Below are 72,089 nucleotides of genomic sequence, written 5' to 3' on the forward strand. Positions count from 1 at the left end.
GGGAGTGAACCAATTTCAGGAAATACGACGCGCTGATAGGTGGTCAGTTTTTCCATAGAGTTTCTTACAAAATTACTTATTTTGTAGGAAACTCTATGAGTTTTTCGAAGACAGGCTCCATTGACTTGCGCCACCGCTTCGCTGGTGACAGAGGGCGCAATTTGCCAATTTTTTACTTTTTTTTAATAGGATTTTAATGTCAGTGTTCTGGCACGACCACTGCGATCCTAAAAGTTCTAGGTATATATAATGCATGTTATTTTCTTCAAACGGTAGGAGTTTTTCCTTGACGACTGCATTTCACATTGCTTCATTGTTTCTCCATATCCCTATGAGAATGCAGTTCGAAAGGAGGAGCCACAACGAGTGTCTGAATACGTGAATGCGGGGAAGAAGAAAACGCCGCAAGCAGTTGGCGCATTCACCAGCTTCGTGGCACAGTGACGCTGCTTGCAAAGTGGTGAGTTTAATTCAGGTTGCTCGCAATCCAGGCAGCAGAAGAGACTCTACGATTGCCCACCAATTACTTGGCGGATAAGTTTTGCACTTATTCACGAACGCTCATTTCGTTTCAGCGCATTTCTTCGCTTGGCCGCTTTCACCTGTGCTCAGTTTGGCGGCTCCAAATGTAAGTGATCTGTTTTTCAGCTGATGGCAGTAATATTTTGCGAGGTTCGGGATTTAAGAGACGTCGTGTGAAGAGCGCCAATGTTTCATTAAGTGCCAGTGGGACGCCACCATGCATTTTATTGTTCGGGAACGATCGGTCAGGACAGTTGCCACTGTTCCACCTCTGGCCCTAATGGCCATACAGAAATGGCTTAGCACGGGCAAAAATCGGAGTGCTCGCATGTTTAGCCCTTTAGCATCGTGGTCGGAGCTCCTGGAGCTTTGTGAAAGTCTCGGCCATTGGAATCTTCTTGTTAAAGAACCTATCGGCGGATGTTTATCAGTAATTGGCACTTCTCAACCTCCCCTCCGTTTGGTGGCGCTCCGAGCCAGGTCATGCTCCGCGCGTTACCGCCACGCGTCAACCTCTCGAGTCGTAACATTCTGACACTTAACAGTGGGAATTTGGTCGGTGCCGAAGGAAAAGAAGGAGCAAGGAGACAGAGTGGGTGCGTCGCCATCACGCAATAACGGAGGAACTCGTAGCCCCCGCTTCGATGCCCGCTGCGTAAGCGTAGCTGTGGTAGAGTATGCTAGAAGGGGAGAGTGAGTCCAGCGGATGTCGTAGCAAGCGCCGAGAGTGATGAAAAAACGCTGAAATTGTGGCGGCGCTGCCGTTGCCTTATCCTGAAGCTCCGGCTGTTTCAGCTGCGCCGATTGGCTGAGGTGATTTCGCGGGCCGAATCGCTGTCGTCTGCTCGACGCACCGTCACTTTTGTGGTTTCCGTCGCTCTTTCTCCAGTTTCTTTACAGCACGTCGGTGGGAAATAAACTCAGCGTTTCCGCCACCGAGTAGCAAAACTGAATACAGCAGAGTGACACACTTGTCCAAGCTCGATGCAGCTGCGGTAGGGTCTCAGACACGACACGCGTCCGGCCGACGTGCGGGGCCGCTCATTCAAGCGAAGGCGACGGTGCCGACACCAACATTTCAATGAAGATCGCCTCATCGGGGCACCCGCGCTGGACCCACTTTCCCTATGTAGTAGACACTAGCCGCGATCTTTCCGCAGACATAGTAGGTATACTACTCGCAGAGTAGGGGCTTCCTAGGGGCAGATCATGGCGAGTTTATGCCTTTACTTGTAGCCGATATCCGAACGCGCTGTATTGTAGAATATTGCTGTGTTGTGGTACGGCACTATATAGCAAGTATAATGCACGAGAGGGACCTAGAATTAGCTGTTAAATTATTGGGAAAGTAGCAAAACGGAGCAGACTCCGCGTGAGGTGCTTGAGAAGGTGAGCAGCCTGGGCATAGCCGCGTGCCTGTTTTTGATGCGCGTTAGCCCAAATGCATTTAAGAAGGAAACTTTATGGGCGCGATGGGGCTGGCTCCACTTGGGAACGGCCCTAGAATTGGAAGGTGTCTTCTAGAGAGGTATATTCTTATTTCTTTTCGAAGACAATGTCTTCTTAGCCGACTTCGGGCGGATTTGGCGTATCTGGGATCCGGGTATCTTGCAACCACTTCTAGAAAAAAAAGCGCTCGCCTAGGTGACTTGTAAATGTATAAACATAGAAATTGTATTAAATTTTACCTCGTCATGCCCAGAACGCGTAACATTAGTCAGCAACTAAGTACACAATAAAAAAATTCATCGACGATTACGATGCTCCCCAACGCGAATTTTGAGCGCAACTGTTTAGATGTTTTGAATTTGCGATATAGGAAAGAATGATGCTGAGTGACAGGGTGCTATCGGTGGTGGCGCTGAGACTCTGCTCGGATAGCTCGTTTGGCAGCAGCGGCAAACGAAGCATTTCCACCGGTTGCGCCGCTCATTGCTCATAAAGAAAGCGTGAACACGGGAATGCGTGGCTCGCGCGGAGCGCATTCTCTAGTGGCCGCGGCGGCGCCACAGGCGAATTAGCGCATGCGCAGTGGGTCCGAAGCTCACGTCAGCGCTTTGTTTCCGCGCTGTCCGCATGCCTGTTCGCCGCCGGCACTCCGCTTTCATCCCCACCTTTTCGTCATACCCTCCTCCGCTCTCCGCCTCATGGTTCCGCTGCACCCTCCTCTCCGCTTTTCTCCTCGCGGCTCTTCCCTCTCCTCGCTTTTTTCACCATCCGCTCTGCGCTACGTTCGCGCTCGTCGTGTGCTGTGCGCGTTCGTTCGGCACGTGACGCCGATGCTTCTCACAGGAACGGTCGCCTATGAGCTGCGATCTGAAAACACGTGCAATTAGCCGTAAACGGCGTGAGATGCGAGTCCCTGTGTCGCTCTCACCCTATGTCGCGCCGCCGTCGAGTGCCATCTAACATAATTGCCACGCCCTCCACCAGTTGGCTTGAAGTGTCCGAGTTAGAACCGGAATAATTGCAAGTGTAGGTAAGGATGCAGTAGAGATAGAGGTTTTAAATACGAAACGTAAGATCGAGATCAAATACACGAATGCATAGATATCGATAGATCTAGAAACATCTCATTAAATCAAGCAGGTCAGGGGCGTATTTCTCTCCGCCCGGTTTCAAAGGAGATGCAGTCATCATCATCATTGGTGCCTCGCTGCGCGCGCCGTCGCTGCGCACGGCCAGATGGGAGGCGCGCAAATCGAGGCACCCTACAGTTGGGGACACGGATAGTTCGGGAGGGAGGAGAAATGTGATTACTTGCACGAAACCAACAATTGCGGGCACCGCGGCTTATCTGGGTCATGGTCTGAGTGGCTTATTGGCAGACTCTCATTCCGATTGCTTAAATGATATTGCGCGACATAAAAACGACACGGACGTGAAAGAAGACGACACACCAAGCGCTTCTTTCACGTCCGTGTCGTTTTTATGTCGCGCAATATCATTTAAGCAATGGATTACCAACTTGCCCGGAATGCTGCTCTCATTAAATCTCATTCCGAGTCTCGAAAATCGCTAAAATTAGCGGAACGTTTAGCCCACGATATAGTGGGTTCCGGCATCTACCATTTAGCATGCTGACACCACCTAGAGCTGGGCGCAGGCGTGCGCATGAAGGCTCAGTAGGTCACTAGAGGACATTGTAAGATCTAGTCACATTTAGTAGTTATTTGAAACCACACAAGAAAATTGCAGATCCGTCGTTCAACAAGTATAAACTTTTAATTTTCTTGCGCAGTATGCCGCGGAGGCCTCAGCTTTCCCTTGTAACATTCTAAGCGCTGTGTTTTCATCACACTACAGTAGCACTGCCACACATTTGAAAAATCTTCATTTCAGGAAAAGAAAGATTGGTCGCTGGCTGGACGTGAATGCTGACTACGGCGATACCTACCGCGAGTGAACTTGATGTGACATGGCACATACGCTAGAGCATCGGATAAAGATACAATAAATGGTGTGTCGAAAGCACGACTTTCCGCCCACAAACTATCGCTCTGCTCAATACTCGTTGTCGAGCAGACATACAGACTACCTAGTTTGCCAGACGGAAAGTGCTGTGGGCCCCTCGCATGGTGGTACCCAGATGGCGCAAACTGAGCCGTAAACTCGATAAAACTTGCACGCTTAGAGCGAATACTATTGGCACTCCATTTGAAGATGGGCTACATTTTCATAAAGGTTCTTGATGAAGCTACAGAAGGGATTAACGATCCTGTTAACAATGCATGCTACATCGAGAAGATTGTACTGACTTTTGGGAGGATGTTAGCGTGAGAAATCATGGCCACTGTCAGTGGCCAAGATTGGCAGTGGCCACTGTCAGTGTGAACTCATAAAAGAGCATGCGAGTCACCAATTTTTGTACAACGTATAGAGGCGACAGCTCTGTCGATGTCCTCACACCTGATCGCGATGGTCTCGCACTTTGCTGTTGCCTGCTTGAGGCTCATATGCCTTGTTTTTTGTTGTTTACATGTTCTGATGACCACAACCGTGGATTGGAAAAGACCAAGTATGGAACCAGGAAATGGCGGAAGTTCCCGCGAGCAGACGCGGAAGAGAACTCGCTCAGCCTCACCGGAGCCGCTCAACTTGATCAGGCGCCGAAACCGTGACGGCACAATTGACTGGCGATGGCTGGAAGAGAATGTAAGTAGAACTGGAGGCAGTGAAAACCTTTTCGTCGGAACAAAATTATGCGCGATGTTGTCTGTATGCGCCTAGAGCTATTTGCATACCGCTGTTAGAAGTGTTGTGCTCGCACGCGTGCGTCTCGTGTTAGCAAGACTGTGTCCGAGAGTTACGCAAGCGTGAGCTCGTAATTTTCGCACAACTTCCCCTGTGCGGCGTACCAGTTGCCGATGAATTACAGCGCTTCACATGATCGATAGCGTACGGCAGTAGAATAATAGCATGTGGAAAGGACAAAATGAAAAAGTAAAAGGACGGGACGAGCGCCTAAAAAGGAAATTCTGGGGTATTACGTGCCAAAACCATGATTTGATAATGAGGCACGCCATAGGTAGGGACTCCGGGTTAACTTTGACCACCTGCGGTTCTTTGACGTGCACGAGATGCACGGTACACGCGAGCTTTTGCATTTCGCCCCTATCGAAATGCGACCCGCTTTGAACTCGCGACTTCGAGAGTAGCAGTACAACGTCATAGCCACTACGCTCCTATGGCCGGTTTAGACGAGCACCTGTCCGGTCGGTTTTCTTGGCCGTTGCCCTTTGCTCGAGCTGTTTATCTTTTACCATGACTTGTCAACTACGCCGGAGTGGAGAACTAATTATTGGAAGGGCGGATAGGTCTACCTGAGCTGGTATGCTCAGGCCTGCTACTCTGCGCAGGGGAAAGAGGACAAATAAAGAAAGAGTGATTAAAGATGATGATGAGAATTGGAAGGAAGGAATGCCTTAAAGTCTGGGGATCACTCCGGTGATCTGCAAAAGGTCTATAACAGCCTTTGGTAGCTGCTTTTTTTCTGCTGTGGAGTTTCACGTCCCAGCCAAAATAGAATCTTAATTCCGACAAACATTGCCTTCCGATGCCCGCCAGCGTAGAAGCCAGCGTCTTCAGCTGTGGCAGGTATTGAGGACAGGCGCCAAACACATGTTGCAGAGTCTCACGCACAGTTCGTGCTGTCCGCACGACCTGTGCGAAGGATGGGGTGTCGAGTGAAGGCGACGTCGAGGTGTAGCCGGTGAAGCACACTTTATTAGCTACGCTTGACTTCAGCTGGGAGGTGAAAAGTGGTGACAGGGTCGATTTCCCCACAGGCACTAAAACCGATGCTGTAGTTGAGTCCAGTGAGACACTGTGCAATATCGCTTGAGCGAAATCAGCAACGAGTTTGCATCGACACGTGACATTGGTATATTTCTTAAAACACTATATTTAATAGCTTTAAAATACATCTGGGTACATAATAGAGCCGAGGGGCGAAGAAAGGCCCGAAGAAAAACAAAATCAGCAAATATAGCACATAAACAATAATGTATATTTAAAAGCGGTAGAGTATACAGTAATACGTTACGGAATTCACAAAATATATCAAAATACACAGAACATGCCGTAAAGATAAACAGGCATCATTACAAATTAACAAAACAATAAAATACTCCTTTACAAAAGGCAAGGCAGAATTGCATGGTTACATATTTCAATGCAATCTCAAAGAGAAGAGGGCCTCGGATGTTAATTACGCTGGTAGACTATTCCATTCATTGGATGTTCGTGGAAAGAATGATTGTGAAAACGTGACGGTGTCATATCGGGGCATGTTGATCTTAAGTCGGTGGTCTCGGCAGGCTGTAAGAAACGGCGCTGCGTGAATTCATCTGTACCGAAGAGCGCTGTTATGACACTATATCTTGTGGAAAAGAGAAATGTGAGACTGCTTGCGACAAACCATAAGTAATGAAACACCAAAGGAGTCTGTCATTTGTGTGATACTAGCAGTTAGATGGTAACTTGAAAAGATGAAGCGAATCAAGCGATTCAGTACTGCTTGAAGTTCGTCTATTAATATGGCCTAATGTGGGTCCGATAAGCTGAATCGTATTACTGTTGTGGACGGATGTATTGGTGTTTAGCAGTAGGTTTAAAGAAACCGAAGCCAGGTAATAATTTATATTTAAGTGGCCTTTAGATATTGTGTGTTGTACGTGTCGTTTCGAGGACGGGTTGTTCGCTATGTGGTTGCCAAGGTAGCCATGCAACATTACAGACCGCAGTGGAAAATAATTTAGTACTTAGATTTGCAGGCTCTGTTAGTACGGGAGATCCACATACCTTTGCATTTATTAACGTTAGGTTCTACCTGCCAAGTGTAACATCATTCATGGGCGATATATAAGTCAGCCTGAAGGCACACGACATCAGAAGTGCTAGTGATTTTGCGATAAATGACATGGTCATCTGTGAATAAACAAACCAATGCAGATATGTTATTGGATAAGAAATTTATGTATGATAAAAATAAAAGAGGACCAAGAATAGGCCCGTAGGCAAAGCCTTATTCTACTGGGGCCATGTCGGAGGTAGATCCGTTAGTACTAAAAAATTGAACGATAGATGACAGGAAAGCACGAATCCAGCTGATTATTTTCGTATCGATATTAAGAACGCTTAGTTTGTCTAAAAGTAATAAGTTGTTAACTTTATCAAATGCTTAGGAAAACTTTACGTTGATGGCTTTAGAAACAGTGGTTCGTATTTCACGTCGAGGAGCTCGTAGCCGGCCAAGCCACCGTGTCCAAGTACTCATCGAAAGGCTATGGAATTACCGTTCTGCTGCGCAAGATCGAATATCTGTGGGACGTGTAAGGACAACACATAACAATGACCTGTCCTTGAATCTACTGGTTACAGCGCTGATTTCGTGTCAGAATACTCAGTTCTATACCAGCAGGAGACGAACTGTGCAGTTTCTGGTATCACAACAAGTTACGCAGCTGTTGAAGGCGACTTGTGGTTTAACTTGAATTGACGGGAGGTGGCTAGTCGGTGGATCACAACGGCCGCCGTCGAGGCGCATGAAGGTACGCGATCCGTGTGCGTATACGTGCAGAGAGCCACCGTACTACAGCGCAGCTAGATGGCCCAAGGTGAGCTGCTTAAGGCTAGTGCAGGGGACACACCATTTCGTTGCAATCCCAGGTATTCGAAGGCCCACCATTACTCTACGCAATGTCGACGGTGGCACTACCTTCTGGGAAGACGGTAGGGGCGAAGCCTGAGGGAATTACATCCCTGCGAGCAGTGATACGTCTTAACAAGTACAGTGTTGGCGGTTTTCTTGGTGTGAAGGCAAGGAAGGGTGTGCGTGTCGAGTGAACAGTCGAAGTTGAGCAGAAAAAGGCTCACAAGACCTGTATACTTCCATTAGATGTGTCCGTGATTCCTGTATCGTGCCGAACGTCTATGTAAAAGGTAACAGGCAGAGTCATGTTGACAGTTTTGGGCCTGAAGGCGCTCCAAAGTACGAAGGCAGGTTGTACATATACTCGAGAGCACGGACATGCTGTAGCATAGTACATAAACAGCGCCCGATATGGCTGCAGAAGACCTATGAGGGGTCCCATGTTAGTCCACGTACAACCCGAAGAACGTGTATAAAACTGGAAAGCTTTATCCGTAGTACAATGGCATGCTTCGACCAAGATAGGCTGCGGCCAACGAAGACACATTAGTGTTTACAGTGCCTGACAAAAGGGATCACTGCTCCGTCACTGAAGATCGCTTATGGCATCAGTGATTTCCTTGTGAAAGCAGGTGCAGCACATTTCGCTTTCGATCGTTGCAGGCCTTGACGTCGCAAGTACTTTGATATTATGATTGTGGCATGTTGCAGTCTCTTGCCGGTATTTGCGGACGCGTTACCGAAGATGCCCGTATGTGTATATCGTCTTCGTATGCGCATATTTTATAGTGACAGGGAGCTCAGCTCCGAGGCCAATGAGCGCGACGTTGAACCATAAGGGACCAAGGACCACACCAATGTGGAACGCCATGGTGAACGTCTTGTCGGTCCATGTCACTGTCAGCCACCGACAAAAGAATGCTCCCTTTAAGGCGGTAAAGGATCGACGCGTACAATCGGCCACAAATACAAAAATCTTCATGTGCATTAAGAACAACCTCATGAAGGACGTTACCTTAAGCGCTTTTTATTTCCAAGAAAATTGCGCCCACTAATCAACGACGTCGTCTTTCCTGTACTAATGATGAAACTAGGTCGATGACGCTTTCTATATATGAAAGACTGGCATCTGTGGAATCCGTTCATAAAACCTGGTAAGGTAATACTTTTTCCGAGATCCATATCAGTCTTGTTTAGTTTGTGTTCTATTTGCTGATGCAGCTGGCTGGAGGGATTGTCCTCTGGAAAGAAGGCTTGTATAAGCACTTGCCTGGTTTAAAAAGCGTCACTATGTGGCTGCACTTCCAGTTGTCCGGAACGGCCACCGTATCTCACGTGGAATTGCAGAACTGCAGAAGAACTTATCACGCTTCTTGGCTGAGATGACATAGAGCAGAGTAGGTGGAGCCATAATGCCCTGGAACGAACGAGCGTCGGGAGGTAGAAATCTTAGCGTCCAGCTTATGCATAGTGATCGACAAGACGATCGTCATAAAACGGCGATGAGGTGCAATTAGGGACGCGCTTACGAGGAATTGACAGTAATAGCTCGCGACTTTCACGTAACTTCGCCCTTTCTTTAGGGCCACGGATAGGGAAGGGTACAATTGTTGCGCAAGTGCCTCAAGGTTCCGTACAACCTGCCTTATTCTGGAGAGGCTTTCTTTGGGTCCAGAAAACCACGAAATTTCTTGTAGCATTGCTTGTCGAACTTGTCGGGGCGCCGAAGTACATGTCGTCGGGTTCGGCGAGAAGCAGACCAATTTGATGGTGGCTTCGTCCTCCTGCACTTTCGTTCTGCGTGGTGGTAGATTGCAGTGAAGGTTATCGTATAGCGTGTTAATCTGCCATCTGGCTTATTGGTACGCTGACACACCTTGTATTTGCAGAAACAATTACAATTACTATTTTGGATATAGAGTGGATGCCGCTGCAATGAGCATCCCCAGTCGCCTAGAACGCATGCCGTCTACACAATGCATTGAAGTTGGAACCATTTAGGCTGTATGTACACTCGCCCACAAAATATTGCGGGGTGCGCGAGTGCGTGGCTAAACGGCCCTCCTCGCCTTCTAGCGGCTAACCCCTGGCGTCGAGACCGGCGCCTGCACGCATGCGCGTCCCTCCGACACTGCAAGCGTGCAATGTTTCCGCGCTTCCTCCTTGCGCGTCGGCGATATCCGAATGTAGCGGCGAGGTGCCCCTCTCGCGATTGGCGCTGTGGCGGCTCTAGAAGACACTGTAACAGTTTTATGTTCATCGTGTGAAAAACCAATTTTTTAGATATTTTTCTCTAGCACCAAGTTCTGCCCTCGAGTCTGAAGTTAAAATGGCGCTCATGGAGTCACATCTTTTTATATCTTTTCTTTTTCGGCCAAGATATCCCGGACAAACCAGTCTTCAAGTACTGTTGATAACCAGGATTTATTTTATGCAAGATTGGTGACGGTCGAGCGCCACATCTGGTACGTTCAGCATGGAATGACCAACGTATTACGGAATAATTTTTCCGCATAAAGTAAGCCCATGAAATATGAAAAAAAAAAAAAAAACATTGTGACCACATGCATGCGCGCCACGAACTGCGAAACGAAAGCAAAGGCAAGTGTTTGACGTATGGGTTTCCTTTGTAGCAATCGCTACGATTGGGTGGATGTCTCATTTTCCCTTAATCAATTACTTCTCTCCACCTTGCGGGCTTCCGCAGAACTTCAAACATTTGCCTTTCCTTCCAGTTGTTGACAAAGTCCACTTCGTCCTGCCCTCTGCGAGCCGCCTGGTTAGCTCAGATGGTAGAACGGCAGCCCGGAAAGACGGTGGTTCCGGGTTCGAGTCCCGAACCAGGACAAATTTTACTTCAACTGCGAGGCTTTTCTTTCGAGGAACCCGTATGGGTTTCCTTTGTAGTAATTGCTGCGATTGATTGGATGTCTTATTTTCCCTAAATAATTACTTCTCTCCACCTTGCGGGCTTCCGCAGAACTATTACGTCAAACAATTGAGCCAGGTGTTCCTGATGCTCAACCTCTGTTTTGGAGAAGGTAATATGGTCTATGTACACGTCACAAAAGACACCTAGGATAGGATTCAAGACTGCGATCATTATGTTCAGGAACCATGCTGGCGAGTTCTTCCAGCCGAAATGAAGCTGTTTATACTCGTACAGATCGAAGGGCGTGATAAAGCAGCGTACTTTTTTTCTGTTTCTTCGGTTAGCGGGATCTGCCAGGAACCTTTGCACATGTGAAAAATGTCGGCAACCAACTGTGTCACATATAATCGTGTTTCTTCGGCATGGGAAATGGTATGAGTTCTGTCTGACAATTGAGAACCCTGTAATCTGTGCACAGTCTGAAAGTTGCGTCTTACTTCGGTGCAATAGTTACGGGAGAGGCGAAGGGTGATACCGAAGGTCGGATTATGTCGGCGTCTAGCACCTACTGAATTTCTTTCTTCAACAGTATATTTCGCTCTTTTGATGTGTTATAAGGTGATTTGCGGATGGCGGTTTTGTCAGTTAGTTCGAAAGGGACCTTGTGTGAATTCGTCGCTTGTGCATAGTTTCCTATGCCTACATAATTTAGGGTAGGTCGTTGCAATATCCTCCGCGAACTTGACAACTCGTAGGCTATCTTGTCTATTCTTTCTCCTGTGCCTCGTTCTTTGGTAGTCCTTCGACTAAAACTGCATCGTCCCAACAGACGTTGATTTTGAGTTTCTTTATATCTGGTCTTGATGGCAGAAACTCGTACGTCACACCTTTTGTCACCAATACTTCACTCTTTATGTTATGACCTTGGAACTCAATGTTTACTGGGGCCCACTGATTATGCAATGTCACTTTTCCATCGTCATCTTGCAGCCGTAGAACTCTTCCACTACGCAGGCGACTTGTATCCACCAGCTTGGCATTTATTTTACACACAGAAACACCACTGTCAACCAAAGCCATCATAGGCTTGTTTCCCACTTTGACGGGAACTTGAAGTAGGCTAGAGCAAGTTAAATAAACAGACTTAATTGTGGTCATCTGGTCGGACTGATCAGCCTTGTTTATCAGTTTCTTGTCTTCGGAAACTTTTGAGCGTCGTTGTTGACATTATTCACCCGACCTCTGGGAGCGCGCCAACCAAGTTCTTGCAAGATGGCTCGGTTTTCCCTGATTACGGCTTGACCAATCCGCGTCGGTCCAATTCAGCTGACTTCTTGACTTAGTAGCTATTCTTTCTGGAGTAAATGGTATATCCCGAAGGCACTCCAGGAGCATGTCTGTAGCTTTAGGTGATCGTACTTGCCGTTGCTTCAGGACTAAGCGTACAGTCCTTGTGTTAATAGGGCTATTACGGCAGAAGATGGAAGCATAGGCTCGGCCAGCTATAAATGGTGGCATTTCTCCAAGAAATTCTCGACGAGCGAGCCCTGCTTGAATTTCAAATTAAGCGCGGTGTCTCATCTTCGTACTTGGTTGCCTCGGAATGCCGTCAAAAATTTTCCTTCCATTGGTTCCAAGTGTTGTCAGCTTCTTCAATAATGTGCAAGTGGGCTCATACCACTTGCGTGCAAGTGGTATGAGCCCGGAAAACTACGCGTGTTAGTAATCTTGTCCTCATCAGAGTGCCACTTGTTCTTCCCAGCTGCACATTCATAGAATTTGAGGCGATTTTCCGGACTTGAAGACATGTTGTTGAATGTCATGTTGCCGGCTTCTCAGTATTTAGAGAACTTATAAGCGATGTCATCAGTTTGTTCTGTTGCACAATCTGTTCCTCCTGCATCTGAAGAGCTTTGAAAACGAGGCTCACCTCTTCCGTCGAAGACCGTGATACTCAGTCCTTTCGGCGCATCGGTTGAAGAACTAGTTCGTTGAAGGTCGCCAGAGGCAAGTTCACATTCACAGCACCCTTCCGACGTAGCTCAGCAGTTTCCATGGGACCCTTCTCCAAAACTATGTTCAGGAGCTTTATAGAGTTGAGTTCACGAGGTAGTTCCACCACTGGTTCATCTTGAGCTTGGAATGTCGAAAAGATGATCTTCTCAGCGGAGGTCTCTTCAAGAAAAAATGTCAATGCCATGTTGGAGTCGATTTCCGGCTGCGCCAAAATAATGTACCATTCCTAGTAAATGGACACAAATGACGTAAAGCTTTGCTGTGGAACTGGCGTCCATATTGCCTACATTTATTCCAACATCATTCTCCTTTTCTCCCCTCCCCAGGCTCCTGCCCTTTTTCATCTTCTATCCGAATGCTCCTACCGCGTCATGCTGCATTGTGCTGAGTAATGCCAAGGCGGAGAAGATTGGTTGTTTTCCCCACATGACGTGTTACATGCGTTATATGAACGGGTGTGCGCCACAATATTCAATACTTTTGCTTCTACATCTTGAGATAAACTACTGCACGAACAACACAACGCGACATCTGGAGTACAGCATGTAATAAAATAAATAGGTAACACTCAAAGTGCCTGAAACAGACAAATTCGAGTGAGATACAGTTTTAAGGAGTGCTGACGGCATCTGACGGCATGCGATCGCCTTGAGCACAATTTTCCAGATTTCTGAAAAAAGGGATCCTAAGACAAAACAATCAATCAGTTTAGACTGATACAGTTTTCTTTGACAGCTTTGTTGTGAACAATTTCGCGATAATACGTCAATTATTAGAAGAGAAAATGAAGCTAAAAGTGTCATTTTTTTAATTTCGCGCAGAAACTTCGGTACGTCAATATGACGTCACAGATTTCAACGCTTTTTTTTTTCGTATCTGGACCACGTTGACTCAGTAAAACATCGCGAAACTGACCGTATTCAATCGCTGGCTCCTTTAAAATCTAATGTAGAGGATATTTATCATTAAAGAATTAACTGCTCTCTAGCACACACTATCAAAATCTATGACGCCACCGTGAACTGGTGCGGGAATTTCAAGGCGGCGTCGCCACTTGTTTTTCGTTTTTCGTCGGTCTCGTATTTTTTTTTTTTTTTTTGCTTACCAAATTTCTTCTCGTAGTCAGAGAGGCGCATTTGGTATTGTGGAAGGGTAACTTACGGATACAGAAGGAATAATTGTTCTCTTTAGTGTGCCTCTGTTAAATTGGCGTTGCGAAACTCGGGTCGGCACTACTGTATTTTACAGTTGTTCGCAAAACGACCAGATCACGCCTATTGCATCTGTGCACGGTGCTCCCGTAAGCGACGGTTCACACTTCGTCCGGTCGTGAAAATAACAGCCGGTATGTTGAAGCGACGCAGTCCGTTGTACACATATACACACTTTTTACACATGGAGCACTACCTTTGCCTTTGCCCCAGTCAGTGCTGCTGCACATCGACTTCGCCTGAGTCTAACATGAGCCTCCAAGTAACCAATAATTGATCACATATCGCAGCATCAGCACAAAAGTGATAAGGATGGGAAAATCATAGCGGAGTGAAGCTCGAAGAAACAAAGCAGCACAACTCGAACGCTTAGTTAATGAAAATTCGGCTGATCGAGCTGAAACTAGCATGCGCCGAGTCAGCCCTCTTGTCGCTTATAAACTGCAATTGAATTGGTGCCACACACACACACACACACACACACACGACTTTGGACAGCGCCATGCATAATCTCTTACTTTGTTTACTTGTATTGTTTACTTGTGTTGGCGTTTCATATGTCAACATTGTGCATGTTGAACCTACTTCTCTATATAAGGTAGGTAGCTTTATTGCGATAACAATTCTATGGACACTCCAGGCGCATTTCTACCGTTGTTGTCGCCGTGAGGAAACGTATAAAGTCCATGAGCGACAAAATCGTCGCCGCGCGCCGTTTGCTCTATGTGCAAGTGAAAGCGTGCAAGGGTGAGCTGGCGATCACGGCTCAGTCTCGCGCACGCAACGGAGGAAAGCGGGGAGGGAGCGTGCCGTCTTCCGTCGCGCGCAAGGCTCCGGGGGCAGAGTATGGAGGGGGGGGGGGGGCTTGTTCTATTCCGGGTGGCCCGGATGGCCACGCGCCCGCCCGGGCCGCTGAATCTTGAAAGCCATCCGTGACCAGCACACAGTCCGCCGTGCGCTGTGTTTTCACGGCTTAGTTCGCGTTGATGCGAGAGGCAGCACAGAGGTCAATTCGCTCGCTGCTGCCGTCGCGCTTCATATCTCCAGCGCTTTGACAGCATGTTACAGCGGTCATCGAGTGAGATGTGTTCATGTCTGCTTGTGCGCGCGTGAGACCATGCTTGTTAATTTATTTAGTATGCTTATGTTTATAACTTTACACAGGCGATAAAACTAATATGTTTACTTCGTATACCTGTGCACCAATTTGCTAACGAAATTGATGCTGCGCCTTTTGGTCGAAACTGCGGCCTTTTCTATTTTACACGACCATGTATTGCGAGACGACACATTGCTGCATTCGTCACTGAAGTTTTTAAACCGACGCAACACACGCATACTTATTAAGTATGCAATGTACGCGAGGTGCCCATACAGTAAGAAACGAACTTGCGAGCTCTTCATTATGGGTAAATTCAAACAACCTCTAAGTGGTACCAAGGAGGTCAGTGGCATAGGAGTATTAACCGCTGAGCGACGCCTGGCCGTTAACCACACCTGGGCCGTTGAGAGGGGTCCTTGGGAATGGGGGGCGAATGACAGTCTTCGCCGCCACCTCCCTGCTATTTAGAAAGTACGAATTGTCGGCTGCACACTGGCGAATCCAACCCAACAATATTTGATGCCAAGATTGTTGGTTTGCTTTTCAGCATGGCAGCCCCATAAGTTGTCTTTGTTTATTATGTAGCCACTGCTCTTGAAGCGAGGACTGCCTTTCGTGCCTCTCCTAGACGCGCAATAATGGACGATGCGCAATAGTGGACGATGCGCGGCCTCCGCGGTGCGACCCGGCTGTGGGACGCTTTTGTGCCTGGACGCCTGCGCCACGATTTCGCAGCCTCTAGGTGCTACTAAGGAGGTCGAGTGCATAGGGTTATTCACCATTGAATGGAGCTCCAGGAGGAATGAGAATGAGGTGCAAATGGCATACCTCGAACCCGCCGCCCTTCCTCTTATACTTTTGAAAGTGGACACTGTCGATTGGCTGCTCATTGGCAAATTCAACAACACAATAGCCGATGCCAAGGTTGTTATCTTTTCTTTTTCAGGATGGCAGTGACGTAAGTTGTCTTCCTTTTTATAATGTAGCTCCTACTTCTTAATCGAGGATTGTCTTTCGTGCCTCTCTTAGACAAGCAGTAGTGTACAATGCGCGGCCTCCAGGGTGCGGCCCGTCTGTAGGGCGCTTTGGTGCCTGCACACCTGGGCCGCAATATTGTAGCCTCTGGGTGCTACGAAGGAAGTCAATGGCATAGTGTTAGTTACCTCTTGAGGGGGGATACCACGAGGATGGGGATTGGGGGGAAAATGGCATACCTCGCCCCCCTTCCTCCTACTTTTGAAAGAGGGCATTGTCGATTGGCTGCACGTTGGCAAATCCACCAAAACAATAGCCGATGCCAAGGTTGCGTTGTTTCAGGATCGCAGCCACGTAAGTCTTTATTTATTATGTAACTCCTGCTTTTGAAGAGAAGACTGTCTTTCATGCCTCTCCTAGACGCACAGTAGTGGACGATGCACGGCCTTAGCGGTGCGACCTGCCTGTGCTTTCGTGCCTGGACGCCTGGGCCGCAGTTTCGTAGCCTCTAGATATTACTAATGAGTTCGAGGGCATGAGGGTATTCACCACTGAGGGGAGTTCCAGGAAGATGAAGAACGAGGAAAGTTTGCAGGGACGACATGGCCTCAATTAGCACATGACGGGGGTAGTCGGAGAAGTATGGGAGAGGCATTTGCCCTGCAGTAGGCGTAACCAGGCTGATGATGATGATGATGATGAATAATGAGGTGCAAATGGCATACCTCGCCCCCACCCCCTCCCTCCTACTTTTGAAAGGGGGCATTGTCGGCTGCACATTGGCAAATAAAAACAACAACAATAGTTTATGGCAAGGTTGTTTGTTTCTATTTCAGGATGGCAACCACGTAACTTGTCTCTTTTTTTTATTATGTAGCCCCAGCTTTCGAAGCTAGGACTGCATTTCGTGACTCTCCTAGACGCGCAATAGGGGACGATGCGCAATAGTGGATGAAGCACGGCGTCCGTGGTGCGACCCACATGTGGGACGCTTTTGTGGCTTGACGGCTGGGCCACGATTTTGTAGCCTCTAGGTGCTTGCAAGGAGGTCGATGGCATATTGGTATTTACTGTTGAAGGGGGCACCGTGAGGATGGCAAATGGAGGGCAAATAACATACCTCGTTTAAAGTCCCAGGACCTCGTAGTCCGTTAGACCAGGCTTCAAGTACAGTGAAGAACAATACCATAGAAGAGGCGAGAGCAGCGCGTCTTACTCTTCCGTGTATTCTTCCAAGAAGACGAAGCACTCCCGTGCCACGTGCGCTCGATCGCCACATTTCCTTGTTCTTTGGTTTGAGCGAGCTATTACTTTGCTATTATGAACACCTCCACCCCCCCACCCCCCCTTCGCTCTTACTTCAGAAAGTGGGCATTGTCGATTGGCTACTCAATGACAAATCAAACAAAACATTAGCTCATGCCAAGGTTTTTTTTTTCAGGATAGCAGCGACGTAAGTTATGTATTCCTTTTTATTTTGTAGCTCCTGCTTTTGAAGCAAGGACTGTCTTTCGTGCCTCTTCTAGCGGCGCTATAGTTCACGATGCGCGGCCTCTGCAGTGCCATCCGCCTGTGAGGCACTTTTGTGCCTGGATGCCTGGGCCCCGATTTTGTAGCCTCTCGGTGCTACCAAGGAGGGCAATGATACAGTGGCATTCACTTGTTGAGGGGGACTCCAGGAGGATGGAGAATGAAGTGCACATGCCATACCTCGCCCCCACCTCCGCCCCTCCTACTTTTAAAAGGGCACTGTCGGCTGCCCTCTGACAAATCGAATAAACCAATAGTTTATGGCAGGGCTGTTTGTTTCAGTAAAACGAGTTCTTGGGCGAGTTGGTCACTTATTGCAGGCATATGGTTGTTTTTCAGGATGGCAGCCACGTAAGTTCTGTCCCTTTTTTGTTACGTAGCCCCAGACTTTGAAGCAAGGACTGTCTTTCATGCCTCTCCTAGACGCGCAATAGTGGTCCATGCGCGGCGTTCGTGGTGCGACCCACCTGTGGGACACTTTTGTGCCTTGACGGCTGGGCCACGATATTGTAGCCTCTAGCTGCTACCAAGAAGGCAGATGACATAGTGGTATTCACCGCTGAGTGGGGCACCGTGAGGACGGGAAAGAAGCGGGCAAATGGCATACCTGGTGTAAAGTCCTAGGACCCTCGTTGTACGGTAGACCAGGCTTCAAGTACGGTGACGGACAACACCAGAAAAGCCGAGAGCAGCGCTTCTTACGCTTCTGTTTATTCTTGTAAGAAGATGTACCATTACTATTACGTACTATTAGAAGATGAGCTATTACTTTGCTATTATCAACACCTCGCCGCCCCCCCCTTCCCTCCTACTTTTGAGAGTGGCAATCGTCGGCTGCACAGTGGCAAGTGGAACAAAACAATAGTTTATGGCAATTTTGTTCGTTCGTTTTTTATAATTGCAGCCACGTTAGTGATGTCTTTTATTTATTACGTAGCCTGTGCTTTTGAAGCAAGGACTGTGTTTCATGCCTCTTCTGGTCTCTCAGTATTGGATGATGCGCGGCCTCCGCGGTGCGACACGTCTGTGGGGTCCTTTTGTGCCTGGACGCCTGGGCCGCGATTTTAACGCTGATAGCAGTAAGGGTCCCGTGCCGCAGAAAATCCGATGTCGGCGTCGGCGGCGTTGTTCGTTAGAGAAATATCAAGCCGAAATACCTATACAGAACTCCCCCCCCCCTCCCCCTCCCCCCCCCGAGCCTTCGCGTGGCGCAGAGGCGTTACTGAAATACTTCAATTTCACAAAGTAAGCCACAAAATAGCTAATGTAGGACTTACAACCTATATATACAGACATGATAGCGTCGGATTGTAATTTTAATATACGAGGAGACATAATTCTGTTATTCGGGTATTCACCGTTCAGGAGGGCAATGAGAGTATGAGGAATGGGGGCAAATCGGATACCTCGCCCCTCCCCCCCTCCTTCCTACTTTCAATCCAACAAAACAAAATCTAATGTGAAGGTTATTTTTTTTTTCAGGATGGAGGCATCGTGAGTTATGTCTTTCTGTTTATTATGTAACCCCTGCTTTTGAAGCAAGGACGACTTTTCGTGCCTCTCCTATAGACCGCAGTAGTGGACGATGCGCGGCTCTGCGGTGCGATCCGCCTATGGGACGCTATTGTGCCTTGACACCTGGGCCGCAATTTTGTACCCTCTATGTGCTATCAACGGGGTCGATAGCATAGGGGTGTTCACTGTTGTGGGCGGACACGGGGTGGATGAGGTTGGGTGGCAATCGGCCTATCTCGCTCTTCTCCCTTCTACTTTTGAAAGTTGGCATTTTTGATTGGTTCCATATTGGCAAATCCAGGAAAACAATTGCTGATGCGAAGGTTGTTGGTTTGCTTTTCAGGATAGCGGCCACGTAAGTTATTACTTTGTTATTATTATGTTACCTCTGCTTTTGAAGCAACGACTGACTATCATGCATCTCCTGGACGCGCAGTAGTGGACGATGCGCGCAAATGCTTTTGTGGGACGCTCCGTGGGACGCTTTTTTGCCTTGACGTCTGGGCCGCGATTTTGTATCCTCTAGGGGCTACCAAGAAGGCCGATGACATAGTGGTATTCACCGCTGAGTGGGGCATCGTGAGGATGGGAAATGGGGAGAGGGCAAATGGCGTACCTCGCCGCTCCTTCCCCTTCCCTCTTACTTTTGAAAGCGGGAATAGTAGGCTGCATACTGGCAAATCCTGTAAAACAATTGCTGATGCGAAGGTTGTTGGTTTGTTTTTCAGGATAGCGGCCACGTAAGTTATGACTTTTTTTATTATGTTACCTCTGCTTTTGAACCAACGACTGTCATGCATCTCCTAGACGCGCAGTAGTGGACTATGCGCGGAGATGCTTTGGTGGGGCGCTCCGTGGGACTCTTTTTTTGTCTTGACGTCTGGGTCGCGATTTTGTAGCCTCTAGGTGCTACCAAGATGGCCGATGACATAGTGGTATTCACCGCTGAGTGGGGCACCGTGAGGATGGGAAATGGGGGGGGGGTCAAATGGCGTACCTCGCCCTCCTTCCCCTTCCCTCTTACTTTTCAAAGAGGGAATAGTAGGCTCAGGCACGTACCCAAGGGGGGGGGCGCCCTTCACCGCCCACGCCCCCCCCCCCCCCCCCACCACTCCTCACACGCATTCCTAAAGCGCCGACAAATCAATCTATTCGGTGGTCAACATTTTGCTGCCTTTTACAGCGAAAGCTGTACATCACTAACCTTCCGTAGTTTTTTCGGCGTCCGTCAACAGAAAAAAATCATCATGTGGGCCGATCCTGGTGATGCGCAAAAAGGGTCCAAGCTCAATGGCACGTACACCTGTGGGCTCGGGAACCCGAAGCAGCCCTTCAAAATCTTCGGGATCGGCCCACGTATGGGGAGTGCTCAACGCCTGCTTCACCTCCGCCGGTGGTCGGCCCGGTGTTGGACTATCCTCGGGATCAGCCCACGCATGGGGGACTGCTTAACGCCTGCTTCACCTTTGCCGCCGGTAGGCCTGGCATTGTACTACCTTCGGGCCCACCCGCGGTGGAGGGGAAGCACTTTGCTTTTCGTTTGAGAGCTTTGACTGTCGTCAGCTCTCGCTGCGATTCCATCTTCACGGAGTGCAATGGTCGTCAATTTTTTTCACTCCTTTTGGATTGCGGTAGTTATCGGCATCTCCTGGGGTGTGAAGACCGATTTCCTTATCGATTCGGTGCCCGCGGGATAAACTCGTGATGAGTTCAGTTGTCACCATCTGTTCAACGATCACGCGCATCGCTGCTGCTTCCTTAGTTCGACCTTCTTTGTTTAGACCGATCCAGGGACCAGGAAAGGGATTCGGTTTGTAGTCAGCTGGTGTGCACGCTCGTGGAACGAGTTGCGGCCGGAGAAAACGCCAGTTGCGTTTAAATTTTCCTTTTGCTTCATTATTTCCTCGATTAATGGCTCCCCGCGACGCTGGCAGATGCTCGGAACCATATACCCACGATATGGGTTAGATAAGGCGGAAAATAAAGTAATGTGAAACAGCGTCCATCTTAAGGCCCTGCAGTAACCGTTAAACTCATAAGCAATATCACTGTCACTTGTTACCTCGTATGGCTTTTCCCTACTTGTATATTACTTTTCGTGCAAAATTGGCAACTGGAAAGAAGAGTCGCAAGGAGCTTTTTTTTTTTGTATGCGTCTTCAGGTATCTATCGCCTTCGTTTATCCATACATCAAAGTATTTGTATTCGGTGACATGAGCTGTACTCGAGGACGGTGTGAGCAGCCCTGCTCGCGGCAGCAAATTAATATGTTGCCAGGCAGGGCGTTTGCGTACGTGATTCAGTTTCAGTTTATTGTTCATTCAAGGTACATAGTTGGTTGTTAGTAGTATAAAGGCGAGGGTCATAAAGTCAAACGACTGCAGCCGAACCCTCGGTTGGGAAATTAAGCGATGGGAGAGAGCGAAGGCAACAGCCAAACAGGAAGGAGAAGCAAAAGTTAACACATTATACCGTTTGTGAAAATATTTATGGATCAACAGCTTTTTATTTAAAAAGGAAGTAGTGAAAACGGCGCCGGAAGCGGAGAATAATTCCGCGTGTATTGAGTGACACTTCTACAGTTATCAGTCGAGCCGCCTGACGTAGCCACGTCTCTGCTGTGCTAATGTGGGCGTTTTTCTAACCTTCCGCGGTGGGCGCAGTACGTCTAGAACCGCAGTGTCCAGCGCTCTATGCGGTTTTACGGGACTGATGACCACGCATCGTTAAACAACTTCTCAAATAACTACACGAGATGGTTTTGGTACTTAAATTGGTAGAGCAGTAACTGAGGGATCCAAAAGAACTGCTGCGCAATTATATATATTTCTCTATAATTGTTCCAGAGCTAATTCAAAAAACGCTAATACAAATCTTTATTTTACACTTTCGCTTGTGTAGGTGTTGTTGGCAGTGTTGTTACGGCGCTTCTGTCATGCGCGAGTCCATTTGATGAGGTTCCTTGTTTACCAAGTAAAGGAGCGGTGTATCTCACAGGGGAACCTGTGAGAAACACCTTATTTCAATTCTATTTTGCGGGTTTATCGCCTTTACGGCGAATGGTCGGCATTATTCAGATTCCTACTAGTAAAGGTACCTCCCGCCTCTCATTTGCATAGAAATGTTACCTTGGGTTGTGTAGGCAAGCCGGTGATCCGGTAACGAAAGGCGTTTATTCATGGGAGGGAGCGATATAAGTACACTTGGAAAGGGGTGACGTAGGCGTCACATGTTAACAGTCTGGGCGCTATCAGAATGACAGTGTGATATGGCCACATCTCCCCTTTAATGATGATAAGGTCTAGAAGTTTCATCTGGCAACGGGTATCGACAGGGTTCCCGACGCAATCTTGTGCTCCTGCGTAACTGCTGTTGTCCAGGCTGGAGGTCGTCTTCTGAAGGCCCCTGCGAGGTTGATTCTGGCTCCGGTTGAGGTGCTGCCTCCCGCAGGTGTTCTCTTGTGCGACGGATTTCATGGCCGTCTTCGGTCTTCACAATCGTAGATCTTGGCGTTGCGGCTGGCCTTAGAACAATAGCTGGAGCCCACGTTCTCTGGAGAGTGTCGTACGTCGTTACGCGTTGTCCCGGCGTCAGCGGGGAAAGGTTCCTGGCGCTGCGGTCGTAGTGGATCTTTTGCCGGCGCCGGATCGTCTGGAGACGGTCGTGGACCTCCTTGCTGGGTATGGCCTCTGGCTCCAGGTGAATTGTTGGTAACGGCAGGAGGGTCCGGGTCTGCCGCCCCATGAGCCTCTGCACAGGAGACTTCAGAACTGGGTCCCTGGGGGTATTACGCCACTCAAGCAGAGCAATTTCAAAATCTGGTGTGCGAAAAGAGCACTTGGTGAGCAGCTTTTTGGCCTCCTGAACAGCTCTTTCCGCCATGCCATTAAAACGCGGGTGATATGGACTTGACGTGACATGCACAACGTCTAGTTTTCTCAAAAAATCTTTGAAATCTGAGCTACTGAAGGGGGGCCCATTGTCACTATACAGCTTCTGTGGCAGCCCATGCACCGAAAAAACTTGTGCACACCAAGTCTTGAGCGCATTAGACGTGGTGTGGCGAAGTTCTCGGACTTCGAAGAAAAAGGAATAGAAGTCAACCATGACGGCGAACTCCCGACCGCCATAGTGAAACAGATCCACGCCTACGGACTCCCATGGCAGGGTCGGAACATCATGGCTCAAAAGGGGCATTTTCTGGTTTCGTGGCTGGTGCATTTGGCATACCTTGCAAAACTGTTTAATATCTGCGGACATATTTGGCCAAAACATTACACTGCTGGCCCTCGCTTTCATCTTATCTGCTCCAGCATGCGCTGCGTGGAGGAGCTGCATGATCTCTGCCCGTTTCGATTTCGGTATAATGACCTTGTTGCGTCGGAAGACTAGCCCATCTTGTGCGTGAACTTCTTCCCTGTAGGTCCAGTATGGCCTTCCCTGCTCTGGGACACCATGCTTGTGCTCCGGCCACGCCGTCTCTGCGTATTCACGGATGATGATCAGTGCCGGATCCTCGTTTGTCGCATCCCGAAAGGTTTTCAAGCGGTGTTCCGACGCTGAAACATAGTCAAGCACATTCACTTGAAACTGCTCGGTTTCTTCTTGCAGTGCCATCTTATTAGGAAACTGCGATAACGCGTCCGCTAGGAATAGCTCTTTACCCGGTTTGTATTGCAAAGTTATTGCGTAACGCTGCAAGCTGAGGCGCATTCGCTGCAAACGAAGCGGGCACTGATGCAGGGGCTTGGTGAAGATCGGTATCAAAGGCCGGTGATCCGTTTCGACGATCACGTCTGCTTGGCCGAAAATATAATCATGGAACTTCGTGCACCCATGTACTATCGCAAGCGTTTCTTTTTCAATCTGCGCATAACGCTGTTGTGCCTCTGTTAGAGATCTGGACGAGAAGGCTACGGGATGGCCGTCTTGCATCAAAACAGCCCCTACGCCCGACTGGCTAGCATCGACAGAAAGCGTGACTGCCTTCTTCGGGTCGAAGTAGGAAAGAATCGGCGCTGTTATCAGTGCCTGGCGCAGTGCTTCAAAACTGGCCTGTTGTTTTTCTGTCCAGACCCATGCGTTATCTTTTGTCTTGCCCCAGACTAGTATATCATCCATTACAATTGCGACACCGGGTAGACCGTCTAACAAGCGATGCATGCTTAAAGGGGAGATGTGGCCATATCACACTGTCATTCTGATAGCGCCCAGACTGTTAACATGTGACGCCTACGTCACCCCTTTCCAAGTGTACTTATATCGCTCCCTCCCATGAATAAACGCCTTCGGAGAGTCGACCGAGTCGTAGCACTCAAATGCCTCATAAAAGTAGGAGAAAGCCGTTTTGAAGTCCCGTTCGTCAGCAGCATGCAGCACCCCACTCTGCAAGTCAAGGGCTGCCTGCAACTTGGGGGGACAGTAAATGGCGTTGGCTGTTGTGTGAGCACTGGTCAGGGCAGCAGGTGCCTTGGGCAGGTTGCTCAGGGCATGGTACACTTTGCTCTCAAGCAGCTGCACTTCCACCAGCAGGTTCTTGTCGTCCAGCTTCTTCAGCTCCTTTAGGAGACTGCTCCCTAACTGAAGAGCTTCAGTGTAGCGTGCGGTGTCATAGTAGAGGGCTATAAGCCGTGCCTCTAGGGACTGCCGCAAGAAAGTCCTCTTCTCATGCTGAGCCCAGTCTATACACTCCTTGCACAGTTCCACCTCAAGACCCGTGCCAGCCTCCATGTCGAGAAACATGTCTACAAGGGCGCGAACCAACTTGGCTGCTTTGGCTTTACTGATCAAGTTAAGGAATGGCCGTGTGGTCTTGATCAGGTTACCGAGCTCTGGCGGTAAGAAAGGAGGCGGGTGCTTATTTTTGTCTAAGTTCACCGTCACTCTAGACCTCTCTACAACTGCTGCAGCAGCCATCTTTACATAAACTCTCGCGAAAGTTCGCTGTGGCCAACGCCTCCTTTATAAAGGAGGCGTTGCTGTCCATTTATCAACTTCAAGCGAGTTTATCGCTAGCCCCGCAAGAAAAAAATCGTCTGTCTCGGCCCGTACCTCCCGTAGCTCTTTTCCTGGACGGCTGGCGTTATGCGTGGCGCCGACTGATTTGCAAGCCTGGGCAAAATGGTTCTGTGCACCGCACTTCCTGCAATTCTTTCCTCTCGCTGGACAATTTCCACCAAGATGCATCTGGTAGCCACACCTACTGCACAGCTTCTTTTCCGTCGCAACCGAATTCACTATTGTAGTTTGCGCTCCACCTGTTGCTGCGCTTATCTCTTGGAAGTGCTGCTTCCCTTGCTCTTCAATGCGGCAAATGTCTACCGTTTTTTGGTAAGAAGGGTTTTCCGCTAATAGCTTCTGCTGAAAACGCTTGTCTCGGACGCCTAGAACGATACGGCTGCGTAGCATACGGTCTTCTAGAAGTCCGAATTCACAGTTCTTGGCTAAAATTTTCAGTTCGATCAACCAGTCATTAAATGGTTCGCCTTCTTTCTGGTCCCTTGAACCAAAGCGGAATTCGTGGAGGGTTAAGTTGTTTGCTGGCTTGTAGTAGTCCTCGAATTTCTTGATCAAAACTTTGACGTCATTTCTGTCCTCGTCCGCGTCGAACTTGAAAGTGCTGAATGCTTTACTGCCTTCTTCGCCTATGCTCACGAGAAATGTTGCTGCCTGCACATCGGTTGGCTGCTTAGTCAATTGAGTAGCAGTGGCAAACAGTTCGAACTCACTCTTCCATGTTCTCCAACCAAACCAGGCGTCGTCTGACGTATCCAGGGGTTTCGGCGCCGGTAGTAGAGTCGATGGAACTGGCAGCGTCGTAGGCGGGGGTGGTGTCGTCGCCATCTCAACTGGGCTCCGCTGCCACCATGTAGGCAAGCCGGTGATCCGGTAACGAAAGGCGTTTATTCATGGGAGGGAGCGATATAAGTACACTTGGAAAGGGGTGACGTAAGCGTCACATGTTAACAGTCTGGGCGCTATCAGAATGACAGTGTGATATGGCCACAGATTGGGCTTCCCCTGAAAAAAAAAAATCCTGTGTACGTGCCTGAGTAGGCTGCGCACTGGCAAATCCAGGAGAGCAATAGTTGATGCGAACGTTGTTGGTCTGTTTTTCAGGATAGCGGCCACGTAAGCAGGCTTCTTTTATTATTATGTTACCTCTGCATTTGAAGTAACGACTTTCTTTCATGCCTCTCCTAGACGCGCAGTAGTGGACCATGCGTGGCCTCCGCGCACCCTGGGATGCTTTTGTGGGACGCTTTTGTGCCTTGACGCCTGGGCCGCGATTTTAGCGTGATAGCGGTAAGGGCCCCGCGTCGCAGAAAATTCGCTGTCGGCGTCGGCGGCGTTGTCCGTTAGAGAAAAATCATCCCGAACCGCGCAGATCCTGCGCGTGGCGCAGAGGCGCCATTGAAATAATTTCTCAAAGTTAGCCAGAAAACTCGTAAAGTACGACTTATACACAACTTACATACATGATAGCGTCGGACTGTAATTTGAATACACGAGAAAACATAACTCTGTTACGCGGAAGCTCAAGCACAAGCCACTTTTCCGGCTGCCGTTTGCGGTCTGTCCTAGTAGTAGCGGCGCGCCCAGCTCGGTCCTTGCAACTTTACCTACAACTTACTTCTGGAAGTGGGTATTACCGGTTGCACACTGGCAAATGCAACAACACAAAAGGTAATGCGAAGGTTGTTGGGTTTCTTTCAGGACAGCAGCCACGTAAGGAACGCCTTCTGTTTTCATTATGTAGCCTTTGGTTTTGAGGCAAGGGCTGTCTTTCGTGCGTCTCCTAGAGGCGCAGTAGTGGGCGATGCGCGGCCTCGGCAGTTCCAATCGCCGGGGGACGCTTTTCTGCCTTCCCAGGGCCGGGATTTTGTAGCGAGGCCTTTTTCGATGCTCTTCCTTTTCGCACTTCGTCAAGGGCTAGAGCGACCCTCCGCCCGCACTAATAATGGGATCAGCCGATCATGAATGGTGTACGATAGGACAGGCAGGAGGTCGAACGGAAGGCATCGCTACAAGATCGGGGCTCTGTATCGCGGGGGACGTCCTACCACAGAACAGTTCCGTCAAAACAAGTTGCAGCTTGCGCCGCTTCCATCAATCACGGTGACTTTGTAGAATTTCGGCGTTCTCAAACATACACGATGTCGCAACGGTCGTGCACCAAGATTTGAAAATATACATATGCCACGTAGCTGTACAGAACCAAGACAATGTTTGCCTCGTGACTGGCCGCGCAACTGGCCGCTCGACGCACTTTGTGTATAGGCGCGGGCTTCTTTCACACTCGTAAAAGCACTTTTAAATAGCACGTATTGAGCAACAGAAAACTTTACGGGAGCTTTTCATCTTGCTCTACCATTTTCTCGTAGACACTTTTCAACTAACTATAATAATTGAGAAGTTGTATAAATAATTGGCTAATTGGGTAAAAATTGGGTAAATATAAGTAATTGGCGGAATCTAAAAATATATAATCACGGCATCTCAAAGCGACGGTAAACAACATTACCTAGGTTCTGTCCAGCTACGTAGCCTTTGCATATTTTTAATGTTTGCCTCAAGTTAAGTGAAACACCCTGTATATTTGTTGAGTGCTTTCACTGCGGTATTGGTTTGTCTCCTCTAAATATTTCAACGATAAATTCATGTATTCACCAAGTGTTGTAGGAAGTATTTTTAACGTTGTGTTTGTTGCGACGGCCCACTTTTGAGAAGTATTCCGTTCCTCTTAAACTAGGCGAGTTCAAGCGTTATGGGAGGTATATTACTGTTTTTATTCTTATTTTTTACAGGGCAATGTGGACAAGAGCGCGACCCAATTAACGAAGTGTCGAGAAACATTATTGCGTCTCGCTTATTTTGCTCTACTAGATAGCTGCCGATTCCACCTCTACAATACGGTGCCACAATTATCCGAACGCCCAGACAATCACTATGTCCTCTCCTAAAGTGACTTCTTTTATAACTCGCAATAACCAGAGCGTGACTTCTTGGAGTATAGGGCTTGTTTCCAGGGGCTCCTCCACACGTCACGATAATCGCAGGGTGTGGTCACATGGCTTCAGCAACTGGTCAGCTGACGCATGCGTCATTCAGCCTGGTGTAGTGGTTGCAAGCCACACAATGAACGTATCGCCGAAATTCGGATGTACTTCCCTTGGGCCATTTCTTCGTCCTTAATTTTGCGCTTCTCCTCATTCAACAGGGGATAATAAGCGTGCTTTTTCTGGTGGCAGCATGCATGGCCATTGTCGAAAAATATCGCACGTAAAAAAGTGCCAGTTGACTAGTCGCGTGGCACTTCTCGTGTTTGGCGGGCTTTGTTTTAGGCTTAAAAATAAAAAAAGAAGCAATTAAGCAACACGTATTGCGCAACACAAAGCAGCATCGAGAGTTTTCCAGGGAGATCGCCAATTTTATCACTGACCTTTTTTGCTCTGAATATTGGACAGCTGATTAAATATTAAGAAGTAATTATGTAGTTGGGTGAAATATAAAAAATAATCTGACGTGATCCAAGCGCCGGCGAACAATATTACATGGTTCTGTCTAGATACGTGGCGATTGCAGATTTTTGAAATTTTGGCAGAAGTGGGTACCCACTATATATATTTCATAGATAAGTGTTCCTGGCAACTGTAAGGTATTTGAGCAAATTCACGTTGAAGTATACCACCGATATTTCGGGCAGGGACCGGCCTTTGTCAAGAATGGCTTTACGGAAGCAATGGCAGCTGTTTTAACACTTCAGGTTAGAGCATTGGAGTAGGATTGCGCAATTAGTCTGCAAACAAGAAATTGTATAAAGTGCTCGGTTGTCTTTTTTTCATTTGTTTACAACTTCTTCCTTGCAAACTATTTGCGCAATGTTACCACAATATATATATATATATATATATATATATATATATATATATGATGTATCGCCACGATCATAACAAGCCAGCATACAGTGACACTAAGGAAAGCATAGGGGTTAAGCATTTGCAGCTTTAAGCGAAGTTAAGAAATCATAAATCGATGCAAATGAAAGTGGATGAAAAAAACAAAAACAAAAAAAAAAACTGGCTGCAGGTGGGATGCGAACCCACGTCTTCGGATTTAGCGGGCGATACTTTTACCAACTGAGCTACCGCGGTGCTGTTCTTCCATTCATTTTCGTGGCCATTTACTCAAGTACACTAGCACTAATCCTGGGAATGCTAATCCTGGGAACTCAGGGCCATGACAGTGGTTGTAGAGCACCTACCACAGGAGTCACGTAGTAGATAAACCCTTTCGTGGGAACGCAACAAATCAATAAACCCTCACATGCTACCTAAAGGCATCAAAGCTGTACAGGGCGATTATTTTTAAGCTTTACGGAATTTTTAAAGGTAGCCTGTTGCAGATAACTAAATTCTAGCCCTTGAGCTGGATTAGTCAGACACGCGGAGATTACTTGCACGAGAAGTGAGATATGTATGCAAGCAATTAACAAATATTCACTAATTAACTTCTGAATGAATTACTTTATGGGAACTGTAGTTTGCGGGAAGAACGGGGGTTAACCGAGGGGCCCGATTCTTATGAGTCATCATAAGAAGCCAAAAAACACTGACACGAAGAACAACATAGGGTAAATTACTTGTGTTTTAAAATGAAATAAACGATAAATAAATAAAAAAAAACTTGCCGCAAGTAAGGAACGATCCCACAACCTTCGCATGAAAGTTTCTGGGATCGTTCCACACCTGCGGCAAGTTGTTTCTTCATCCACTTTCATTTCCATTAATTTATCGTTTCTTTATGTCATTTATTAAGCACAAGTGATTTCCCCTATGTTGTCCTTTGTGTCAGTGTTTGTTGGCTTGTTATGACATTGTAATTTGCGAATTCTAACTGGTCAGTTCGCGAGGCGTATCTATTTGGAATGAATTTCCAGACTGGCGCCAGTTTCTAGATATGCGCCATCAAAGTAGCCGTAAAGATGCACTGTTGTTCCGCCTACTTGGTTTGCAAAACACTCTTTCATGCATTGAAGCGCGAAAGTTACTGGAACGACCTCGTATTTCGTTTCACACTTTAGGTAACAATATCTCGAAACTGGTGTCATCCTGGAAGCTCATTACAAGTGGATACGTGCTGCAAGTTCACCGGCTACAATTCGTAAATTGCAACATGTGCCGTAAAGTATATAATTAAGAAATTAATTAGTGCATTCTTGCTAATTAACTGAATATGTGTCTCTGTTTCTCATGCTAGTAATGTCCATCTCCTCGAATAGTCCAGCTTAAGGAGTAAAATTATCTGCAACAAATGATTTTTTTAAAAATCCGTAAAAGTTAAACATGATCAACCCGTGTAGTCAACCGTAGCTGAAGCCTTTCATGAGTGTTGACATTCGGCAGTTACTCCAATTTGGCAAGCCCACAGTTTCCAGCGGTTTTCGCCAGATTACAGACATTCGTGACCGCTGCTCTCCGTCTATGAATCCACTTTTTTCACAGTGGAAAGCTCGATGAAGAATATTCTCTCACATATAATATTGTTCCTACGACGAAGAGTTTAAGGGGGAGGCGATATTGATCTCTAATTTGTGTCACGAATAGTCGTCGCCATTCTTGCCGTTCATTTTGACTTACTCTATTCTTTGTCGCGTGTGTGTGCGTTTTTTCTTTCTTTCTTTCTAGTCTTTTTTGTCTGCATGGTAACGCGAACACGACCTACAGTTAGGCTTGTTTCAGGAACCTGCCCCTGGTGACCGAAGCTGTGGAACGAGTCCAGGTGAAATCGTGGACCTGGAAGCGCCATCTACATCGCATGGCCAGGGTAGCCTCTGGAGAGAGCCTTCTCCACCTCCAAAAGAGGCTGCACAGCTACCTGTGGGCGTCGCCACAAGGTTCTTTCCCCCGTGGTCGCTCATCGATCGGTAATGCAGTTTCTTGGAATATGCCTCTTAGAAGTTGCATGTTTGTAATCATTCTTACATTAAAGGGTTCTTTAAAGGAAAAAGTGCCAAGTTTAGATTAACACAAATATTCATTTTTTTTTCAATTCAATTCACTATATTTACTAGATAGTTGTGGATGGTCACCTTAGCTGAAAGCTACAGCTTGACGGAGGCCCAAGTAGTATCTACAAGGCAGGCACACTGAAGGCGAATGTAAGATAAAAAGAATTGTTCGAAGAACAAAGAAACTCGCAATACAAAGAAGTCACGCAGAAACTTCCCTGGGAGTTGTCTAAGTATGCGTAAGCATTGTGCCACTTGCTCTCCTCCACGTATCCCGGTGTCATTATCAATGTTATGAAGCTTGATCCGACCAGTAATAACGACAGCGCTGCGGCGACACAAACTGCTTAGGGCGCCGGCGCAAGATGACTTGATAACGCAAGAATACCACTGCAGGTGCCGGCGCCAAGTGCACTGATGACGTTCCGGTCATTATAAGCCGTTCTTGAGCGCCTTATCCATCCGCGTCGAACCATTATGAACAAGGATCAAGCGTACTGCGGCGGCGGCGGCGCAGGGCATGGCCGCGCGGGTCCCTATCTTGAAAGCGATCTGCGATGGGGGCAGAGAGTGCGGCGAACGCTGATAGCTTCGTGAGCGCTTTATTCTCACCGCTTAGTTCGCGTTTGAGCGAGAGGCAGCACGAAGATGAATTCGCTCGAAAAGCTATCGTCTTACGGGACGGACGGACGGAGGGGATTTTCTCGTTGGTTCAGCAGAGAAACGCTTACGCATTTAAAAGAGTAGGGCGTACATAAAAAAAAATAATAATAACATGAATAACCACAACCGATTTAGGCATGTATAATGTGTTCTTGGGTTTGTACAATTCCCTCGCCCCTTTAGTTTTCCACGGCTCAGTACGGCGGTTTAGTCTACTAAGGTAGAGCTTATATTCAGCTTTTTTCTTCCCACGACATCTATTCCCTTCAAACAACGGTGACCTACGCAAGCTTTCGGACTTTCGTCCCGTTCCGAGTGCTCCTCCGTGGCTACCACTGTCCTCGTTGATATATGAGAGAATGTCAAGGTTCTTTTCTCCCTCTTTGATTTGCCAACTGATGGTAATATGAAAGCGTAAGCTTAGGTCAATAACCAAGCAAATGTCATCGGTTACGACTGCGACCTCTTCATCGTGGTACTGCTCCATATTGAAATCATTTGCCACGCAGTTATATTGCATGCGCGAAAAAATAATTCTGCGCGTATCCTCACTGACCTTGGAGCACTGCACCACGACCACCATCCGGACAGAAGTCAGCACCGACAGTGAAAATGGCTCGGTCCGGCTAAGAAAACCCGCGAGTGTCGATTGTTGAACGTAGTTTGTGGTTGCGGTTGGATTTATTATCCCTGGAGTAGTTGTCAGAAGTACAGTACCTTACGCGTGTTCTTGTTCCTTACTACCAGAGAGCAGGAATGCAGCGGTGTAGATTCGAGCGCTAACAGGGTTGGCCTATATTATTCGAGATTACGAGGAAGGAATGGCATTTGCGCGAGCCATGCATAGTGCGTGGAACAGATTACCAGTCGACTGTTAGAGTTACAGAATGGATGCAAGGGGAACGGAAACTCAGTCGATAACGACAGATGAGTAGCTCTGGTGTGGTCACCTTAGGAAGTTCGCAGGCTGCCGCTGCTGCTGATCCTACCCACGTCCTTCTGTCGCAAGTACGGACCGCCAACACCGTATAATGTACTGAATTTTCGCCGAGAAGGCAGCCGGAAGCTGATGACAAGTGCCTCCAGGAATTTTCTCCTCCAGTTCCTCACAGCGGCATTCATAACGCCTGTACACAGCGACGGCATTAGCGACTACGTGCCTCTTGCATATAGACTTGGCATGCGCTTTATTCAGCACTATTACCCTCTAACCGGCCGTGCGGGACAGCCTCGACGTGTTTCGCGCGTCCGCGCTGTGTTCGTGAGAGACAGTGAGTGCATCTGTCGCACGAGTCGACAACCAACTATCGTACTTTCCAAAAGTCCCCTTTTGTGTCCATTGCCGAAATATTATGCTCATCAGGTCATGAAGGTCATTGTAAAAGAAGTGCTTTCAAGTTTTTCCTTCTTTTTATTCGTGCGCATGTAGTTTTCTGTCCTAAATATCATCATCGTCACTTTCTCCTTTCCCACTTCGCCCCCAATGTTAGGAAGCTGCCTTCCCCCCTTAGAACAGAGTGGTTTAGGCCAACTCATCAACGTTTTATTTGTAATAAATCTCTCTATGCGCATCTATTCCTACCGAGTGTATCAGTGGAGCCTGAACCAAACTTTAAGAAATAGAGAGCTACACATCCGACGAGTGAAACTAACGGCGTATTGTGTGTAGTCATCTTGAATGGCTCAAATAAATTCATTTTGCATTGCGAACTGTCAGCTAATCAGTTACATTTGATTGAGCAACTTTTTAAATATTTGTTCTAGAGCATAAGTCGTACTTGGATAGTCGTTGAGCACGCTGAGGAACAGCTAATAATATTGGTTTCACGGCGATAATTTCTGTCTTCTTTTCTCCGAGCTGTGTGGCAAGCTCGCGGAATTTATATATATACATATATATATAAACGAGAAGAAAGTGGGTTAACCGAGGGACCCGATTTTTATTAGTCATATCATAAGAAGCCAACAAACACTGACACCAAGGACAACATAGGGGAATTTACTTGTGCTTAATAAATGAAATGAAGAAACGATGAATTAATGGAAATTAAAGTGGATGAAAAAACAATTTGCCGCAGGTGGGAACCGAACCCACAACCTTCGCATTTCGCGTGCGATGCTCTACCAATTGAGCTACCGCGGCGCTGTTTCCCATCCACTTTCTAGGGTATTTATGTGTCCTAGTGTCCTTGTACATAACGAGGGTCTCGAATCCGGCAACATTCACGCCTTCAGCTAGCATATGTGGGTTTATTGACCAGTTGCCTTCACCCAAAAAGTTCACGTTCTCGTGACGCCTGCAGCAAGAAGGACGTTCCACGTCCGCCGCCAAGGTCTGTGAGTGGTGGCGCTGGCTAACACTCCCAGGGTTCTACTAGGACACATAAATACCCAAGAAAGTGGATGGGGAAACAGCGCCGCGGTAGCTCAATTGGTAGAGCATCACACGCGAAATGCGAAGGTTGTGGGTTCGGGTCCCACCTGCGGCAAGTTGTTTTTTCATCCACTTTAATTTCCATCAATTTATCGTTTCTGCATTTCATTTATTAAGCACAAGTAATTTCCCCTATGTTGTCCTTGGTGTCAGTGTTTGTTGGCTTCTTATGACATGACTATATATATATATATATATATATATATATATATATATATATATATATATATATATATATATATATATATATATACAAAAGTGACGTCACTGCGAGATTGCGTGTCTGAATTAAAAAAAGAAAGTTAAATTCCGAGGTCTTACGTGTTAAAACCACCAGTGATTATGAGGCACGCCGTAGTGGGGGAGTCGGGATACGTATGGAAGTGCAGCCCTCTCAATCATATTTCAATAAAGCGAAGCCCGCATGCACGTCGAAATCCGAAGAGTGTGTTCGCATCCGTGTTTAGCGGAGGCCCATGGCTTATCATTTAGAACCGCCACGGATTTCAATCTTCAGAACCACGGAGGAAGGAAAGAACTATAAGGGAGCATCGTCCAACTTGATTGAAGCCAAACGAGTCGGCTGAAAACGGGATCAACACGTCACACCGCGCTGTAGGGTTTAGTGCTCTCGCTTGAGAAGCGGGGAGCGGGGGCTGGGGGAGGGGGCAGGCTGACGGAGAGCAGCTGAACGAGTGCCTCAACGAATAAAAACTACCGGGAACCAAACATTCTCAGTGAACACGCAGTGCTTAAAGTCACGTGTTGGGCAAACTTTTTAAGGGAGAAAGTGAAGGGAATGGCTTCACGGAGAGTTGGCTTGCCAAGGCTGGCTGCGAGATGGAATAATTCCCCCTATTTTATTTCCTTCCTCAATGCTCTGAACAAATATGAAGACGGCATAGGCGCCGACTACGGGGGGGGGGGGGGGGGGGGCGAGCCCCCTCCGGAACATCCCGGGGGGGGCTGCCCCCCCCCCCCGGCGTTGCCAAAAGACCCCCCCCCTCCGCCCCACACTCACACATCTAAAGTTTCATTATCAGAACTTTGTCACCGACACCATTTGAGGTTTATTTTGACTTGTGTCGACCTTTCACTTGAAATTTTGTTAGGGCTAATAGCTTAATACATTATTGTTGGCGCGGACGTGCACGGCTTTGATTCATACTTTCGCTAGCACTCCATCATTGAGTCCTAGCCTACGCACGGATGTTCTAGCATTTATGGCCTGAAACCCTCATGCTAGCATGCGGGGACGTGGCCGCCCAGGTACCAATTTCCAAGTCATCAGTTTGGAGGATTCTAAATGACGGCCTTTCCCCCGTACCACCTTAACCAGCACCAGTGCTTGGAAGACAGGTACCTGTAGAATGGTCTAGATTTCTCGAATTGGGTCCTCACAAAAGCCGACGAGTCACCGGACTTTTTGAGCAACATCATGTGCATAGATGAAGCCAATTTTCGCAGAAACGCCTAGGCAAATTTGCATAATACACACTATTGGAGGCACCAGTAGCAGCGGTCCCTCAATGTGTGGTTCGTAATTTAGGCCGGTGCTACAATCGGTCCCGTCTTCGATCACACACTGACTGGACAGCGTTACGTGGACGAAATCGTTGAAGGAGTGGGGGATGAGTTTCTCAACGAAGTCACGTCTTCCACTTCTGTGGTATCAGCAATATGGAACACCAGCATACAGCAGCAGCCGAGCACTAAACTGGCTGGATGCGACTTTCATGCGCAATAGATTGGAAGCCACGGGCATGTATATTGGCCGGCTAGGTCACCTGACCTCTCTCCACTCGATTTCTTTCTTTGAGGTTATGTGAAAGATCGTGCTTATATGATCGAGACGGACGTCAGATTAGTTCAAGGCAAGGATAACGGATGTCTGCCGTAGAATCCCAGCGTCGGTGATCAAGAAAGCCACTGAAGATGTGATAAAGCGGACTCAGTACTGCGTAGCTACAAAAGGAGAACTATTCGAACACGTCCTCTAGGCAGCAGCTGGTGTTCGACGGAGCTTACGAATTCGTAGATAATACACACTGCAATCTTATTGTTCATTTTTTTTTTTGCAGACAGTTCTGCTCATTTAGAAGTTGTATATTTACTTTCTTGAACGCATCGTTCTTGCCCTTTCTCTACCGTTGGTCGCTTCCCGGTCTCTTTATTTCGCTTTCATTTTTCGACACGAACCTCTTTTTGCAGCACGTATACCCACTTTCATGAAGAATAAAATGGTCACTTTAATTTGGCGTTGGTCTGAAGCAGGTTTCTAGCGCGAAATATAGCTTCGCGCACACTCTTTCGATGCGGCGCTAGCAAAGCCGGGATTTTAAAACACGGCGTTTCGGCCGCGTTATCAAGGGGCTTTTGTTATCAATATGATCAGCCGGCCTTAAGAGACGGATAATAAGTGTAACGTAAGAATGAGAGGAAGCAATAGCTGCGAAGCCACGGAACCTGCTGTTGGTGCTAGTTCCGTACCATTATCAAGGTGATGTGCTGTCTCTTCGGGTTTGCGACAGGAAGTGCAGTTGCTTTCAATCAGCTTATCTGACGCTGCCTTATGATGCGGTTGGGAACGCACTCACGAGGTATTTTTCATAATTCGTGAGGTTTCTTTGCCAGTCGGAAAAGATTCTACGCAATTATTTCGTCACTGAAAACACCACAGTTAGATGTCATTTTGGGGTGCCTACACATGCCTCATTGAGACTTCGATAGTAAGTACAGTACTTCTCGAGTTAGATAATTAATTGCAATTGCCGGATTGAATCTCAGTAGCGAAAGAATTACTGGCAGCTATCCACTGTACCGGAAACAATATGCACTAGGTTTTCTTCCAGTAACGCAACTGCTCTTTAAGTCTTGGTGCATGATAGTTGCGGAACACTGTATTAATTCACTCAGTAACCGAAATGGGGCCAAGCCGGATTCACTCGAAATCAGAATCAAGAGCACTCATTCGCAGCAGCGCTTTTATACTCGGACTCATAGAAAAAGAAAAAGAGAGTGGGAGAGAGATGCTGCAGTTTCGCCGGAAAGGCGAAGCAGTATTAGCCATAGCCAAGCATACGACAATTAGACGAAGGAAGATTTCACCACCGAGAGCGCTCAGGCTGTGAAATCGAACGGTCCCCTACTATGAGGTCTGGTATACACTCATATAATGCTGTCACCTCGGCGATCAAATCTGCGAGGTCACCCGAAGTTCCTTCAAGAGCAAGAAATATATATATATATATATATATATATATATATGTAACATCAGCCTGGCTACGCCCACTGCAGGGCACAGGCCTCTCCCTTACTTCTCCAACTACCCAGGTCATGTACTAATTCTGGCCATGGTGTCCCTGCAAACTTCTTAATCTCATCCGCCCACCTAACTTTCTGCCGGCCCCTGCTATACTTCCCTTCTCTTGGAATCCAGTCTGTAACCTTTAATGACCATCGGTTATCTTCCCTCCTCATTACATGCCCTGCTCATGATCATTTCTTTTTCCTTGATTTCAACTAAGATGTCATTAACTCGCGTTTGTTCCCTCACCCAATCTGCTCCCTTCTTATCCCCCCCCCCTTATTGTTATTTTTCCTGCTTCGAACTAAGATGTCACTAACTCGCGTTTGTTCCCTCACCCAATCTGCTCTCTTCTTATCGTTCTCTTAACGTTACATCCAGCATTTTCTTTCCGTAGCTCGTTGCGTCGTCCTCAATTTAAGCAGAACCCGTTTTGTAAGCCTCCAGGTTTCTGCCCCGTAGGTGAGTACTGGTAAGACACAGCTGTTTTACACTTTTCTCTTGAGGGATAATGCCAACCTGATGTTCATGATCTGAGAATGCCTGCCAAACGCACAACAGCCCATTCTTATTCTTCTGTTTATTTCAATCTCATGATCCGTATCCGCGGTCACCACCTGCCCTAAGTAGATGTATTCCCTTACCACTTCCAGTGCCTCGCTACCGATCGTAAACTGCTGTTTTATTTCGAGACTGTTAAACATTGCTTTAGTTTTCTGCAGATTAATTTTTAGACCCAATTTTCTGCTTTTCCCCTCCAGGTCAGTGAGCATGCATTGCAATTGTTCCCCTGAGTTACTAAGCAAGGCAATATCATCAGCGAATCGCAAGTTACTAAGTTATTCTCCATTAACTCTTATCCCATATTCTTTCCAATTCAGGTCTCTGAATACCTCCCGTAAACACGCTGTGAATAGCATTGGAGAGATCGTATCTCTCTGCCTGACGCCTTTCTTTATTGGGATTTTGTTGCTTTTTTTATGGAGCACTACGGTGGCTGTGGAGCCGCTATAGATATCTTTCAGTATTTTTACATACGGCTCGTCTACACCCCGATTCCGTAAAGCCTCGTGACTGCTGAGGTTTCGACTGAATCAAACGCTTTCTCGTAAAGCTATATATAAGGGTTGTTTATATTACGTACATTTCGCTATCACCTGATTGATAGTGTGAATATGGTCTATTCTTGAGTAGCCTTTACGGAATCCTGCCTGGTCCTTTGATTGACGGAAGTCTAAGGTGTTCCCGATTCTATTTGCAATTACCTTAGTAAATAATTTGTAGGCAATGGACAGTAAGCTGATCGGTCTATAATTTTTCAAGTCTTTGGCGTCCCCTTTCTTATGGATTAGGATTAAGTTTGCGTTCTTCCAAGATTCCAGTACGCTCGAGGTCATGAGGCACTGCGTATACAGGGTGGCCAGTTTTTCTAGAACAATCTGCCCACCATCCTTCAACAAATCTGCTGTTACCTGTTCCTCCCCAGCTGCCTTACCACTTTGCATAGCTCCCAAGGCTTTCTTTACTTCTTCCGGCATTACTTGTGGGATTTCAAATTCCTCTAGACTATTCTCTCTTCCATTATCGTCGTGGGTGCCACTGGTGCTGTGTAAATCTCTATAGAATTCCTCAGCCACTTGAATGATCTCATCCACATTAGTAATGATATTGCAGGCTTTGTCTCTTAACGCATACATGTGATTCTTGCCTATTCCTAGTTTCTTCTTCACTGCTTTTAGGCTTCCTCCGTTCGTGAGAGCATGTTCAATTCTATCCATATTATACTTCCTTATGTCAGCTGTCTTACGCTTGTCGATTGACTTGGAAAGTTCTGCCAGATCTATTCTACCTGTAGGGTTGGAGGCTTTCGTACATTTGCGTTTCTTGATCAGATCTTTCGTCTCCTGCAATAGCTTACTGGCGCCCTGTCTAACGGAGTTACCACAGACTTCTACTGCACATTCCTTAATGATGCCCATAAAATTGTCGTTCCATATCTTCAACACTAAGATCCTCTTCCTGAGTTAAGGCCGAATACCTGTTCTGTAGCTTGATCCAGAATTCCTCTATTTTCCCTCTTTCCGTTAACTCATTGATCGGCTTCTTATGTACCAGTTTCTTCCGTTGCCTCCTCAAGTCTAGGCTTATTCGAGTTCTTACCATTCTGTGGTCACTGCAGCGCACCTTGCCGAGCACGTCCACATCCTGTATGATGCCAGGTTTCGCGCAGAGTATGAAGTCTATTTCATTTCTAGTCTCGCCATTCGGGCTCCTCCACGTCCACTTTCGGCTATCCCGCTTGCGGAAGAAGGTATTCATTATCCGCATATTATCCTGTTCCGCAAACTCTACTAATAACTCTCCCCTGCTATTCCTAGGGCCTGTGCCATATTGCCCCACTGCCTTGTCTCCAGCCTGCTTCTTGCCTACCCTGGCATTGAAGTCGCCCATCAGTACAGCGTATTTTGTTTTGACTTTACCCATCGCCGATTCCACGTCTTCCTGGTCATCATGACTGAATGTAGACCTGTGCGACCTTCAATTTGTACTTCTTATTAAATTTCACAACAGGACCTGCCACCCTCTAGTTAATGCTATAGAATTTGAGTATGTTACCAGCTATATTCTTATTCATCAGGAATCCGACTCCTAGTTCTCGTCTCTCCGCTAAGCCCCGGTAGCACAGGACATGTCCGCTTTTCAGCACTGTATATGCTTCTTTCGTCCTCCTAACTTCACTGAGCCCTACTATATCCCATTTACTGCCCTGTAGTTCCTCCAATAGCCCCACTAGATAACGTTCTAGCGGTAAACGTTGCCAGGTTCAGATTCCAATGGCGGCCTGTCCGGATCCGGGGATTCTTAGCACCCTCTGCTGCGTGACAGGTCCGACCGCCGCCGTGGTCAGTTCCTTCGCAGCTGCTGGGGACTGAGGGCCGGGGTTTGATTGTGGTGTTCATATAGGAGGTTGTAGCCAAGTACTGCACCAGGGTGGCCAATCCTGCTCTGGTGAGGGAGTGTGTTAGTGGTTCTGGTGACCGAGATCAAGCCGCACTCCAGGCCTGTTTATGCAATTTTATCAACACGGGTATCTTTTTTAATCCGATGGAAAATTGTGCGGCACCGGGATTCGAACCACGGTCCTCTGGCGCTCGAGGCGGATGTTCTACCTCTACGCCACCGTTGCATATCTGGGCCTTTGCATATCTTGCCGTTGCATATCTGGGCCTTGACAAAACAAGACAAACCCTTATGTGAGAAATGTGGAGATGAACTCACTATAAATCACATTTTATTCTCGTGCACACAACTCGAACGGCTAAGGAAAAAATATTTTACTGTATTTTACAATGAGCGCATTCCCTTCCATCCCAGTCTACTTTTAGGAGATAACCCACTTGTAGGAACTTCACCTGTTTTTCGTTTTTTGAAAGACGCAGCGATCCTAAACGAAATATAATATATCACAAAAATTCATTACCCAGTTTTTTCACGCATCTTATGATGTACCTCACCCATTTTCTCAGTCCTGAGAAGAAGGCTGAGGTCTTCATTTGGTTTGTTGGGCTCCTCAGAGTCCTTGTCCGGACAAGGACCTTCGCTGAGGATACCCAATTTTTTAAATAAATTATACCATGTGTTTGGCGCATGATAGCCTTAGTTGCTTATGCGCCATAAAACTCAATACAATACAATACAATTAAGGGTCTAATAAATGATGACGACGAAGACGACGATGATGATACCCGTTTGTCATCAGAAAGATATAGCATTCAAAACGAAAAGCATACTTTAAGAAAAACAAAATGTTTGTTATTTTATTTGTTGTATCTTATTGTATTCGAATGAGGGAAAGTGTAGGCGCAAGAATGCGCCGCATATACCCTGTTCGCATTCGACGGAGGATAGAACGATAATGCCCGAAAGAGGAGGTACACCCTTGAGGCGCCCCAGAAAGGCGCGGCAAGCGGCTCACGGCAAGTGCGCAGATAGACAGCCGGACAGTCACAGTATCGGTAAATTGCGATAATACGTGGATAACAATCGCTGGCGCGTTTCGCTGCGCAGCCTTCTGTGCTTGAAACATAGAAGCAGTATGCCACGCAGACTGCACTCATTTTGTCATACGCGACTTTTCTCAACTTTTTTTTTTTTTGTCTACTGTTTTTGCGCGTTCCATGCTATCTCCGTTCACTGACTGCCATCGAGCAAACTAGGGTAAAACTCCTGCGAACGAGAAACTCGGCGCATCCTGCATAGCACCGCAGTATAAGCCTACATAAACCTGCTGAGCGCGGCTACTGCTTTGAACATTGTAAAGCACACCGGAATCGAATGCAGGCCATTAGCAGCGGAGCTGTCGGGCGGCAACTGCTACGTTTGCGGGATATATACCGCGATTATTTCCCAATATACTGCAGTCTAGGAGCGTGCTTGAGGTCAGGCACATGCCTGCTTTAATGGCCGTACGGGCGTGCGCGAATTCTGCTCTGCGTTTTGTCTAATGCTTCTCCGAAACGAAGTCCGCACATGGTGACCTGTCATTGTTATGGAGACACACGCGCCTTCATCACACGACGTGTTGAAACGTTTAAACTTGGCTCTCTTCTGTCGTTACTGGCACAATCGCTCGCGACTGTACCCGCAGAAATAAGCTCTCGATTGCTCTTCGCGCAGATAGCTATAGTAATTGCCCAATCATCCGACAATCTCGGTGAAACGGTTGTCACATCTCATACTCCGGGCATTTGTACTTGCAGTTTCACGCCCGCGCTGAAGGGGATCTCGGCGGGCAACTCTACCTGGCATCGTCGCTCAGGAGTCAATCGCGAGAGCACGGTACCGATGCCCAGCGTGAGCGCCCCGCAAGCTACTGCCCCGTGGGAGGAAAACCAAGAAGACCAGCCAGGCCCATCAAACATGTCTCAACGGTATCACTGAGGCCATCCGAAGGGCAACGCTCGATGGGCACGAGCGCATCAGTTTGACGACATTTGGAATAAAGTTTTTTTTACCTTGAATTTGTGCACCCGGCTGTACCTTTTTGCATTGCTAAACGTGGACTTGGACACACAAGACAGCTTTAGTATAGCGTAGAGCAGCAAACGCAAGGTGTTTCCGTTAGTGTCAGCGTTGCGTGCTCCACACTGCCCATGCGTTGCACGTAAACGGGGCTGGATCTCTTACGTACCCAGGCTATTTTCGGGATTTAGCGTTGAACACGGCAACATGGCAGCGCCAGTCGAAGCGAGAGCAGCCCGCTTCGGAACCATCGGGACTCCGGTCTGCACCGTTCGGCACATTCATTACCCCCTGATGCTCGTATTTGCTTTAGGTTTGTGTGATGATGCTTCAGCAGCGGCGTACTGGTGACATATGGGCCTTGTATTCGAGATGCGTTCTCAATAAGTGGTGCAGTAAGCATTCGATTAGTTTGAAATTTTGTATGGATTTGCCTTGCCAGTACTTTGTGTATTTTACATCTAGATGGCGCCGTATATGTATATGTTAGCGTAAGCGTTTTGCTCCGTTCCGCTAATCTGAAGGACTAGTGTGTGCCGCGCGGTGCAGCCTTTCTTAGCGTTCACTAAATAAGTTTTTAACTAATTACCTTAAGGCACGTGTTCCAATTCACAAATTCTAGCCCGTGATACTGCAAGGCGTATCCACTTGAAATGAATTGTGTGGATGACACCAATTGCGAGATATACACCGTTAAAGTTACAGTGAAAATGCACTGTCGTTCCTCATACTTTCTTAAGAAAACATAGTTTTATGTATTGAAGCATAAAATTAACTGGAACGCAATTAATATCTCGAAACTGAGCCCTATAACGTAAAACTATTCCAGTCAGTTTTTATTCCAATGTCCAGACGTCATATTTACGCAACCAGTGACGCAAGCATCGGGAGGCAACCCGCAGCGTTGTTTGAAAAGCCCAATCAAACGTACTCCTCGTTTAAAGGAGGTCACTTTTTTTGCTTTCAAAGCGAATAGTATTGTCTACATTGAGCAGTTTTTCTTATCTAATAGGTGGACACGAGGCGAGGAGCACGCTCAAGTGGAGAGGGGTTCGATGGGGCCGAGCCAGCGCGTTGAAAATATATAACTGGATGAAGAGGGTGGTGCCGCCGTCTGCGATTAGGCCACTTTGCCCTACTTAGCTTCAATCAATCAATCAATCAATCAAGGAAGTTTATTTTTCACGCTATGTACAGCGAAAGAAAGGTGGTTGGAGAAAAAATCTGCACATTCGCAGCTTGACAAAGCCGCAGCCACCCATACAGAGCAGTGGCAGCGTGCGAAGAAGAAAAAAGAGAGAAGAAGAAAAAAACATTCTTATACAACGTAGAGAAGTCGTAGAAAAATATAGTAAAAACCTAAGTAAGCATACAATGTATTCCAGTGGCAACAGTTCATTATAAGCATCGATTTGAGCATATCGAATAAAAAAGCAGAAGACTTGCGCTTCGCCATTGTAATAACAAAAGGGTAAAAAGAAGAAATACAGAAACTGCCGAAACTCGAACGCCATGCACAAAAGAGATACCAGAATACATGACACTAGGCTCCGGTCACTCCGTTGAAATAAATAAACGTGCAAGCAAACAAACAAACAAACACGAATCGCAGGAACAAGGTAGCAACATAAACAACGTTTTTACAAGTTCGTACAAGGAAACGTTCGAAATATTATACAGCAGGAAAATTTTTTCAACAGTCACATAAGTGCGCACGTTGTTAACAACAGCAAAAAAAAAGTTGACTTCGTGCTGATCAAGTCGCTCACATGAACAATTCAAAAATAGTTTTACGAGATAGGGTTAAAACGTCGATGTGTCTTTGATTCATGTAATTTAGTGTTGATGGCAATGTGTGCTGAATTCGTTCTTTACCGGGGGTTGTGCGCGAGAAAGGTATGTACCATGGCGATCTGTAGAGGAAAGGATACACATTGTTAGGTTCTGTAAGATTAGCGTGTTCTAGAAACGTAAAAAGCCTTCCTTGGACGGCACTTTTGTAACTGCACAAAAGTCTGTATATGTCTGTAGCCTTCATTATCGCGTGTTTTTGAAAGAGTGGTGCTGTGTGTTGTAGATAAGGCACATTTTCTATGGCACGAATAGCTCTCTTCTGAAGTAATTTAATTCTGTTTAGGTTAGTTGCAGTTGCAGCTTGCGGCGGCTGGTCGCAAATCGCGGCGGCGTGCAACGGAACGTAAAGATTGCCGCTAAAACGGATGCTCAGCAAAGAAGAGTTGACAGAGCGACGTTGTAAGCGTGCCGACAGTGCACGAAAACATTACATGACCGCGCAAAAAGTTTTATTATACGCAAATAAACCCACGCTCCCGGCAGGTGCGAGTAGCCAGTGCCTGAGTGATCGGCGGCAGCCATCTTTTATTCCTTTCGGAACGGGGCAGCGTGTGGCTATTCAAAAAAAAAAAAATAGTTTTGTTCGGCATATTGACGAATTTTTCGACGCGTGCACGTCACTTTGACGCAGTGAGTTTTTGCGGTTTTGTGACGTTGCGTGAAAGGCAGGTGAAGCGGGTGCAGCCCGAAAACTTTTGACCAATAGCTGAGGGTTAATGACTAAAAGGCGTCGAATGAGGAATAACTATTTTTTTCTTGTTTGGTCCGATCATGAATAATCAGTGTGTGCATGTCATATCAGATGGGGAGCTATCGTGGTTTTCGTGACGTCTTTTGACAGACAGGCGAAGTGGGGGTGGTCCGAAAAAGTTTTAACCAATCGTGAAAGGCTGATTGCAGAACTTGAACAGAAAAGTTTGGAATAGCTTTGCGTTATGGCGTCCCTGGTGTCATTATGAGAATTCGTTCCAAGTGTATCCGCTTTGCGAACTCGCCGGCTAGAATTTGTAAATTGCAATATGTGCCATAAAGTAATTAGTTAAAAACTTAATTAGTGCATTTATGTTAATTAATCGATTATGCATTTCAATTTATTGTGTTAGTAATGTCCACCTCTTCGAGTAGACCAGCTCACGGACTAGAATTGTGATATCTACCACATGCAATGTTTAAATTTTTTATGAAAGTGTTCGCTGATACACCCGGTGTATACGAGCGCACAGTAATCGGCCCTGCCTTCACCGTTTGCATCGCGGACAGAAGCTGTGACTGCCGCGTTGGCGGAACGCGGAATCATCCTGGAGGCAAATGCCTGCGCCTAACGTTGACGCAAACGTTGCGAATGCGAATATTGCCATCCATCACACTGCTTTAGATTCCACTGCCCAGCTGCGGCGCTTCCGCTTTCATTGCATCTTCTGTTCTGTCCTGGTTTTTTTTTTAGCTTGCTAATCTATGGCACATGTCAGTTACAGTGGATCAGCGGTGACCCTTACAGTCAGTCCAAATTATACAATATATTGTGTGAATAATGAAGAAATTAATAAATTATGCCTAATAAAAATCGTAGCGAAGGATCAGCTCGGGCATTCTGGATCAAATAGAAAACAAATAGGTTTATGCAGCCTAAATTCGAAATTGTAGTAAGATTAAAAGGCATATTAACAAGTCAAGCTGTTGAAATCAAGAACAATACCCTGGGCGGCGGCGGAAGCTTTCGTGCGGCCGAACTCTGACTTGACCTAAGAGTTAAGGTAGGAGGCGCAGGAAGACCTGTTGAAATAAGACCGACTCCTCGAAGAGCGCTTCCTAAAATAACTTTTCTAAAGCCGAGCAGCAGATGTCCGAGTCGAGATTAATGATTGACAACATTATTTTTATTATATACCTGGGCTATATCTCTGACGTAATAGTTCTGCGGAAAACTCGCAAACTCGCAAGTAAATAATTAAGGGAAAATGAGACATCCATCCAATCGCAGCAGTTGCTACAAAGGAAATCCATACGGGTTCCTCCAAAGAAAAGCCTTGCAGTTGAAGAAAAATTTGTCCTGGTCCGGAGGCTCGAATCCGGGACCACCGTCTTTCCAGGGCAGCCGCTCTATCATCTGAGCTAACCAGGCGGCTAGCAGATGGCAGGGCGAAGTCAAATTTGTCAACAACTCGAAGCAAACGCAAGAGTTTAAGGTAATAGTTCTGCGGAAAACCCGCAAGGTGGAAAGAAGTACATAATTAAGGGAAAATGAGACATCCGCCCAATCGTCGCAGTTGCTACGATTGGGCGCCCAGATGGTAGAGCGGCTGCCCCGGAAAGGCGGTGGTCCCTGCTCCGAGTCCCTCCCCAGAACGAAGTTTCCTTCAACTGGGAGGCTTTTATTTCGAGGAACCCGTATAGGTTTCCTTTGTAGCAACTGCTACGATTGGGTGGATGTCTCATTTTCCCTTAATTAATTGCTATATCTCTGCGTAAAAGTCCAGCGCAACTCGAGCGGAATTAATCGTTTTAGGGATCATAAAACTTGAATAAGGAAATGAAATTACTCAGTTTCACGAGCAGGAGCATGCAGTGCCTGCGCATGGGGAAAAGTGGATGTGCCACGGAGAGAACAGGTGCTGATAATGGAGGAGCGCACGACCTCCGTGAGTCTGCACGTGAGCGTCTTCGAAACGGATCCGCTGACAAAAGAACGCGAATGAGCCGACCACGGAAGGATGCCTCTTCCTATCTCTCAGCTCGTTCGTCTCCAAACTGGAAAGGAGATACTGGCATAACTTTTCCTGCTTTCACTTTGTTTTTCTCGATAAGTTAAGGTCGTGGACTTCGAAATTCCTGGAAGAAATACTCGCAAGTCTCAGAACGCCCTAAAGAATTTACAATAGCATAGTTTTTCTACGGTCAGTTTCTGTTTCTTCTCCAAATAGGGACCTATGGTATGTCGTGACGTCATGACACAGACGATGATCACGTGCGAGCAGGACATCTCGACGTTTTGACGCTATAGCCCCGGCTGGCTCGTTCGTCTGTTATGTCGCGTACTATAAATGATGGCGCTTTAGGTGCCAAAACCACGCTTTGATTGTGAGGCACGCCGTAATTGGTGGGGCAGGGGGGGGGGGTCACCAGAATAATTTTGACCATCCAGAGTTCTTTAACGTGAGCTAAGTGCACGGTACACGAGCGTTCTTACATTCCGAATCCATCTGAATGGGGCGGCCGCAGTTGCAGCTGCGACCTCAAGCTCAGCAGCGCAACGTCGCAGCCACTGGGCTACGGTTATGCAGCTACTCATTTGCTCTGTCGACGCAGCAGTTACAACAAGCTATATTGAACGAGTTAGTGCCAAAACGCTGCGAAAGCACCAGAAGTCTTTAGGTCCTTATCTGAATACATTTGGTCTACAAGGAGGTGCTGCACACTTTTTTCACTGAAGGCCCTCTGCGTACACATCGTGCTCGTGTGGCACAAAGCCGTCTCGTGCTGTCGATTGACGGAGGCCTTGAGGAGACAGCTAATTGTCTGACAAGTTTATTACAAAAAGAATGCAACGTAAGGTGTCTGAAGCTGGTTATCGGCAACGCTGAAAAGTGGTGGTCTTCAAGCGATTGTTAATTTCTCGCCCGTAGACTTTTCATAAACTCTTTATTCGCCGTTGCCTGCACCTTTAAAAACAACTATATTCGCCACCGTAGCTCAGTCGCTATGGCGTTGTGCTGCTGAGAACGACGTCGTGGGTTCCATAACGGTCGCGGTGGCCGCATTTTGATGGCAGAGCAAAAAAAAAAAAAAGACGTTTGGCAGAGACACCTAAGACTGTTGACATGTGGGAATGCGAAGCATTATACCGTGTATAGGCCTCGGAATGCTACGAACGCACTCATATTATATGCGTATGACGTGGCGCCGCCTCCTCCCCATTGGCTGCGCCGTCACGTGCCCAATGCCGCACGCACTAAGCCACACCTTTAGTGAGCTAGAAGGCTGCTACGTGACGTGTGCAATGACGCAGCACGCACTAGGCACACCTTTAAGGCACGTGTATAGTCCGACGTTACCGGCGCGTGGGTGAGCGTCGTTCGCGGTCAGTCACGCTGCGTCGGTTGCGCTGCGCCAGCCGAGATGCCATGCCCTCTATACTTCAACGCGCGCGCCGTAGGCTGCTATCTTCGGAGCATGCGCAGAACGTTCACCAAGTCGCGCGCCGTCCGCAAAAGCCGTCTGCGGAGTTGTGTTGGCGCCTTTTTCTTCGCGCGCAATGCATTGTGGTGCGAGAGTTCCGCCGACTCCGACGCGCGAATGGCTCAGGAGCCATACCGTCGCCGGGCCCGTCGGGGCGCGTCGGAAGCCGCCGGTTACGTTGGCTGCGCTGGTGCGCCCGACTACAGAGGGGTCGTTTTCGCCGACGTGACGTAGCGTGCGCGCGCGCGGGCGTTACGTCGGACTATAAACGGCCCTTTAGTCAGCCGGAGCCATGGGACCGCCGTGGCGTCGGGTAAGCGTGCTCATCTCGCACCCCGGAGGTCCGGGTTCGATTCGCACCCCAGACAGAAATGTACCACATTTTCCACTCAAAGCCATTGATTTACTTTGTTAGCAGGAACCTTCTTGAGAAATTTGACGTCAATCCGAGCATTGTTTGAGGTGGTTTTACTCTTGGCGATGTCAGCCATATTAGGCACCATCTTTCGGTCACGCCGACGCCCACGGACTTTCGCGTAATGGGGCATATAATGCTTTCGCATTAGAAAAACTTCTGCGATTCTATCGGCTCTGAACTCTTTTACTGTGACAGAAGCAGTCTTCCACTGGGAAGACCACCATCTTATGCCTGCTCTCCGGGTTTATCCTCGGCTGACCACACTCACCCACCACGTTGACAAGAACCCAGCGGTTATTGGACGGGTAAGAGGGGGGGGGGGGAGTCGTCTACAAATGTGTCAATTTAAAGTAAGAATTTCAAACGAGTAATATGTAGTAGTAAGTGACCAGCTGTAAACTCTGTTACATTACAGAAAGAAAAGTGTGGATGAGATAAATAAGTTGCGACCTCATTTTCTTTGCGGTGTACGAAACTTCCTTTCTCTAAGATAACGAAACTTGGAGCGCAAGAACCCGCCGTGGTTGCTCAGTGGCTATGGTGTTGGGCTGCTGAGCACGAGGTCGCGGGATCGAATCCCGGCCACGGCGGCCGCATTTCTGTGGGGGCGAAATGAGAAAACACCTGTGTACTTAGATTTAGGTGCACGTTAAAGAACCCGAGGTGGTCAAAATTTCCGGAGTCCTCCACTACCGCGTGCTTCATAATCAGAAAGTGGTTTTGGCACGTAAAACATCATAATTTAATTTTTCGAAGCGCAAGAAAGCGAAAGACGAAGAAAGGGATAAACAACATAAGGTGCTCTCTGTGGCATATTAATGCATGTTGTGAAGTTAGAAATACGTATACTTGAACAGAGAGAGATGACCTTTCAGATTTGTCATGTCTGAGTAGGCTAGATTTATTTAGTTGAAATATATACCTTTATGGGAACCTTTCGTTCACAGCCCTTTGAGCAAAGGCTCACGCTTTTTTTTTTGTGGACGTGGTTGAACGTTTTACTGTTATAATATATTTGACTCAGACAATGTTAGTGCATCATGTTACTTTCTTTTTTGCTAAAAAAATTTAAATTAAACACTGAGGTGTAAAGTGCCAAAACGACGATATGATTATGAGACATGGTGTAGTGGGGGACTTCTGAATAATTTTTACTGGCTTGGGTTCTTTGACGTGCACCCCGTTCACGGTACACGGGCGTTTTTGGACTTCAGCTCCAGTGAAAAGCGGCCGCCACGTCCGGGATTCAATCTCGCGCTCTCGATGTTAGCAGCGCAACGCCAAAGCCACTACGACATTACGGCGGTTTCTTTTTTTGCGTGTTACGATGGAGGTTGCCTTGTGGTGTTCAGTGAAACAAATTTCCAGAACTTGCGAACACAGCCAAATTAATATGTTTTTTTTTTTTCTATCATTTAGCGGCACAACGTTGAAGCACGTAATCTGCCCGACGCGTCGGCAGCGTGACATAGGAGGTTACCCTTAAATATTACCTTCAAATGTTTAGGCTGTCGGGAAGAGAAAGTTGCTGTGTTAAAGGCCAACTGCAAGGGAATTTCAGTTTAGCGGAATTGGTTATATATGAGTAGTACATACAACTGAAAGAATTTTGGCAAAGCCGGAGGGCTGGTTTAATGCTGTATAGTTTTCCTATTATCAGCGTAAGCAGAAAGCACCTGTACCTGGTGGTTGTCGCTATATGACTTAAGCCCTAGCACCCTGCCTAGCTCGTAGAACTTTCAGGATGCCGCGGGCGCTGCTTCATATCTCGGAGGTTGCCGAGGAGCCCCGTGTTCTATAGATCATGCGTCACTTCCGGCGAGTGGTAATGGCGGCATTTTTTTTTAAATACTCGAGGCTGATTTGGTTTTAAGAGCAATTTCTATGCAAGGCACATAATGTATACTCCTCGTACATTATTGCTTATTGTGACCTCCCAAAACACATGCTGAATTCCGCCGCTCTCAGACTCTGTGCGCAGCGCAAAGCCTCACAGTTATCGCCCATTGTTGCACGTTAGCCTCGTGGTTTATGCGCTTCACTCCAAAAATGCACATTGCTCCCGCAACATGGATTCAAATCACAATGGTGGCGACTGTGGTAAGTTGTAGTTGTCGTCGCGCTGTGGCTATAGTAAAGCTGGAGTTGACATGGTTTCCAGAATGCGACAAAATTCGTCGTTAGTTGTCGTCGATGACGACAGCGGCCGTCGTCAGCACAAATGAATGGATGGACGGGCAGGATGGCCGGATGAAGCGAAACCGATTTCAAGCAAAAAAACTTCGTGTTATGTACTGGGAACGCGTTCATAAGTCCGATAGTAAGAATTAATCCGGAGTCCTGTACTAATGCGTCCCTCATGACCCACTGTACAGTTTGGGGATATGCGAAATCCCACAATTTAATTCAAAGTTGCCAATTGAATCGACAGTGGCAATAAGTGTGGGCGACCTTGAAAATGTTATATCTTTTCCGAACGCTGTCCATGCGCAGAGGATGAACCACGGTATAATATTCTTATAAGCACCGTGGGATGAACGCATAACGCACCCCAAGTTTTATAAAACAGAGCGAGGACTGGTTTTTGCTTACCCGATATCAAGCCTGTGTACGAAACACTGAAGGAGGTGACCGTAAAGCGCGGTTCGGAAGAAAACCATAATTAGACTTGAGCCACTCACCCTCATCTCTCTATTGAGTGCCACAACTCTTTTTTATCTAATGCCCTCAGGTTTGTGCCAAATCCCTGTAATACTGTGCAAGCTCAACAAACTGTACGCAATGACAAGGCGGAGCTTATACGACGGACGCATGGCCAGAACACCTCGTTTGACTGACACCTACAGGAGAGCGGAGAGGTCTCGTCCCGACATGGGCCCTGGCAACGGGGAGCTTTAGAAATAGCGTCCCCGAGCGGCTTTGCGTACCCCCCTGACTGCTTTTGCCCAACTTTTGCATTTTTCTTGTTTGTGCTAGTTGATTTCTATTGTACGCCTGAACGTAGCGTCGCTTAGCTTTCAGACCCCTATTTCGAAAACTCCCGAATGATTGTTGGCGTATGCGGCGTACGTGCGAGTAACTGCTGCATCGCACGTTTGATGTGTTGCCGGCGCATATTACTTGCTGTTCCCTTCGAAATGAACACGTTGAGGCCAATACCCTCAATCTCTGCGTCGCGCAAACCACAAACCCGCGCACGAAACCCGCGATAACTCGCTGATTAGCGCTTCTGCCTTCCGATGGGAAATGACCACGCTAGCGTGAGCTCGATGCCCAGTGGCGGCGTTATGTAGGCAAACTTTTATTTTTATTTGGTCATGGTATGGGCGGGGAGATGGCATGACGACGCAGGTGTTAAGGTACGCAAAGACATACACAACCCAGTTTCGAGCTTGTAATGCCTGTGCAGTAAAACGCAAGTAGTTGCAATAGTATTACTGTTACTACTACTACTACTACCAATAATAATAATAATAATAATAATAATAATAATAATAATAATAATAATAATAATAATAATAATAATAATAATAATAATAATAATAATAATAATAATAATTATTATTATTATAGTATTAAATTTCATAAAAATAAACTCTGAAATTAACAGCGACCGTTACAAGAAGCTTTCCACAAGAAAATTAGGTCTCTATCATACCTTGCTGAACCATGTTGCTTCAAGTCGAGTCTTACATTCGACAGTGACGGATGGCGAAAACGGGGGAAACTAGAAAGGAAGGTCGGAAGGAACGGAGGAAAAAAAAGAAAGACTGCAAGAAAACCGTACCTGAGAATTTGAAGAAAATCATGCTCCTTTGCTAAGCGGCAACACAAAAGGACAGTGAAAGACGATCAACTGCACAAAACAAAGCGCAAAATACTAACGCGTTTAACTTTCGCAGAGACATCGCGTATACGCACGATTATCATGGGCAAGTTGGTTAATGAAAAAAAGAAGAGATAATGAACAAAATAAGCGAAATTGAAATCTACGTTGAACAAGGTAGGCAAGGAACTGGATCGAACTTCAACAGAAAACCCTGCGCACATACTAGCCTTCCCTATTCGGCGCATCACATATCAAACTTGGCTACGACTTTTCATGCACGCTCATACGGGCCTGACGCGAATGCGGCTTCTGTCTTAGCACGAGTGAAGGCATGCTAGATTGAAACAGTCACAGCCCAAGAATAGCAATGTGAACATGCACAAGCTATCGCCTTTCAGAACCTTACTGAGAGCGCACGTCAGCCGAAACATCGCGCGGGTAATGCAATGGGAAGTCTCGTCTGAGTTACACGGCAGGTTCACTCGATCTAACTCAAAGAGAATTTAGCCATGCTAACTTCGTTGGAAAGGTGGTAAATAGCTGGATCGATATTAAGAACTACACACGTATTCTACAGGTCGTCACGGAGATTTCTCGCGCCACCACGGCGGTAGGTTTAACCTGCAAATCTCTGGCTTTTACGGCACTTCTGAGGCAACTGGAATTTAAAAAAATGTAGTTTTACTTTTAATTTACCTTCAGATATTTAATTAGTAGCCAGAGTAATGACGGCGCGAATAAGCCTTAATTGTGCGATTGTTATGACTTCTGTGAAAGTGTTCACCGATGTGTTACAATGCGGAGACTATTACTTCTTTGAAAAAATTTGAAAACCGAAGGCATTTTACGCCCGCCAGATTAGGCTAGGCTAGCGGTTTTGCGTACGTGAAATAGTTTTCATATGTATTAAGATAACTTATGCCTTTTTATATTTAAGCTACTCACGCATATTTGTTCATGCGCATAAGCGTCCTTGGTCAAAACACAGGCGCACATTACACGTTCTATTTCACAAGTCGTAACTATACCGCAGTTCTGCAAGCTTTTATAAAGGTGTTGCAGAGTGCTTAATTTTTTTTTAGAATCCTCTTCGCAATGAAGTCCGTTTTCTGAGGTTACTCAGTTAGTTTCATTTCTTCCACTAAGAGCATCACTATGTCACATTTTCTATTTCTGAAGGCACACCGGCACTACATTCAACACAATGCTAGGCTGCTAGTCTATGATACCGTATGTCACCTTCGAAACGCACTCGTGCGAAAGCCGACACAGTAGTTCGTCTTAGTACGTCTTTAGTGCATCTTTGTGGTTCAATAATAATCGGGGAGGAACAAATTAACAACAAGAAATAAACGGGGGAGGAACGAAAAAAAAAAATTATTTCGGCAGCTCCAGTCGGTTAAGCATGTCTCGTCACCAAAAGCTGCGAGGTTGAAGCCATACTAAGTGCAATGAAGATTCCTTTGCTGTTCGTTTTTTCTACCTTCTTTTTTTCTTTATACGAAATGGTGCACATGGCGCATGTTATTAATCGTGCGTATGGTATTGCGACGCCTTCCAAGGGTAGTCCATACGTGCTTGTCCAGGAATGAGCACTGCACAAATGCGGCTTTTCCACAATAAGAGTCTCCACGTGGAGAAGCCCAGTTCTGTCCGCACGCGTTAGTTACGGACGATGCCCTGCATGTACGACTTACATAAATGCTGGTGTAAACGATATAATCAGAGTGACAATGATTACCTTGAGGTAAAGTTAAACTAAAGAAAAACAGAAAAGAAATGAAATAATAGAGAATATAGAATAAAAAGAGGAACTGGAATAAAACCCAACAACAAGCACCGTAGAGATATCACCATCGCAGTAGCATTCGCTATACTGAGGAAAGATAGAAAAATGCAGACCAAAAGAAAAAAAAAAGATAAACGATTAAGGAAAGAAGCGAACAAGAAGAAAACACCTATAGCTCAGACAATCCACACAGAGAGAGCAAGGGAATCACAGTGAGAGTGGTAGTGGGAATCGACGTTATATACATATGTCGGTATATTAAAAAATATACCAAGCGTTACTGGTATGTTGAAATTATCGTTTCGCTCTTTTTCTTTTATTTAAGTGATTACGCCATCAGGACACCGCGTGCGAACTACACGACGCAAGCTTGCACTGATGGCGACGAGGAGCATTGAACAAGGCACATACCCACTACGGGAGGTGCACTATAGAATCGGTCGGATTTAGGAAACGCACATATCCCTACGGAAATTTAGCGAAGAGCAAGAAAAGGCTAAACTGGGAACAACACGATAGCGTGAAATTGTGTAATCACAACATATGAAGGAAGGATTGCATTTAGAATATTTAGAAACAAAAATTCATCAAATTGTCCACACCTGAAGGAATTGAGAGAAACTGCACGTAGGGAAGAAAGTAGGAATTAACGTGAGAATTTACACACAGCGTCAAACAGTTATCTCTGGCTAAAACCTCGTGACAAGGCAACATGATTGCATACGACAATAATGCCTAAATTCAAACTAAGTTTATGAAGCGGAGCTTCAAGAAGTATTCCTTTTAATTAAGAAACCGGCTAACGGCATTTTGGAAGTATTAACAACGTTATAAATGAGGTTGCATACCAGTTTTCTCGCAGAAGAACAAAAGTGCTTTAAGGCTTCTTATTCCTTTAGGCTATTGTTGCCTGTAATCTCTATAGGTATTAATAATTCGAGCAAAGAAACTTTCAAAATAATTTTACACCATTCCTTCGTAGTAAGTTAGTGCAATTATCTGAAGAAAAAAGACAAGAGCCGGCAAGCAAAATTACAATGGGGATCTTCCCTGTAGAATGCTGCTGCCGCAGTATATGAGCTCAGAGCCCAAGGAATAATTGAGGTAGGCTGCGTTTATTGTTTCCCACTTGCCTAATATTAATGGGCACGATTTCTTCCAGCACAGCTTTCTGACTGCCTGCTATCGCACCACCTGGACACACGACAGCGTGTGAGAAAACATGTCGTGCTTTCCGAATGAGCCTGCACTCGCGCAGAGTGCCACAGTCTGTGACGTGGCCTTTTTTTTCACTGCGTCACTCTGTCGGAGGACACGCATGCTGTAACGACTGAGCTGTGTGATGAACAGTTTGTGCTACACCGCCAAAGTCACGGCGAAAGCCTTGACGTTCGAAATACGCCGAGCCGCCCGCAACCGTTGAAGAAGATTGCAGTTTCGCCCAAAAGGCGAAGCATCGATTTCGACAGCAAATTAGCAGACAGCTATACAAAGATGGCAGTTTTATCGACCGTATAAACTTGTGAACATTCGCTTATCAACTAAATTAACAGGCATAGTGCCAACGCGCACAGGAAAACATGAAAACGTCCCCCATCCCACGCATTGACTGCAGACACTCGCTGTCAAAACGCTGGCAGGAGGAAGCGTGGTAGCCGCAGCGAGAGAAGTGACCTTCGGGCTGTCTATCGTTTCAATGCAAACTGAGCGGCGAGAACACTGCATGCACAAAGGTATGGGCCGTCGGCGCACCTAGACTTTACCCCCAACGCTTATCGCTTTCAAGATATGGCCAGCTACGCAGCTGCTGCCTGAGTACAACGTTGCCCCTCTCTCCCCTCGCCCAGTGCCTCGTGCGGGACAGAAGACGGCGCGCTTTCTCCCCACTTTCCTCCATTTCCCGCGCGATATTGAGCCGTGATCGTCGGCTCCCCTCGCACCCTTTCACCAGCACTTACAGCATACGGCGCGCGGCGACCGTGTTATCGCACTTGGACTTTATACGGAACATCACGGCGACGGCGATGACGATGGAAAACATAGGCCTCGAGTGTCCATATAATTTCTATTGCAATAAAATGCCTAGGAAGCTGCAAAGGTAAAAATACGTCAGCTTTTGCGCGCGCATTCTCATTTCTTTCTCCACGGCGCACACGGCGCCCTGATGTCTGCGTGAGCTCGTCAGTGCTGTCTCTCTTCAGCAAGCGAGTTGGTTGTGCTTCGTGTGCGTATTCGCTCCTGTTTCTCCTCGGCGAGGGAGACGACGGCGGTGTCTGTGCGTGCGTGTGTGCGCGTCACTGTCTTTCCCTCTGCTGCGCCAGCGGCGGTTGGAAAATCCGTTGAGCTTGCTTCCATGTGCCAAGGGATGGCCGCAAGCGTGGAGAGCGTTCGCTCACTCCTCCTCCTGAGCGAGGGCGTTCCGAAGACGCTATAAAGGGCGCCCCCGGCAACGGAATTAAGCCTTCAGCACAAACTACTAGCTAGAGCCCTTGTGTCTCTCTGTGTCACGAAGCTTGCAGAGCTGACCGCTCCGTAGCGATGTAATTAAAAGTTCTATCTTAAAGGTGGCGTCCATCGCCCTGCGTCTCTGTCTGGAGCCCGCACTGCTGATCAAGCTCCAAACCGCCAAGCCCACGCTAACTCAACGGTTCTGGGTGCACAGTTGTAAAAACGCTCTTGCTAAATCGAAAATTCTTGGCAACTTCACTCCTTAAATAAATGTTAAGGAGTTCATTAAAACTGTACTCTGTCCGATTCAGTAGTTCCGTACTGCAGAGCCAAGGATACGCGGCCCGCGAGCGCAGATTCTTGCGCAGCGGGATGTAGTGCCACAGTTCGGAACCCGTTGGACGACTAAATGGCCCCGTAACAAGTGGTCTTGTCGGCAGGCGTTTACTTGGAAGCTTATTTGCAGGTCAGAGGGCGGTTTATTGCTAGATTTTGTTTGTTATTTAATAAAATATTTACTGAGGCTCTATGATACTGAAAATCAAGTTCCCCACACGTTCTAATAAAAACGTCCAAGGAAGAACAACAACAACAAAAATAATAGTGCAACGCTGCCATACAGGCATTATTTTCATTCAAAAGGTACCGACAATTAATTGATGTGACAGTGCATAAATTCATACGTGTAGTCGGCACAGCCACAACACCACGGAAGATTCCCCCTTGGGTAGTGTTCTGTAGAATGGCTTGCGCAGACTTGCTTGTGTGGTATAGTTCCAAGCTGCTTCTTTACGCAAAAGGAACGAATCAGTTGGCTTTGAACATGTCTGGAGCAGTGCTGGAGAGGGATAAACATGCACGCATTCTAATTAAGATACCGGCTGCACTTACGAATGTCAGCGAGCGCTACGTGTACAAGTGTATGCTACAGAGGGGTCAAGAGAGGGCGGCACATCGCGTGTGACACGCTAGCCGTGCGCTCCTTCTGAACCCTCCGCTACCGCAGTCTCTACAACCATCCTTCTCTGCATCTCAAAATATCTTGAAGCACACCTTTTTAATGTCAGAGCGTATATGGAATGAATTTTAACGCGATAGCGTTAAGGGCCCCGTGTCGCAGAAAATCTGGCGTCGGCGTTCCGCCTCCAGCATCGGACGCCGTTTCGGGAAGATTTTCGAACCACCCATACCCAGGCCCTCCAAATGGCGTAAGGAAGTTACTGAACTAACTGAATTTCTCAAGCTGAAATACGAAGAAAAATTGTAAAGTACGACTTGCGCACAACCACAGACATTATAGCGTCGGATTGTAATTTGACTATACGATAAAACCTAATTCCGAGAAAACATAATTACGCGAAAACTCAAAGAAACCCCTTTTCCAGCGTTTCTACCAATCGTAGACAAGCCGCGGCATCCGTCATTTGCGCGCGCCGGCCCACGAGTGTCTTGGGGGCCACGGAGCGGTGTTCACGGTTCCCTGCAACAACACCATCCCGATGACGCTTCCCTCCACCCCACCATACCACATCGCGGCCCACGCAAGAGGCTGCGTTTCTACCAGAAAGCCCGCCTTTCTGCATAGCGTTCGCGGCCAGCGTTTCCCAGTAAACATTACGGTTACATACGCTTCAGTTGCCGGGAAGCGTAAGAAGTCAGGGATCTTTGAATGCTATCGTGTTCTACTCTTAACGGCAAAGCTTAAGCGTCCTCCAAATTTTTCTTTCGCTTCTATTAGAACAGCTAATCCAGCTTCGCAATTGGTCTTAGTAAATTCTGCTGCCGCCAGCGCTCGATTACTTTCCGCTAGCACACGACAGGGCACCGGAAGGGCATTTTTAAGATGTAAGCCCAAATCCGGAAAACCAAAAGCAGCAATTGATGGAGGTGTCGTTGCTGTTTGTCGAAATGTAGAAGATCCTCCACCGCCGCCAACGACGCTTCAACATCGTACTTCGCAACGTAGCCACGACACGCCGTCATCAAGACAAAGCCACGAAGCCAAGACTACACGGCCTACAGAAAACCTGACGACGAGACATAACGATGGCACAATGCGATGCAGCCGTGACCCGACGCCGCGACCTATCCGTAACGCAAGGCAAAGAACCACCGACCTCGACGTGCTTCTTGACGGCCACACAGTCCCTGCTTTAGTGGAAACAGGAGCTGTCTACTCCGTCATGAATGGGTCCTTCGCCACCAAGTTAAAGTCAGGATTGCGTGGGAAGGCTCTCATATCCGGACAGCTAGAGGACACCTGATAACGCCGACTGGAATCTGCACGGCTATAATTACAGTTTATGACTGGACCTACCCTGCGACGTTGTCCTCCAACAGTTTTCGCGAGAAGTAATTCTCGGCATGGACTTCCTGAGCCAACACGGCGCAATCATCGACCTGAATTCCAAGTCCGTAATGCTATCTGAAAACAATGTGATGACGTCGGAGAGCTCTCTGAGTCACCATGCCTTGAGTGTACTTGAAGATCAAGTCAGCGTCCCCGCTCGCTTCAGTATCATCATTTCCGTCGGCACTAAAACAACGGAAGAGGTAAAAGGCGTCGTCGAGGGCGACCAACATCTACTGCCAGACCGCTAAATTTGCGTTGCATGAGGAATCGCTCGACTGCATGGAGGAAAAGCGAAAGTAATCTGGCAAACTTCAGTCAGGAATACAAACACCTCAGCAAGGGCATGACGATCGCATATTAGCGGCAAGGACTTACGGAGTCGCCATCTGTCGGAAGCGCCTCGCTTGCGTAGTGTGAGGGATAACGCGACGCGCTCCTCATAGCTTTGGCTGTCGGCACTCAACAAAAACACCACGCGGTAGCCGCCCCGGACATTTCTGTAAGTACTCTCGAAACGACAGAAGTTTTTACTGTAAAAATAATAATCTTGAGCAAACAGAAAGCAAATGATGTTTACAGGCGCTATCTCTTAACCGAATACGTACAGTGAACGCCCACTGCGCGTGGTCCCCCGAACAGGTTTCTTGCATGAACGGTAGGCAGTCGCTGAGAGCAAACTATGTAAAATATGTTCTTATAGTGGGCTGTCTGTATAATGCAATGGAGCATAACAGAATGAAGCCTCAATGCAGCGGTCACACGCGTTCGCAGCGGCCAACTGCGCGTCTACATGCTCTAAGAGTTGGTGTCGGGTATGTCAGAAGGGGTAGCTGGCCCATGCGGCCTTCCGACTTATCCACGCTAAGGACGTTGTTGAAGGGAGGAACATGTTTTCATCGAGAACGAGGAGTACTGGGTTTATTTTCAATACCTACAAAGGAGTGGAGAACGTTACATTTCAACAGTCTAGAATGGCTGAATTGAAGCATACTGAGGAGCCGAAAAGTCCGCTTAAATCCCTGTCCTTCCTTGATCCCTAGGCCAGGGAAATCTGCCTTCCACCATCGTCTACGGAGCATCCAAAGTCGTCGAAGGAGGCGCGTTGAGGGCGAGGGTTCATACAATCACTCCCGCAACTTTGTTTACTGAACGCACAGAAAGGAGGGGAGTTTTGTTGACAGCGATTGTCACCCTTGACTCAAACTGGAAGGTCTCGGTTCCTCGAATGACCCAGCAATTAGCTGGAGCGTGTGTCAAATGACCGTGGCGGTTACCGGAGTGCGTGAGGAAATGCCGTAGAACATCCTTTTCCAGGAGTTTGTTGCTCCCATCTTTGGTTACGGCGGCTGTGAACAAACAAACAACACTCGATACACCAAACGCGTCTCGCCCTGCTCTCGCCGCAGGTCTGTCCGAGGGGACGCATTGTTAGCTTCACGAAGCGATTCATCACAGTGGTGCAGGGGACGCCACCCCCGCTGGCCTATCGTAACAATGCATGTCCGCGCACAATGTTTTGCTTTCAATGTGAGCGCGTTTTTGCACCGTTCCGTGAGCTTAAGGCCGCAGCATATGAGCATTTCGACACTACAGAAGCAACCATTGTTGCGTAGACGCTGTCAGAGTTGTTAAAAATAATTTCGTTATAGCTAAGGACTGCGACTACGGTGACTTGCGATGTGCCAATCCCGAGGATTCATTCATGGACCTTTCAATATCACTATTTCTCAAGGTGCATTGCTCTGTATGTTTATCGGTCTTCCCAGCGAGCAATTTCCCGCTGCATCTTTTTCTTAGTCCAGTATACATTCATTTTTTTGGTGATAACACAAACATGAGCATATGGCATGCCTTTTTGTAACGTGCTTTTTACCGTTAGCTTTCCATTCCAGTGAACTTGCTGGTTTCTAGCATCAACAAGTTCATAGATCAAAGATTCATAACATTAGCCGGCCACCGCGCGCGGGCGAGCGTCTCAGTGTGCGCTTTCTGCTACTCACCGAACATCGTAACCCCGACGCCGTAGGAGAAATCTTCATCGCGGAAGTGCTTGCTTCATACCCGAGTTGTAGTCGATGGCTGCTTGCCGGTTCTGAATTTTGCGATCCAAGCTTCCCGCAGCTTCATGTCCTGCGGATACGTGTGAAGGCTGACACCGGGTCGTTGCGTACGCCCGGCACTGCAGCACCGAGCAGTAGCCTACCATGTTGGACGCCTTCAAAGGCAGCCACTACCTATTATAATGCTTTCAAGTGTTGTCAAGTAGACACACCCCCGAAGCGGAAAAACCATCCCACATAATCAGAACGGCAGCGTGGGACTTTAAACTTTCGCTTTCATCTCGCTTCGCCGCTTTCGAAGTAGCCGACGTGCCCGCTGTGCCGACGTGATCCATCATACCACTTCACGCCGACGGCAGCGCCAGCTTTCCCACTGGTGGAGCTCGCCCCCAATGTCGAGGAAATTCTGGATGGATGGAGGAAACCAGCAATGTGTTTGTCCTCTCGGATCCTGCCGCATTTACCCCCACGGCCATAGCCACCGAACAAGCCTTCGACATGAATCCGAGTCTCCCCATGATTAAGCCAGCAACAACTCAAAAGTCTTCTCCGACGATACAAAGACTCTCTTTCGATCTCAGCGACGATTCGGCAAATACCAGTTGCTAAGCATCGCATAATAACCGCAGAACGCGCTCGGCCACTCCACCAGAGCTCGTGCGGAGTTCTGGAGCGGCAACGAGAAGCCATAAAGCAACAAGTCGATGAGATGCCACGCGACGAAATCATCAAGGCTTCGAAGAGCTCGTGGGCGTCTGTGGTAGCCTTGATGAAGAAAAAGGACGGAACCCTCTATATCTGCGTGGATTATTGTCGACTGAACAAGATCACCCCCCCCCCCCTCTCCCCTCTCCCGACGATATACGATGCATTGGAACGGCTCTGGAATGATAAGTATTTATCATTGATGGCTCTCGAGACTGGATACTGACAAATAGAAGTCGACAAGTGAGCTCGCGGGAAGACCACCTTCATCATGCTGGACAGCTCTACCAGTCATGCCATTCAGACTGTGCTCAGCAGCTGCAACGTTCCAACGCGTGATGGGCCCGGTATTAGCAAGGATGAAGTGGCAGGCATGTCTTGTCTACCTGAAGGACATCACCGTCTTCGCCGAGAATTTCGACGATCACCTTAGGCGGCTTGAGACCGTATTAGAGGCGATCAAGTCATCCCGACTCACCCTGAAGCCGGAAAAGTGCCGTTTTGATTACGAAGCACTTCTGTTCCTTGGCTATGTGATCAGCAAGTCTAGAGTCCACCCCGACCCACAGAAAACAGCTGCCTTCGCTAAGTTCCCGCGGCCCGTCGACAAGAAGGCAGTGCGCAGATTCCTTGGCCTGTGTGCCTATTACAGGTGCCTTGTAAGATACTTCTCAAGAATTGCGGAGCCATTAACCAATCTCACGAAATCTGACGTCGACGTTAAATGGAAGACACGGCAGGAAGACCCATTTCAGTAGCTGAAACGACGGCTGCAGTCACTACGGGTGCTTTCACACTTCGAGGAAGACGCCGAGACCGAAATCTACACCGACGAAAGTAGCATAGACTTCGGTGCCGTGCTTGTTCAAAGGAAGGATGGAGTTGAAAGCGTAATAGGTTGCGCTACCCTGTCACTGTCGAAAGCGGAAGCGAATTAGTCTATGACGGTGAACGAGCGCCTTGCGATCATTTGGGCTACGGCGAAATTTCGGCCTTACATACATGGCAGGCTCTTCAAAGTGATAAGCGACCGCCACGCCTTGTGTTGGCTGGCAAACTTAAGAGATCATCCTGGTCGCCTAGCACGATGGAGTCTCATACTCCAGGAATTCGACATCACCATCCTCTACAAGTCCGCACGGAAACACTCTAATGCTGTCAAGCTGCCCATCACGCGCCCCCATTTACCGGGCGCCGCAAGGCGACGAGGATGACGGCGCTTTCCTGGGAACAATGAGCGCGAAAAACTTCGCTGAACAGCAATGAGTACACCCCGAGGTGAAAAGTCTCGTCGAGTACTTGGAAGGCCAAACCGACGTTTTCCCTAGGACGTTTATTTGAAGATTGTCTTTGTTTTTCCCTGCAAAACGAGGTCCTCGTAAAGAAGAACTTCCCACAAATTCACGCCAACTACCTCCTTGTTGTGTCCTCAGCACTCCGTACAGAAGTTCTGCACTCCCTACACAACGATCCCATCACTGGCCACATCGGATTCTCCCGTACACTATCGAGGATAGAAGTACTACTGGCTGCGCCTGACCGCCGACGTTGCCCACTACGTTAGGTCATGCCGAGACTGCCAGCGACGCAAGACAGCAATAAAATAAAAAAATAAATAAAACCAGCTGGATTGCTGCAGCCAATCGAGCCACCTTGCCGACCATTCAGCGTATTGGAATGGACTTGTTGAGGCCATTTCAGACGTCAACCTCCGGGAACAAGTGGATCGTCGCGGCTACCGACAACGTTACCCGCTCCGCCGAAACGAAAGCCTGATCAAAGGTATTGCAGCCGAAGTGGCGAAATTCTTCGTCGAGAGCATCCTGTTACGACTTGGTGCCCCAAAAATCCTGATCACCGACAGAGGAACCACTTTTACGGCGGAGCTTGCTCAAGCCATTCTGCAATACAGTCAGATAAATCACCGCAGGACAACCCCCTACCACCCGCAGACGAATAGCTTAGAGAGCGCCTGAATGAGACCCTCGTCGACATGTTATCCATGTACGTCGACGTCGAACACAATAGCTGGGATGTGGTCATTCCCTACGTAACCTTCCCTTATAACATAGTGGTGCAAGAAATAACGCTGATGACGCAATTAGGGGGTGGTTTACGGAAGGAACCCGACGACGACTCTGGACGCCATGCTGCCAGACTTTACCAACGAAGAGAATCGAGCGGTCGCCGCCTATCTGTAGCGCGCAGAACAAGTACGACAATTGGCCTACCTGCGCATCAAGAGCCAGCAAAGGAAGGACAGCCGACACAACAATCTTTGACGACCCTACGGAGAAATACCAGCCAGGCGACCGTGCTTGGGCTTCGACCCCGATACGCCCACGCTATTTCGGGCCCTACAAGATCATGCGCCGTATTGGAGCCGTGTACGCTGAAGTCTTACCGGACAGCATTACGCAATCACAGCGGCGCCGCTCGCGACTTTAACTAGTCCATGTTCATGTTGTGCGCCTTAAGCCTTTCAACGCCAGCTGAGGCACTTCAGGACATTGTGCCTTTGTCGCTTTGTTGTTTCTTCACTAAGTGTACTTTTGCTTTACAGCGCAACTCTCATTGGCCCGTTCCAGCGCTGAACGGCGGCGTTGGCGGCAGCGTAACCGAACGAACGAGCAAAACAACGAAAGATGAAAGAGCGAACGCCGACCGGCAGATGAAAGACGCGAGCCGCGAACAGTGGACAGCAATGAGAGCGGTCCCTTCAGTGACGTACGTGCGGGAAACTATCCGTCCGACTGCTCGATGCATGCTCGTATCTGGTCTCAGCCGAACCTCTAGTTTCGCACTATCGTGTGTTCGGATCAGCTTTCACTTGCATTTGCTTGGTTTGCTTGTTTTGGTCTCGTTCGGCCTTGTTTCTATTGTCATGATTTGCGATTGTTTTGTAATCTGATTGTACACGTGATGCATATTGTCTAGTACTTTCTAAAATCCCCTAGGCCACCAGTAATTATTCCGGAACCTTCGACGAGTCATGTGCAAAAGCCTACGCGCTTGACCCGCAGATCAGGTTTTCGACGATCGCCGACTCTGCTCGCCGCTATCGCTGTGCTTGAGTGTTATATCGCTGTCACACGGCACGTGTAATTTCTCTCGCTTTCCATTCTCCGCTGACGAAGCTGCAGAGTTGGCCTCCGTGGTTGGTGGATAGGCTTTAGCGCGGCACCACTATGAAAAGAGTATTCAGAAATGAAAAAAAAAAAAAAAAAAAACGAGCGTTTTCAAACACAGCTGACAAGAGGTGGTAGCGTCCAGTCGGAGGCTAGGAACAAGAATATAGCTGCACAAACTTCAATGTCGTGCTGTACATCATAAAATTATTCAAAAGCTCATAACAGTAATTATGACAACCTTTACTCTGAATACATGTTGTTTTAACTTATCGCTTTGCTTGCCAAATCACTGTCGTCAAGATTACACAAGTCGTGCTTGCATGAGTTCGGGAAACTCATTCAATGGGCGAATGTCATTAGCTGTGCCACTATGCCCGTGTAGAAGCAACAGAAATGGCATTAGGGCGTAATCTGATTCGCTGCGAATGACATTACACGTCCCGTGTGACAGGGATATTGCTTGTTTTGCAAAGCTTAACTCCATTTGCAACGTGCCGCACGAAACGGATTGTCCGCGCCAGCCAGTAATTCGCGAAACGAAAGCACGAATAGAGCTGCGCTCAAATATCGTATTAGGGAGAATCGTAATCGTCGGTGAATTCTTGCTACTGCGTTTCTCACCGTCAAAACAAGGTGACATCAACGTAGTAGTGGCAACGTGTATATTGTCACTACAACGTGACAATATACAGGCGCCTGTTTCCGACAATAAAGATAGGAACCGCATTTTGGAGCGTACGAATGATACCGCGTTTTCTAAATTCCATTCACTTGCGGAAAACGGACCGTAGGGAAAACAGGGAAGGTGGTCAACTGAACGGCTGCGTCCACATTCCAACTCGTTAATAGGAACTATAATTAGTACTTTGAATTTGCGATCGAACATGTGTGGATGTTTGTTTCTTTCTAGTCAGGCTTGCGCACTGTGGAAATACCATGGGCCGCGAGCCCGCAAAATTTAGGAGGCGCACACCATAAAAACGAGATCTTCCGCTGTCATGAACACACCTTCTTTTCAATTATTTCGCAAAGATATTAAATATTTCGACAACTAGATTTATTTCATTCTGGCGCATCTCGTCCCCCGACGTCCTTTTTGTATCATTGTCACCTTTACTCTTGTTGCTGTTGTCTTTTTGGGCGGTAGGCGTTTACAATGGTTGTCTGTTATCCTCGTAGTTTTTTTGTGTGTTGTTTTCAAAAAGTAGCCAATCTATCCGCCTTTTAAATTGCACTATGCTTCACCACTGCTGCCGGCTTTTCCTTCTTTCAGTCTTTCCATTTATTTATTTATTTTTTAGTTGTTGACACGCACGTGTGATCTTGGCTATCTTTAATACCTTTCCCCCATGTACGTACGCACATGTAAGTCCTTCCTATTAATGAACCAGAAGTTGATAGTCAGCGGCTGTGTTGTTTCGTCTTTTACTAGTACTGTTACTGCGCTGTTGTTTAAGGGTTGTTGTTGCTGTCGTTGTGACAGCTACTGTCATCGTCATTGTCGTCGTTGTTGTTTCAAATCCGCTCTGCTCCTCTTTATCTTTTTCACCGCCACGGTCGTCTTCTCCTCTTTCGTCTATGTCTGGAAACCTAAATAACGCTACGAAAACGTCCTTGAATTATTATTTTTTGAATGAACCCAGTTTTGTTTGCAACGATCAGTACATTTTACGAGGCACCACCGCCAATTTCGCTTTATTACCGCGCCCCGAGTTTCACCTCGGTCTCCCGTTGCCTGGCGTTTAGGACGTCATTACTATGACCCACTGGATGCGGGATGAACGTCGTGGAAGCTTATTGGTTTTCATATCTCAAAGTTGGTTAAGCGATAATCTGCGTCTCACGCGGCCAAATCGTGTCGTCCTAAACGCCACAAAGTGCCGTTCACACAGCTATCGCAGAACAGAAGCAAATATGTTGCAGTAAATGCAGCCAATGCTTTACTGCAACCGAATAGCAAAACACTACGTGCGAGGTCATACTAACGGAAGAATAACAAAACAAAACAACCCCTCCCGTGCCCCGTCTTCCGGCTGTATACCCAAAAAAGGACCGTAATAATAACACGGTGCTAATTTTACCATTAGCATAGTACTTCGTTGAAACGTTTGTCTGAATTCTGCCTCCGGTCAGTAACGAGATGATGGCGCAGTACTGTTAAGGTTTGGTTTATTCATTCGGTTGTAGGGATGTTAACATCGACATCAAAAAACTTACGGGAATGTTGATAACTATACTATTTAGTATTCATACATGCTGTACTTTTCAACCGCAGTTTTGCCGTTCCAAAATTCTTTAAAGAAAAGAGAGGGACGTAATTTCGCAATTGAAATCCGCAAGAAAGTTGCTCTCCAATTGTTAAACATTGATGCAAGATAACCATATATGTTGACAATACTGGACAAAGTCATCTATAAGCTAATACTCAACACTACCTCAAGACAATCGAAGAACGTAAAAAATAGGTTGGCGCTGTCATAAAAAAAGTTTTCGCTTGCGAAATCGTGTCATAGCTCCTTCGACGATCATATGGACAGTAATAAAGATACCCACCGCGGCAAAATAAAAGAAAAGAAGAAAACAGAATTAAAAGAAAAATGAGAAGTTGCGTCTGGCCATTAATGTCCTTCTCAGTGTTCAACCATTTGTATTTCTAATTGTCTTGCTGGTGATATTGAATCCTAAACCTCGCGTCAGACTTAAAATGTCCTGATGGGTCGTTTCGGTGCAAAATTCGCATACCGAAGTCCGAGCTGCTCGTGCAATGATTTCGTGTGAGTAAAAATTGGTACGTAAGAGTCTCTACGTAGTGTACAACGTGCAAGTTTCATTATATCTAAGTCTTTCTATTGTGCGAGGAAAACAAAAGGAAAAATACAAAAAGAGGAACAAATGTAGTTAAAAGGTCAGGCGGCTTCTGAGAAACAGATTGAATGAGTAACTTGGCAGATATTGCAGCCCGCTTTTGGTCCAGCAATGAAAGAGCGTGCCGTCGCGAAAGCTCTGGCGTCAAGGGAATAAGGAATCAAGGTTTCCTAATCGCGCCATAGTGAGGTCCCGCGAGAAGCTGGTGCACTGGATAAATTCTCAGCATTATACCCTGCTAACACAAAAGGAGGCAGCAAGGAATTAAGTCGCCGCGATTCCGTGGTGCCCTGGAATCTGAAAGGAGCCTGCCCGGTGACACTGTCAAAGTTATGTTTTCGCCTTTGAATAAGTTGGCTAGCACCTTCCCAGCAGCACTGAATTAAAGCGGCGCGCCCAATAGCAGGTGCGACGACAACGGCAGCACTTAACGCGCCACTTCGCGCTTCTTTCCCTTGCACAGAGTCTGCATGCAGTTTGTACCGGCAACCGCTATGTAGCGGTATGCTGCCTGTATTGGGAAGACCAGCAGGTGTGTTAAAGGTACACTAAAAAAAAAAAAAGAATGAATTGAGCTGTGCCAGTAAATTATGCTTCCACCATAGCAAAAAATAAATAAATAAAAAATAATCTGTTGCACACGGATGAAAGGAGACTTAGTAAGCCGGAAAACAAGAAAAAATCGTAATACGGGTGGCGACGGAAGTTCCCGCACTCCCATACCGTAACCTGGTAGATTTCGACGGAGCCTCTCAGGGCCTAGTTAGTTGTACATCAACAAAGAGCGACTACATACTGTTCTAAAGGAACGAAAAATTGAGTTCGGCGTGTTTCGAGAACATATACTGCATACGCCGTAGGAAATACAAATATACGAGAAAATACTTGAATATCCATGACGGAACGCCCACGTCGCGGCTACAGCACTGCACGGGCCTGATTTTCCAGCCCGGGCCCTTGTTTCCTAGCCCATGGCACGCCCTGGGCCCGGCTGTTCATTACTAAGGTTAGCCAGGCAAAGGTTAGCATGTAACCAAAATAAATATATTTTATTCACTTACAGACTGTACCGTAAGTGTCAACCTCACCATCTCGGTGTCTAATCAGCTCCATTGTCCATTTTGTCCTATATGAGGTCATCTAGCATGCATATACATATATATATATATATATATATATATATATATATATATATATATATATATATATATATATATATATATATGTATGTATATATCGGTGAATTCAGGAGCATATATAGCATAAACTAAACGCGCAAGTAGAACGAGACACCTGTTGCGTTAGCGCTAAAATGATATAGTATCGAGAGTTTTAATAGCGCACTCGCAAAAGCGTTAACAAGGAAATGGATTGAAGAGCGGTTTTTTCTTGCGTAACTTATTTTTCAATTCGCGGAAACAATGTTCCTTTTCCGAAAAAGAAAGCAATTAGAACTTAATCTGCTTTTCTATTTCCTTTGCTAAGGTATATACTAAGAGGCAGCTCTTTTCACATGTCACTTCCCCTTGCTACAAGATGCCTTGGACCACGCAATTCATAATGGTCGCGTGCGCTAGAAGGCACGACTTAGGCCCTTTAATGAGTTAGGGCCCATGGTTTGAAGCCGCGGCCCCGTCCCGGTCGCACGGCCGCATGTTCGAGCCCGGCCCGGGACCCCCGAAAAAGGCTGCAGAGGGCCCGGGCTTTCGGGTCGGCGCGGGCCCGTGTAGTGCTCTAGTGGAGGCGCTCAGATTCCGGTGAGGAATTGAAAAAAGCTCAATGCTTGGCTTTCATGTTCTCTTCCACTTACGACCTTTGCGCGGCAAAATATTCCGGATAACGTGGTCGCTAAAGAAGCTGGTTGTTTACTTGCAGAATTTCAGTCTGTCAAAACTGCGAAGCTTTGTGTTCAGTGCAACAAAAAGCAATATTGTCTTTCGGTTCACGAGTAAAGTGCTAAAAGAAACGCACTCATAGAGCCACGCAACTTTCGCTCGTCAGTGTTGCGTCTCTGCGTCTTGCGAGTGGCGGTTCTTTTTTTTTTTTTTTGTAGGTTTTCTAACGCGAACAGGGCTATTGTGTTCAGGTGCCGACAAGGATGCAGGTGTTGACAGCTGATAAAGACAGCCCCAGCCAAAGCAAATATCCCAGTGCGGCATCGGTATACATGCCTAGCGCTGACAACGGGTGCCTCCGCAGCGACGCTTTCATCGTTTTACCCACGCATGCCCTGCCTTCTATCCATTTGTTGTTCTTGCGTCGTTCGCATTAAAGCCCTGCGAATGCAACGGTTTATCTGGAGGCGGATCTTCCGCAGAGGAGGCCGCACTTTGGGCGTCTTTAAATTTAGGTCAATTTTAGTGTTTCCACATATCTCTCTCTCTCTCTCTCTCTCTCCCTCTCGCTGTCTCTTTTTTTTTTTTTTTGCCTCAGGTACTTCCGCAACTTTCTACGCTGGCTTTATACAAAAAAGACAGGCTATCTGTATATCGCTTTTGCAGAGACGAATAACAAAGTTTGGTGTGAAACCTTAGCTTTCAATTGCGTTCCATGGTCACATTGGAGTATCTACTCCTCTGATAGCCTGCTATCGAAAAGGTGTCACACATAGAAAAAGAAAGGAAAAAAAGAATGAACTATACGCGTCTTCCAGGGATGAACGCATACAAAGAACAAGGGGCCAAAATCACAAAGCTTTCGGTTCGTAAGTGATCTTTGCCATTGGTTGCCCGCCATAGCTATTATTAGTCCAGCATCGAGGCTGGCTCGAATTTGCTGGAGTTAAGTTGGTGTGTAAACATGGCAAGTGTTGCAGAGCACTGAAACATCTTTTTTATGATTCACTTAAAGTGGAGCGCTGTGTAGTATTTGAACTGAGTTTATATGGGACCTGGTGGAAGTTTTGGTTTGCCCATATGTGACCAGGCGAATGCGGAGCTTACTCCACGGCTGCGCAGCACCCATTTACTGATCTCAAGCTACCTCTCATGTCATCGCAGTCAGATTAGAGCAAGTTGGTCGATTTACATTATGTGCCATAGTACTGTGTATTGCGGATAGGTTTGCGCATCTGCTAACTCCTCAACTTGAGCGAGCCACTTTATGTGGATCCAGTCCCTCGCCACAGCTTGACAATCGTATAATTTTCCCACTTGTGCGTATAGAAGTTTGTGCGTGAGTTCGTCTGCACGTACATATGTGTGTGTCTGCATGCGTCTGCGCGTGTGCGCGCGCATACGCTGCATTACAGATCGGCAGTGTAGAAAAGCGAACTTTCGCTTAGCAAGAATATGTAGCAATAATAAATACCTTTATGACACACGGTCAGTGTTCACGGGCGGGACATTTTAGGTGCAGTCATCAAAAACGGCACGTTTAGTTTGTGCAAAAAAAAAAAAGATCACGCAGGAACTTCCCTGGGAGTTGTCTAAGTATGCGTAAGCGTTGTGCCACTTGCTCATCTCCACGCAGCCGGGTGTCATTATCAATGTTATGAAACTTGATCCGACCAGTATAAACGACGGAACTGCGCCGACCCGAATTGTTGCGGATGGCGGCGTAAGGTGAATTGATGACTCAAGTAAACAACTGCAGGCGGCGGCAGGTGCACTGATGACGTTGCGATCATTATGAGCTATTATCGCCCTTTAGCGCCTTGTCCATCCACGTCAAACCATTATCAAGCGTGATCAGACGTACTACGGCGGCGGCTGCGCAGGGTGCGGCTGGGCAGACCGTATCTTGAAATTAATCTGCGATAGGGGCAGAGAGCGCCGAGTGCTGATAGCTTCGTGCGCGCTGTGTTCTCGCCGCTTAGTTCGCGTTGACGCGAGAGGCAACACGAAGGTCAATTCGCTCGGTGCTGCGGGCCCTATGTTGAAAGCGATCGTCTTACGTGCCGGACGGATGGACGGGTTTTCTCGTAGGGTAGGCATAGAAATGCTTACGTATTTAAAAAATATATAGCCATTACGTCTGAACGAAAAGGGGGAAAAAAAAGGAACGAGAAAATGGAGCAGTTTCGGATTGTTTGGCGACTGGCCACGAACGTTCTTCTCAAAATTGAGTCATTTGTTTTGCTCTTCGTAAGCTGCAAGTAATATTGGACCCTAAAACCTTGCCCCGGACT

At 47.2% G+C, this 72,089-nt stretch overlaps 2 protein-coding genes across 4 annotated transcripts; one reads left to right on the top strand and one right to left on the bottom strand.

Annotated features, from left to right (window-relative positions):
• Positions 1–342: 342 nt before the first annotated feature.
• Positions 343–42,331, top strand: LOC140214128 (uncharacterized). 3 transcript variants are annotated; one of them, XM_072285466.1, is made up of 5 exons: positions 343–460; positions 576–628; positions 4,536–4,677; positions 30,623–30,822; positions 42,071–42,331. In XM_072285466.1, exons 1-5 carry the CDS (start codon positions 383–385, stop codon positions 42,249–42,251), a joined length of 654 nt encoding a protein of 217 aa, XP_072141567.1. In that variant the 5' UTR covers positions 343–382; the 3' UTR covers positions 42,252–42,331. The 3 variants fall into 3 exon arrangements, with proteins under 3 accessions (XP_072141567.1, XP_072141570.1, XP_072141571.1); XM_072285469.1 differs by having other exon boundaries at positions 30,638–30,822; XM_072285470.1 differs by lacking the exon at positions 576–628.
• LOC126516893 (26S proteasome non-ATPase regulatory subunit 11A-like) lies at positions 24,114–24,849 on the bottom strand. Its single transcript, XM_050166981.3, has one exon. The coding sequence runs from the start codon at positions 24,810–24,812 to the stop codon at positions 24,129–24,131; it is 684 nt and encodes a 227-aa protein (XP_050022938.2). The 5' UTR covers positions 24,813–24,849; the 3' UTR covers positions 24,114–24,128.
• Positions 42,332–72,089: the final 29,758 nt, after the last annotated feature.

The sequence above is a fragment of the Dermacentor andersoni genome, chromosome 1 (genome assembly GCF_023375885.2).
Source record: "Dermacentor andersoni chromosome 1, qqDerAnde1_hic_scaffold, whole genome shotgun sequence".
Classification (NCBI taxonomy): Eukaryota; Metazoa; Arthropoda; class Arachnida; order Ixodida; family Ixodidae; genus Dermacentor; species Dermacentor andersoni.

Bases quoted from the DNA above. Each gene is read 5' to 3' on its own strand.
- LOC140214128 (XM_072285466.1), top strand. From the start codon at position 383: ATGCGGGGAAGAAGAAAACGCCGCAAGCAGTTGGCGCATTCACCAGCT. The intron at 4,678-30,622 runs GTAAGTAGAACT...CACGACCTACAG, and splicing joins GGCGATGGCTGGAAGAGAAT to TTAGGCTTGTTTCAGGAACC. The intron at 30,823-42,070 runs GTAATGCAGTTT...TTGTACTTGCAG, and splicing joins CCGTGGTCGCTCATCGATCG to TTTCACGCCCGCGCTGAAGG.
- LOC126516893 (XM_050166981.3), bottom strand. From the start codon at position 24,812: ATGGCTGCTGCAGCAGTTGTAGAGAGGTCTAGAGTGACGGTGAACTTA.